The sequence below is a fragment of the Mustelus asterias genome, chromosome 16, assembly GCF_964213995.1.
Source record: "Mustelus asterias chromosome 16, sMusAst1.hap1.1, whole genome shotgun sequence".
Lineage (NCBI taxonomy): Eukaryota > Metazoa > Chordata > Chondrichthyes > Carcharhiniformes > Triakidae > Mustelus > Mustelus asterias.
This window is the reverse complement of record NC_135816.1, coordinates 28,073,636-28,145,724: the sequence shown is the minus strand read 5'-3', so window position 1 is coordinate 28,145,724 and position 72,089 is coordinate 28,073,636. Positions and strand designations below refer to the sequence as shown.

General features: G+C 45.6%; 1 protein-coding gene across 1 annotated transcript; it reads left to right on the top strand.

Annotated features, from left to right (window-relative positions):
- The first annotated feature begins 23,420 nt into the window (after positions 1–23,420).
- Positions 23,421–71,850, top strand: LOC144505469 (organic cation/carnitine transporter 2-like). Its single transcript, XM_078231579.1, has 10 exons — positions 23,421–23,819; positions 28,365–28,468; positions 36,492–36,646; positions 46,238–46,409; positions 50,798–50,924; positions 54,298–54,398; positions 61,088–61,302; positions 63,076–63,249; positions 67,232–67,367; positions 70,774–71,850. Exons 1-10 carry the CDS (start codon positions 23,430–23,432, stop codon positions 70,871–70,873), a joined length of 1,674 nt encoding a protein of 557 aa, XP_078087705.1. The 5' UTR covers positions 23,421–23,429; the 3' UTR covers positions 70,874–71,850.
- The last annotated feature ends 239 nt before the right edge of the window (positions 71,851–72,089 follow it).

Here is a 72,089-nt window from a genome sequence, read left to right as displayed (position 1 = left end):
ATATTATTAAACTAGAAAGAGTGCAGAAAAGATTTACTAGGATGTTACTGGGACTTGATGGATTGTGTTATAATGAGAGGCTGGATAGACTGGGACTTTTTTCTCTGGAGCGTAGGAGGCTGAGGGGTGATCTTGTAGAGGTCTATAAAATAATGAGGGGCACAGATCAGCTAGATAGTCAATATCTTTTCCCAAAGGTAGGGGAGTCTAAAACTAGAGGGCATAGGTTTAAGGTGAGAGGGGAGAGATACAAAAGTGTCCAGAGGGGCAATTGTTTCACACAGAGGGTGGTGAGTGTCTGGAACAAGTTGCTAGAAGTAGTAGTAGAGGCAGGTACAATTTTGTCTTTTAAAAAGCATTTAACAAAGAACAAAGAACAATACAGCACAGGAACAGGCCCTTCGGCCCTCCAAGCCCGCGCCGCTCCCCGGTCCAGGATTGAATCCTGAATCCAGGATCCCCGCCCAATTTTCCAGCCTATCTACATACTAATATCCTATCCCCGAGCTGTCCCTCACAGCTATGATGCTTTGTTCATCACAACCTATTAACTCATCCCTACCCCCCCATTCCAGACCATGTGATCTCCAGGGAGAGGCGAAAACCCAGAGTGAAAACGCCAGGGCCAATATGGGGAAAAAAAAATCTGGGAAATTCCTCTCCGACCCCCTGAAGCGATCGAAACGAGTCCAGGAGATCACACTGGCCCTGATCGGAAAATGCTTCCCAACCCTATTCATTTCCACTTCCACGAACACCATCTGAATTCCCTGCCCCCGAGACAGGTTCCCAACTATCCGCAGTCTCGCTCTGTACTGGCACCAGCAAGATGATCATAGAATGAAGCCTTGAAACGAGAAACAAAGAACAATTAGCCCGCGCCGCTCCCTGGTCCAAACTAGACCACTCTTTTGTATCCCTCCATTCCCACTCCATTCATATAGCTGTCTAGATAAGTCTTAAACGTTCCCAGTGTGTCCGCCTCCACCACCTTGCCCGGCAACCCATTCCAGGCCCCCACGACCCTCTGTGTAAAATATGTCCTTCTGATATCTGTGTTAAACCTCCCCCACTTCACCTTGAACCTATGACCCCTCATGAATGTCACCACCAACCCGGGGAAAAGCTTCCCACCGTTCACCCTATCTATGCCTTTCATAATTTTATACACCTCTATTAAGTCTCCCCTCATCCTCCGTCTTTCCAAGGAGAACAACCCCAGTTTCCCCAATCTCTCCTCATAACCAAGCCCCTCCATACCAGGCAACATCCTGGTAAACCTCCTCTGTACTCTCTCCAAAGCCTCCACGTCCTTCTGGTAGTGTGGCGACCAGAACTGGACGCAGTATTCCAAATGCGGCCGAACCAACGTTCTATACATCTGCAACATCAGACCCCAACTCTTATACTCTATGCCACGTCCTATAAAGGCAAGCATGCCATATGCCTTCTTCACCACCTTCTCCACCTGTGACGTCACCTTCAAAGATCTGTGGACTTGCACACCCAGGTCCCTCTGCGTCTCTACACCCTTTATGGTTCTTCCATTTATCGTGTAGCTCCTCCCTACATTATTCCCACCAAAATGCATCACTTCGCATTTATCAGGATTGAACTCCATCTGCCATTTCTTTGCCCAAATTTCCAGCCTATCTATATCCTTCTGTAGCCTCTGACAATGTTCCTCACTATCTGCAAGTCCTGCCAGTTTTGTGTCGTCCGCAAACTTACTGATCACCCCAGTTACTCCTTCTTCCAGATCATTTATATAAATCACAAAAAGCAGAGGTCCCAATACAGAGCCCTGCGGTACACCACTAGTCACAGGCCTCCAGCCGGAAAAAGACCCTTCCACTACCACCCTCTGTCTTCTATGACCAAGCCAGTTCTCCACCCATCTAGCCACCTCCCCCTTTATCCCATGAGATCCAACCTTTTTCACTAGCCTACCATGAGGGACTTTGTCAAACGCTTTACTAAAGTCCATATTGACAACATCCACGGCCCTTCCTTCGTCAACCATTTTGGTCACTTCTTCAAAAAATACCACCAGGTTAGTGAGGCATGACCTCCCTCTCACAAAACCATGCTGACTATCGTTAATGAGTTTATTCCTTTCTAAATGCGCATACATCCTATCTCTAAGAATCTTCTCCTACAACTTCCCCACCACGGACGTCAAGCTCACCGGCCTATAATTACCCGGGTTATCCTTCCTACCCTTCTTAAATAACGGGACCACATTGGCTATCCTCCAATCCTCTGGGACCTCACCTGCGTCCAGTGACGAGACAAAGATTTGCGTCAGAGGCCCAACGATTTCACCTCTCGTCTCCCTGAGCAGCCTTGGATAGATTCCATCAGGCCCTGGGGATTTGTCAGTCTTTATATTCTCTAACTTTGTAACAAAATGTACCTAATGTAGATAGTTACATGGGTACGAAGGGTATGGAGGGATGTGGGCCAAATGTGGGCAATTCGGATTAGCTTAGGGGTTTTAAAAAAGAAATGGTGGCATTGACAAGTTGGGCTGAAGGGCCTGTTTCCATGCTGTAAACCTCTATGACTCTATTCCTTCTGTCCACCCTCACACACCCAGCACTTCTGGAAACTGCATACCTGCATCTCACATATTTCCAGCCGTTGCAGACACATAACCCGAAGACTATTAAACACTCAGAGCAGAATCTTACCAGCCGTTCATGCCACACTCCCACTGCAGCGAGGTCGGAGAATTTGGTGCCCTGCCAAATCTCCGTTCACCGCACCGATTTAGGAAAATCCCGCCGGCAAGAATCGTCGTAACATTCCGGCCACAGATGGATTTAGTTCTCTTGCATATGAAGGAGAAAGTAGCCCATAATATTCAGCAGCAGCTGCAAACATGTGGGGCACAGCTGTATGTGCTGTTTCCAATGGAAGAGATAGTGCTTGGGAGAATTGGAACAGTCATCACCGGGGCTTAGTCGAACAGACTGCTCATCTTTTCCACAACTTCTTCTCTGGTGTTCATTGCTTTGTGGTTTTGTTAGCCATCATCAATAAGATCGCATTTCTAACAATTGCTGCTGTGATACTAGCTCGAGATCTTGCTGGATATTTGGAATGTCTTCAGATGTCATGTTAAATGCAATGTGAAATCATCCACTTTACAAACATGTACTCCAAAGGCACATGTTCATTCAGAAATAATTTTCAAAGTGAGATTTGCTTCCCTCTTCTAACCTCTTGCCCCTATAATATTTTGGGCACTCCAATTCAGGCATTCCCTTTGTAACTGTTTGACTGGTTAGCCACCTGTAAGTGGTGAACTCACACCTATTATACTACTACCCGGAATTTAAAAAAGTATTTTGCATGCTGAATAACTGTGTAGCAGGCTGTACCTGTAACTTAGAGTTATAAGTGCTATATGGTCAATGCTCGCAAGTCATCTTTTGAAGAGTTTATTGCAACATTGATAGACATAAAAACGTCGGTAGCTTGCTCTCCCCTTAAGCTAAATTCATATCTACAAATTAACTTAGAAATGTCAATAAAAGCAAAAACTGCATGCACCGAAAATCTAATTTGATTTGATTTATTATTGTCACATGTATTAACTTACAGTGAAAAGTATTCTTTCTTGCACGCTATACAGACAAAGCAGACCATTCATAGAGAAGGAAACGAGAGAGTGCAGAATGTAGTGTTACAGTCATAGCTAGGATGTAGAGAAAGATCAACTTAATGCAAGGTAAGCCTATTCAAACGTCTGACAGTAGCAGGGAAGAGGTTGTTCTTGAGTCGGTTGGTACGTGACCTCAGACTTTTGTTTCTTTTTCCTGACGGAAGAAGGTAGAAGAGAGAATGTCCAGGGTGCGTGGGGTCCTTAACTAAGCTGGCTGCTTTGCTGAGGCAGCAGGAAGTGTAGAACAGTCAACAAATGGGAGGCTGGTTTGCGTAATGGATTGGGCTACATTCACGACCTCAAAATCACACCCATGACTATGATTACCTCAAAAAACTCCTCTCCAAATTTGTGTCCTCTTATGTATTGTAAAAATTTCATGAATAGTTCGTTAGCTTATGGAAGTGATTTCGATGGGGCAAGATGCAGGTTATATCAGGGTCAGTTTCACCCTTGTTAAGAAGTTATCTCGTTTATGAACAGACCAGGACTGTATGAAGGTAGTTTCGATGCGGAAGATCCTCATTATAATTCCAATAGATTTCACCCAAATCAAAATGTGCACATTTAGGTGCAGTAGCTCCAAATCTATAGGTACTATTTATAGTTCCACAGTTTATAGATGCAACCCATTCCGTGATTTCATGGGTTTGTCAAATGTCTATTGATTAGTATATTGAAAAAGTCACTCAGTGCCAACACTATAGTTAAGAAAGTCCACCAACGCCTCTGCTTTCTCAGAAGACTAAGGAAATTTAGTATGTCAGCTACGACTCTCACCAACTTTTACAGATGCACCATAGAAAGCATTCTTTCTGGTTGTAACACAGCTTGGTATGGCTCCTGCTCTGCCTAAGACTGCAAGGAACTACAAAAGGTCGTGAATGTAGCCCAATCCATCACGCAAACCAGCCTCCCATCCATTGACTCTGTCTACACTTCCTGTTGCCTCGGCAAAGCAGCCAGCATAATTAAGGACCCCACGTACCCCGGACATTCTCTCTTCCACCTTCTTCTGTCGGGAAAAAGATACAGAAGTCTGAGGTCACGTACCAACCGACTCAAGAACAGCTTCTTCCCTGCTGCTGTCAGACTTTTGAATGGACTTACCTTGCATTAAGTTGATCTTTCTCCACATCCTAGCTATGACTGTAACACTACATTCTGCACTCTCTCGTTTCCTTCTCTATGAACGGTATGTTTTGTCTGTGTAGTGCACAAGAAACAATACTTTTCACTGTATGTTAATACATGTGACAATAATAAATCAAATCAAATCAAATCAGTTCAAAAAAATCAGGGTGTGTATGTCAGGCTTTTGATGTCCCATGGGATGCTGGAAGGCAGAATTTGGCTAATTGCTGAAAGTTTCCCTCCAGAAAGAGTCTTTTTTGGAGTACCCATTTTCTTCTTGTTTTTGAATGTTGACTTATGTTCAGTTGGCCTATTTGCTGAAGGACTAGCTACAGGATTAACCAATCTATTACATATATAGGTAGAGTGTCTCAAAACTGGCAACCTTTGGACAGAGGACGTGCAGGATTTTTGGACCTTGCCAGTTTGTAGTGAAGTGTGGATATTTCCCAATACCTGTGGAGTAATTAGATAAAGATTGACAGTGATCAAGTCAAAGTGTAAGGCAGCCAAAACCCAAAATCTGTTTACACTTAGAGTCACTGGAGCACTGGGGAAACACACCAGATGAAAATTGTGCAGGTGGGTGCAACACCCCAAACTTTTCAGAGTTTTTTTGTGTGAGGTCAAAAGGACAAGCAGGCATAGTGGATATCCACTTGCCTTGCCACTCATCAATGCAGTAGCTCCTTGAATTGCCAGCAAGTCTTTTATCACTCATTTAACTGCACTTAAAATGCTTGCACGGCCTGCTAAAAAAAAAAGTACATCTTTTGGACATCACCTGTTTTGAGTAGCTGGATTTGAGTAACTGTACCTGCATAAAAAGCCTTACTCTAATAGTATGTTCCTGTCCTATGCCCCTTCTCAAATTGCCCTTCACCCTGATCCTGCAATCCATTATAGTATACAAGCCGCAGACTGGGACAAACTGACATTTTGGACCTCTGTCTACTCCCTGGATGTAGAGATGGATGACAAATGTTTCTTGTGGCACTGTTTCTTATTGGATGGATCTACTGGCATAAATATTTAGAGCCAACACTCTCTTTGAGGTTCACTGGCAGTGACACCCTTGCCCTATTCTGAGGCTGCAGGTCTGACTCCAAAAGGTGGTGCAACTCTATGAATAATATCTTTGTGAGTCAGAGCTGCCAGTGCTGCTCCTGGATGAAGTGCAGGTGAGATAAGTGCTTCTTGAAATCCCAAGGTGGATAAGTTGCCCTCCTGGAAGCTCTCGTCCTTCTCCCTCTCACAGCACCACGTCTTCTTTGCTCCTTCTGCTCCCACTGCTGCTGCTCACTTGAAACTGCAACGACAGTCCCCCTGACTAGGAGAACGCTTGTGGCCCTCAGAAGCTCGTCAGATGCATAGAGCACGTTCACAATGTCCGACTCAAACAATTTGCATGTTGCATGCCTTTAAATAGCACTTATGAGGTGGGGTCCCTTGTACAGCTGAATGTATGTTTATCTGCTGATAAGAGAAGGCATTAATTAGGAGTACAATATAAAGGGAAAGACTCTTAGTATGGTAGAGGATCAGAAGGACCTTGGGGTCTGGGTCCAGAGGACTCTAAAATCGGCCCTGCAGGTGGAGGAGGTCGTTAAGAAGGCGTATGGTGTGCTGGCCTTTATCAATCGAGGGATTGAGTTTAGGAGTCCGGGGATAATGATCCAGCTATATAAGACCCTCGTCAGACCCCACTTGGAGTACTGTGCTCAGTTCTGGTCGCCTCATTACAGGAAGGATGTGGAAAAGATTGAAAGGGTGCAGTGGAGATTTACAAGGATGTTGCCTGGATTGAGTGGCATGCCTTATGAGGATAGGCTGAGGGAGCTCGGTTTTTTCTCCTTGGAGAGACGTAGGATGAGAGGAGACCTAATAGAGGTGTATAAGATGTTGAGAGGCATAGATCGGGTAGACTCTCAGAGGCTTTTTCCCAGGGTGGAAATGGCTGCTACGAGAGGACACAGGTTTAAGGTGCTGGGGGGTAGGTACACGGGGAAATGTTGGGGGGAAGTTTTTCACACAGAGGGTGGTGGGCGAGTGGAATCGGCTGCCGTCAGTGATGGTGAAGGCAAACTCAATAGGGTCTTTTAAGAGACTCCTGGATGAGCACATGGGACTTAATAGGATGGAGGGTTATAGGTAGGCCTAAAAGGTAGGGATATGTTCGGCACAACTTGTGGGGCCAAAGGGCCTGTTTTGTGCTGTAGTTTTTCTATGTTTCTATGTTTCTAATTAGAGCGGCAAGTCAATGGCAGGTTGGGTATCAAATAGCATTCGAATTTGACGGAATTTTGATGATCTGTCCATTCTTCTTACTTCCCGCACATGAATGGAATACCCATTAAATTGCCCTCAACCACGCAACAAGTAGAACAGGCTACACCAGAGGCAGTTGGGGAGGTCCAGCCCACCACACTTCCCAACCCCCCTTCATTTTCATGCACTTCCCAAACCACGACCCCCCCCCCCCGCCCCCCCCCCCCCCCCCCCCCCACCCCCCACTTTCATTTTGCACTTCAACTGGCTCCTGGAGCACCGAAGCCACTGGTGCAATGGAATCGGATTTTCTCAGCCCCAGCAAACTTGCTCCAAATATCTTCTATTTTGGCTTTGACTTAATAATCACTTGATTTTGCGTCCGCGACTTGAGATGTTTTTCTACATTTAAGGCGCTCTATAGATCTTCTGATCCCACTGCTGCCGAGGGGGTTTACCATTACATGAACCCCCCCCCCCCCCGCCCCACCGCCCTTCTGCTAGGAAAGCTGCGGCTGGGTTCACCGGCGGCGGGACAGGAAGATCCTGCTGTTGAGAATGGCCGGAAAATTCTCTGGCCGTTCACTCCCCGCCACCGCTGCCTGCGAGAACGGAGAATTTGCCTCTCAGTCAAATGTCCATTCACCGCAGCGGGATCAGAGAATCCCAGCTGCGGGCGGGGTTGGAGAATCCGGCCCATTGTCTTTCAGTTGAGACTTTAAAATGAAACCCTCAGGTAGATTTAAGAATCCAATGGCGCTACTTTGAAGAAGAGCAGGGGACCTCTTTTAGTATTTTAAGTCCCTTGAATATTATTTCTCTGCTCGTGCTAATTAGTTTAAGTTTCTCACTATTAGTGCTTTGTTGCCCTCTATTTCTGAGAGTAATTCATGTCTTCTAGTGTGATACCCAGTCATGGATTAATCTAAAAAGAATATGCCAGAAAACAGCAACTGCAGAGAGATGAACATGACCAGAGACTATCGATCACATTCCTGAATGATAATAAGCTTACTGGAAAGCGTTTGACCACAGGATGTGATATTTACTGTGATATTGTGCTTTAACAGCATTACAGCAGAATGGGGGTCTATTGTGTCCTGTTGTGAAGAACAAGGCAAGAGATAAGTTAATCAACCAGAGTCAGATGGGATCGAGATTTGGGTTAATCAACAGTACAATGCCACTGATAAACCGAATTCCAGTGACTGTGGTCATGCATGCACAAAAGAAGGAAGGATAAAAGGAAAGATGAAGACCAAATGAAATAGGAGGACCCAGGAAAAACACTACAGGAGCAGACCCAAATTTGGACTTTATCAGCACATACCCCGCCAGCAGGCCTGATCAACCTGAGGACAGACAGGTAATATCACACACAAATCAACATATTTGGTTGATGTAACTGGGATATTTAGTCATTAAGCGGACTTTAGTAATATAAAGCACTGTGATTGTTTAAGTTGAAACTTATGCGTCTTGGTTGCTACTCAATACCACTGGCAAGCCTGTCGGACATGCTGCTAGACATGGCACAATATCTTTGACCAACATCTCTTCCATATCCTCATACCCCATAATAATTTTACCTGTCCCTTCCTCTAAGGGATCAATATTATTTTAATTATTCCCTCATTTTCTAAGTACTTGTAAAAGATCTTACAATCTCGCCGGTGATTGAGTTATTGGGGGATGGGCTAAGGGGGTGGTCCAAAAGTCATAGAGTCATAGAGTCATAGAGGTTTGCAGCATGGAAACAGGCACTTTGGCCCAACTTGTCCATGTCACCCAGTTCTTACCATTAAGCTCATCTCAATTTCTTGTGTTTGGCCCATATCCCTCTGTACCAATCTTACCCACAATGTACAATGATGGGGGACTTATGCAGGAGGGAACTCTGCAAAGGGGTGGTCGTGCGGTGTGGTGGGCATGAAGGGGGCAGGGGAGGACCGCGGAGGGAATTGTGGCAGTGGGTGTATGTCAGGGGTCCGCCAGGGAACGCATTGTGGGCATCTTTGGACTATGGGAGGAAACCGGAACACCGAGAAGCAACCCATACAGACATGGGAGATATAATAGTTAGCACTGCTGCCTCACAGCACCAGGGACCCAGGTTTGATTCCCTACTTGGGTCACTGTCTGTGTGGAGTCTGCACATTCTCCCCTTGTCTGTGTGGGTTTCCTTTGGGTGCTCTGCTTTCCTCCCACAGTCCAAAAGCCATGCTGGTTAGGTGCATTGGCCATGCTAAATTCTCCCTCAGTGTACCCGAACAGGCGCCGGAGTGTGGCAACTAGGGGATTTTCGCAGTAACTTCATTGCAATGTTAATGTAAGCCTACTTGTGACAATAATAAATAAACTTAAACAAACAGTCGCCCAAGGCCGGAATCAAACCCAGGTCCCCATCACTGTGAGGCAGCAGTGCTAATCACTGTGTCATCATGCATCTTTGTAACTGTTTTTCTCAGAGAGTTGTGGATGCTCCATCATTGAATATATTTAAGGCTGCACTGGAGAGAATCAAAGAATCAAAGGATATGGGAATAGGCGGGTAAGTGGAGCTGAAGCCCAAGATCAGTTATGATTGTATCGTATGGTGGAGCAGGATCAACAGGCCATATGGTCTATTCCTACTCCACTCTCTTGTGTTGTTGTGAATCTTGCTGCTTTGCTTGCTCTAGTGGAGGACTGACTTGTGTCAGTGTTAGCTCTAATGTCGAGAGAAGAAAGCAGTAATGTGGGGGGAGTGGAGGGCGGGGCGGGGAGAAATAATGAAATGGTCTTCAAAACTTCCTTCCAAGCTTCACAATCAGCTTCCTAATTGAGGCAGCCGCAGGGTTTAGGAGCAGCCAAGAAACCTGCCATTGACAGCCCAGGAATGATTTTCTAAAAAACCTAACCACCTGATTCATAGTATTCAATTTAAACATTATCCAATCTTTATATGTTCCCCTGTGTGTTCGCTCTAATGCATTGGAAATGTAGTTAGAAAAGAATATTGACAAATTATGTTCTCTTCGTAACAGCATAGCAGGCGTAGCTATATGACATGGCTTGCAGCAGTTTAAGAAGTTGGCTCAAGTCCACCATTCTTAAGAGCAATGAGGGATTGAGGATAAATGTTTTCTAGCTCTTGGGGCTAAAGGGATCAAGGGATTTAGGGGGAAGGCAGGGTCAGGATATTGAAGTTGATGATCAGCCATGATCATAATGAATGGCACAGAGCAGCCTCCAGGGCCAACTGGCCCATCCCTGCCTCTATTTCCTAACTTTCTAGCTAGTGTTACCCACACTCTTTGAAAGGATTTTACAAGTTGTTAACATTAGCTCACTGACATAAATACCAAGCTTAGGGGAGAATACACTTGCATTTACATTGTCAATTATTACATTCTAAGGGTATCCCAACAAATGAATAATTTCAGAAGTGCAGTTAGCTGACTTGGTTGAAGCATAAAGTTTCATTGAAATGGCTCAGCAAGCTACTCACTTGTTTTCAACTGCTGCAAAGCAAACAAAAAGGAATGAAACCAGACTGACCACCCAGTATCAACCTAGGCACCAGAAGTGACAACAGCAAACTCAGCCCTGTCAACCCTGAAAAGTAAAACGCATCTTGAAACTTCGTGTCCTGGGGCTCGGCTCCTCTCTCTGTGACTGAATTCTAGACTTCTTAACCCACAGACTGCAATCAGTAAGGATAGACAACAACACCTCCTGCACAATCATCCTCAACACGGGTGCCCCACAAGGCTGTGTCCTCAGCCCCCTACTATACTCCTTATACACCTATGACTGCGTGGCCAAATTCCCCTCCAACTCAACTTTCAAGTTTGCTGATGACACCACCGTGGTGGGTTGGATCTCAAAAAATGATGAGACGGAGTGTAGGTAAGAGATAGAGAATCTACTGAACTGGTGTGACGACAATAATCTCTTCCTTAATGTCAGCAAAATGAAGGAGCTAGTTACTGACTTCAGAAAGCGTAGCGGACGACATGCCCCTGTCTACATCAATGAGGATGAAGTGGAAATGGTCGAGAGCTTCAAGTTTTCAGGTGTCTCGATCACCAGCAACCTGGCCTGGTCCCTCCAGGCTGCACTATAGTTAAGAAAGCCCAGCAACACCTCTACTTCCTCAGAAGGCTAAGGAAATTTGGCATGTCTGTTACGACTCACACTCTTTACAGATGCACTATAATAGGCATTCTTTCTGGTTGTATCACTGCTTGGTATGGCTCCTGCTCTGTCCAAGACCTCAAGAAACTACAAATGGCCATGAATGAAGCCCAATCTATCACCCAAACCAGCCTCCCATTCATTGTCTCTGTCTGCACTTACTGCTGATTCAGAAAAGCAGCCTGCATAATCAAGGACCCCAAGCACCCCGGACATTCTCTTTTTCATCTTCTTCCATCGGGAAAAAGATACAAATGTCTGAGGACATGTGCCAATCAACTCAAGAACAGTTTCTTCCCTGCTGCCATCAGACTTTTGAATGAACCTACCTCATATTAAGTTGATCTTTCTCTACACCCTAGCTATGAGGTTGGTGGTGTTGTGGATAGTGTAGAGGGATGTCAGCAGTTGCAACGAGACAGAGATAAGATGCAAGTCTGGGCAGAGAAGTGGCAGATGGACTTCAACCCAGATCAGTGTGTGGTGGATCATTTTGGCAGGTCGAATAGGATGAAAGAATATAATATTAAGGGTAAGACGCTTGGCAGTGTGGAAGATCAGAAGGATCTTAGGGTCCGGGTTCATAGGACGCTCAAAGCAGCGTCGCAGGTGGAGGCTGTGGTTAAGAAAGCATATGGAATACTGGCCTTCATCAATAGAGGAATTGAGTTTAGAAATCGGGAGATATTGCTGCAGCTGTATGGGACCCTGGTCAGGCCCCACCTGGAGTACTGTACCCAGTTCTGGTCGCCTCATTACAGAAAGGATGTGGAAGCCATAGAAAGGGTGCAGAGGAGATTTACAAGGATGTTGCCTGGATTAGGTGGCATGCCTTATAGGTTGAGAGAGCTAGGTGTTTTCTCCTTGGAGAGGCAAAGGATGAGGGGTGATCTGATAGAGGTGTATAAGATGTTGAGGGGTATTGATAGAGTGGATTCTCAGAGGCTTTTACCCAGGGCTGTAATGGTTGCCACAAGAGGTCACAGGTTTAGGGTGCTGGGGAGTAGGTACAGAGGAGATGTTAGGGGTAAGTTTTTCACTCAGAGGGTGGTGGGTGCGTGGAATCAGCTGCCGGTAGTGGTGGTGGAGGCGGATTCGATAGGGTCTTTTAAGAGACTTTTGGATAAGTTCATGGAAGTTAGTAAGATAGAGGGTTATAGGTAAGCCTAGTAGGTAGGGACATGTTCGGCACAACCTGTGGGCCGAAGGGCTTGTTTGTGCCGTAGCTTTTCTATGTTCTATGTTCTATGACTGTAACATTACATTCTGCACTCTCTCCCTTCCTTCTCTATATATGGTATGCTTTGTCTGTATAGCACGTAAGAAATAATACTTTTCACTGTATACTAATACATGTGACAATAATAAATCAAATCAAAAAGTCCTCCCTTTTAACATTGGGAGTTTGTACCAAAGTTGGGAGAACTGTCCCACAGACTCGTCAAGCACCAGCCTGGCCACACTGGCGCTGCCTGGCGATGTGAAAAATTGCCCAAAATGCAGGACTAATTCAACCCAGTCAATTACCGCCCCATCCGTCTACTCTTGAACATTAGCAAAATGGCGGAAGGGTCATCAACAGTGCTATCAAGCATCACTTACTTAGCAATAACCAACTCACTGACTCTCATGGTTGTGTGAGGTCCGTCACCTCAGTTCCAGGATTTTTAGGAAAATCTTTCATGGGATGTCGGTGTTGCTGGCTGGGCCAGCATTTATTCCTTAATTGCTCTTGAGGGGGTATTTAAGAGTCAACTACATTGCTGTGGATATGGAGTCACATGTAGGCCAGACCAGGTAAGGATGGCAGATTTTCTTCCCTAAAGGACATTAGTGAACCAGATGGGTTTTTATGTCAATGGTCATTTAACTTTTAATTCCAGATTTTTGTACAATTTAAATTTCACCATCTAGCGTGGTGAGATTCAAACCTGGGTCCACATAGCATTACCCTGGGTTTCTGGAATACTAGTCCAGTGACAATACCATTATGCCATTGCCTCCCCATGACTGTAGGCATTACTCATGGGAATGTCCGAGGCCCAACCTTTTTCAGCTGCATTATCAATGAGCTTACTTCCATCATAATGTTAGAGATGGGCATGATCACTGATGATTGCACAATGTTCAGCACCATTTGTGACTCTGCAGATGCTGAAGCTGTCCGACTCCAAATGCAGCAAGACCAAGGCAATAACTAGGCTTGGATTGACCAGTGGCTAGTCACATTCGTGCCACACAAGTGCTAGGCAATAACCATCTCTAAAGGTTATCAACAGTGCTATCAAACCACTGAGCAATAAATGCTGACTAAGGGATATTTGTGGAGTCACCTTTTCCAGTGAGTTGTTTAATTATCCACCACCATTCACGGCAGGTCTGCAGACATTGGATCTGACCTGATGGTTGTGGAATTGCTTAGCTCTGTCTATTACATATGGCTTATGCTTTTCGGCATGCAGGTAGTCCTGCATTGTAGCTTCATCAGGTTGACACCGCATTTTTATGTATGCCTGGTGTTGCTGCTGGCATGCCCACCTGCACCCTCCTTTAACTAGGTTTGATTCTCTGGTTTGAGGTCATGGTAGAGTGGGGAAAATGCCAGGTCATGTGGTCAACAGATTGTGGTTAAGTACAATTCTGCTGCTGATGGCCCACAGTGCCTCATAAATGCCCCGTCTTGAGTTGCTAATTCTGTTTGAAGTCTATCCCATTTAGCAAGATTGTCACACCACTCACACAACAGGGGGTATCCTCAATGTGAAGTCAGGACTTTGTCTCCACAAGGACTGTACAGTGATCACTCTGACCAATACAGTCATGTGACAGGCAGATTGGTGAGGATGACATCAAGCATGTTTTCCCCTTATCGCCTGCCACAGACCCAGTCTCGTAGCTATGTCCTTTCAGACTCAGTCACCTCAGTCAGTAGTAATGCTGTCAAGCCACTCCTGGTGATGGTCATTAAAGTCTCCCATCCAGAGTACATTCTGCACCCTTGCCGCCATCAGTGCTTCCTCCAAATGGTATTCAACATAGAGGAGTACTGATTCATCAGCTGAGGGGGTATAGTATCTGATAAGAAGCATGAGGTTTTATGGTAGCATGGCTCCTTTAAGGGGACATTCCCTGAGGGTCATGTGATTGGGACAGGCCCAATGGAGGTTTGAGGCAGGAAGTTGAGCCAATCGGGTGCAAGGGTATGTATCCCGGGTCAGGGAGGATCCTCAGTTGGAGCCAGGGAGGAGTGTTGTCTCGTGGCGTAGTTCATTCAGTCTGGTCCTTTTTTGTAAATATTTATTGTTGACAATAAATCCTATGTCACTTTGAGCCAAATCAAGCCACTTCCCCACCAGGTTCTACCCATATTAGGCTCCACCCCTCAGGCCCCACCCCAGGTCCCGCCCCTCAGATCCTTTGGCACTGCCAGGATGCCCATTGGGCACTGCCAGAGTGCCAGGCTGTCAGTGCCAGTATATCCAGTGGGCACTGCCCCATGGGGACTATGCGACCCTGCTCCTGGCCACCCAACGGCCTTCAAAGGCCTCTGGTCCCACCAGCGAGGCCATCACATCTAGTCCCCATTGGTGGCAACAATCTGTGACCCTCCGATGAGGATCTTGACCAGCGAGGGGACTAAGGTAAGTGAGCCCGGACGATAGCGTCTGGAGCTTGTTAATGACATGCTAATCATGTCATTAATATTGAAATAAGGGAGTGAGGCTAATATCGCCAGCAAAACAGGGCCAACAAGATCACGAGAGGCGAGAAGCCAGGTGCAAACCTGATTTTTCACCTCTCGCCCTATCTTACCGGCTCATAAATATCCTGCCATCAACAGGAAGGGGTTCCACTCCTCGAACATGAAGATAGTCTGCAACCACAGGATGAATCTCATGCATGTGTGTGCCCGCCACTCGGTGAGTGTGCACGACAACTACATCCTTCAGAGTTCTGACATCGCCGGGCTCTTCGAGGACCAGCCCAGGCTGCCAGGTTGGCTCATGGGGGACAAGGGCCACCCGCTAAGGGCTTGGTTGACGATGCTAAGAGAGGAGGCCCGAAACCGAGGTGGAGATTCACAGTAATGAGGCCCACGCGGTCAATCGTCGAGCGGTGCTTCAGGCTCCTGAAGACGCGGTTCTGGTTCAGGGACTGCTCTTGTGGGGCTGTCCTCCACCGCCCCTTGGGGGTCTCCCACATCATCCTGGTCTGCTGCGTGCCCCACAGCCTGATGCAGCAGCGGGGAGATATCCTGGAGGACCACATTCTTGGAGCTAACCCTCCCCCAGCCCCCCTCTCCCTTCATCCCCTCTTGTCCACACCACCCTCCCATTGACTTCACAGCAGGGTGATGGGCCTGGGTTGGTGCGTGAAGAGGCTGGGGGGGAGGACAGGTTGAGCCAATGACCGGTAAGTGCTGGGAATGCCAAGGCAGGCCTTCTGTCACTGTGAGCCGACAAGTCCCTGACTGCCCGGACTGCTTGGGATGAGTGCTTGGAGGTCCACGGCAGGCAGGGGTCCGGTACGGGTGCTAGAAACTGGGAGTGCATGCTCGGTGGGCCGAAGGGCCTCTATCATGCAGCATGATGCTCTGTGCCTCAATGCATACGGTCGGGGTACAGTTATCCCTGTGGGGTGCTGCATAGTTGCTGATAAAATCACATACAGATTAGTCACATCTGAGTGGTGCAATAGCATTTATTTCACAGCGCAATCAAGCAGGTGTCTGTGATTGTAAACTGTGCCCATTTTCCTACCCAACTAGTGCAGTCTTCACCTGTGCCCTCTTGGTGACCCTACAACTTTGTAATCTTACAAGGCCTATTGTTACGTCTATGTGCCCCCCGCTGGATGCACATCAGAGGTAGAGGCGCTCAGCTGTGTTCCACGTCCCATGGCCTATGATGCCCTTGTCAGGCGTCCCCGAGGTGGGCAGAGAACTGGAGGGCCCCGGCCGACGTTCGGGTGACACTGATGTAGCCATGCCACCCTGTTCATCCTGCTGCCAATGAGATGCTCTGGTGTCAGGAAGGAGAAAATCGGAAGGTCTGGAGATGTCTGGTGTCTCCTGGCTCGAAGGCCCCAGCATGAGCTCCAGGTCTTCCTCCTCCCTCGGTGTGCCCGTAGGCTCCATGGGATGGCAGGTCAGCTGGAATCATCTCCAGAAGCCTCGGAGTCATCTGGCTCTGTCAGTCCTGGAGGCCCAACTGTGTCTGCTCCATGGTGTGTGAGCCCTCAGCAACGGCCCTCTGAGACTGCACCAAGCACCCCAGGCCTGCAGCCATGGCCTGTTGTATCTCCAGAATGCCTGGGAGAACACCAGCCATGGCTAGATGTGCCTTCAGGATGCCTGCGACATCCTCGGCCATGACCCGCTGTGACTCGACCATGGCCCACTTTGCTTCCAGGATGCCCCGGACACTGGCACCCATGGGAATCATTTCCTGCCCCAGGCTTCCTACTGCGGATGACCCCTTGCACTTTTGGCTTGGGTACCAGGCTGTGCTGGCACCACCTCCTGCCACAGAGGTCTGCTGGACTCCTCCAAACTGTCTTGCAGTTACTGCATGGCTGCTGACAGGCCCCCCACCATTACCTGGGTCTGCTGATGCATTTCCAGCAGCTTCAGGATGACCGATCCCAGCAGCCTGGCACCTGGCTTGGGGCCAGCAGAATCCTTGTCTCCAGCAGACTTTCATGTGCCCGAGGTCTCGGATGTTTCCATCTCCTCCGGATGTGTATCTACAGCTGTGTTGTGCGCACTAGTAAGTGATCCAGAAACCTCACCACTAATTTGTCCCACCGTGATGATAGTATCTGCGCTGGTGGATTGTCTGGTGGAAGCCTGTATCTAATGGATTGTGCTGGCCTTGGCGGATTCCTCGGGGCCTTCCTCCAAGGTTTCCTCTGAGATGCCGTGGGGCGTCCACGCAGGGGGTGGGGCGTGACTCCAGATAGACTGCATTGGAGTTGTTTTCTGCAATAAAGGACGCAAGGTTCAGTGCAAGGGATGGACAAGTGTCTGGGCAGCATTCCACTTACTTGATATATGTCGTATGTCACGCTGACATGCCTGTCATTGATGTTTCCTTCCTCGCCCTCCCCCGCCAGTTCCACTGTGCGCACTTCAAAGGGAGTGAGGAGACGCGACTTGGGGCCCCCACCTCCAGTTTTCTCCCACTCCTCCCTGTTTTGGGCCCTCTTATCCTGTGGAGACAGAAGCGGGGATTGCTAGCCTGATGGCTGGAAGTGTCAGGAGTGTCAGGGGTGTCGGACGTGGCACTCTGGAGTTGTGATGGGGATTGCCACAGGGGTTGGAGGAATGTGCTGGTGAGGGAGTGGGGTGGGGGGGGGGGGGAGGGTGCTCGAAGGGCGCAGGGTATCAGGGGCTGGTTCCATATTTCAGGAGCGACATACGGGACCGAGATCAGGATGGGATGGACACTCACCCTTCCTGCCTGAAGGAGATGTTTCATCTTCTTCCAGCACTGGTTGGTGGACCTTCGTGCCAGTGCATGGGCAATGACAGCCACTGCCACGACCCCCCAGGTCTCATAGCCGACCTGACCGCTGGGTCGTCACCCACCTGAGGGAAATAGTATTGCCCACCTTGCCCCCACTGCGTCCGGTAGACAGCCCAGCTCTCCCTCAGTGAATCGTGGGGCACTTCTTTTGGGTGCCATCTTCCTGGCGTGGCTGCCTGTGTGTCCATCGGTAGTGCTTATATGCAGCTCTCCCTTGGTAACACCGTTGAGCTGCAGCCAATTTGGGTGGGTCACGTGCCCGTTGAGTCCATTCTGGCGAGAAACGCCCAGCGACTCTTTCATTGCACCAAGTGTTGAAAAATCACCGTCTGTGGCTCGTCGAAAAAAAGCAGTGCAAAAAAGCTCTGATTTTCTCACTCATTCAGAACTTAGAATTTCTCTCGTAAGATTGTCCATGTCAGCTTGTTTGGAAAGTTCACGTCCAGGACTGCCCCAGCAAAGCACGATAAAATTGCAGTCAAGCTGCAGGGAACCTGTTTGCCCAGTGATTTCATAGCATCTTTCATGATCTGAATGTCAAATATGTGTTTGCCTGACTTGCTACTCAAAAAGCAATACTGCCAGTTCCGAGAGGAAGTGATGGGTGTAGTGAAAATGTCAGGGATCAAACTAAATCCTTCCAGATGCAAGTGTTTCAAGAGAGGCTGATGTATCTGAACATTTCTATGCGCACATCCAGGGCGGAATTTTACGGCCATTCACTCCCCGCTATCACTGCAAGCGAGGACGGAGAGTTTGGCGCACAGCCAAATCTCCATTCACTGCAGCAGGGCCGAAGAATCCCGCCCGCGTTGAACGACCAGCATATTCCTCCCTCTGAATCTTTGTTGGTTTTGAAATGACACTCTGTTTTGAGGGCAGTGAGGGATGGGCAATAAACATGATGGCCTGGCCAGCGACCCCCAGGTCCCAGTAAGATAGAAGATAAAACTTGTTGCACATTAAAAAGATAGATAGGTTCTTGATTGATAAGGGGATCAGGGGTTATGCGGAAAAAGCAGGAGAATGGGGATGAGAAAAAAATCAGCCATGATTGAATGGTGGAGCAGACTCGATGGGTCGAGTGGCCTAATTCTGCTCCTATGTCTTATGGTCTTAAGCCATGTTCATTGTTTGATAAAACCTGCATAAACTACTCAAATGGGAAGATAATAAAATCTGGCCCTGAGATCACATTTCACTGAGATTTGAGGACCCACAAATCAATGTTTAGCTGCTCTTCTCGAAGAGGTGCTGACTGTTTGTTCTTGGCTTCAGGAGATTATAAAGGACAAACCTGCACAGACACAGACCTTTACAATCAACATTAATGAAGAATAAAACACGCTTGATGCCTAATACAAGGGGCGTGATCTTACCAGCTCGCCACGCCGATGGACCGTGTCATTTACAGCCCCCTGCACATGGGGCATGGCGGCGAAGTTTGTAGCCTGGGCTTCCTGTTGAGCCTCACCCACATTGAATTGGATGTAATTCCCAGCCAGGGCAAAGAGGCATCCCTGACCTGGCAGACATACTTGTGTGTTGAGGGCTGTGAGATGCCACAGATGTTCCTGCTGGTGGCCTGGAAGGACCCGCTGGCGTAGAAATTAAGGGTCACCATGACAGTCACTGTCACAGGAGCGGGTGTCCTCCTGCCCCTTGAGGTGACAGCTCTGTGAGGACCTGACACAGGTGGCGCACTGTCTCCTTACTTAGATGGAGCCTGCCGTGGCACACGGCTTCCATCAGCCCATTGAAGGATCTGGATGTTCAATAAACCCTGGGTCTCTGCCCCCTCCATCCACTAGCCACCCCTATGGGAGGATGCACAACTATGTCCTGGTCCCGAGCGGCAGCTCCCTCTCCTGCTGCAGCCTCTGGCCCGGGCTGACCTTGCAATGGCCGGACATTTTTTTAAATAGAAACCCTACAATGCAGAAGGAGGCCATTCGGCCCATCGAGTCTGCACCGACCACAATCCCACCCAGGCCCTACCCCCACATATTTACCCGCTAATCCCTGTAACCTACGCATCAGGACTCTAAGGGGCAATTTTTAACCTGACCAATCAACCTAACCCGCACATCTTTGGACTGTGGGAGGAAACCGGATCACCCGGAGGAAATCCACGCAGACACGAGGAGAATGTGACCCGAGCCGGGAATCGAACCCGGGACCCTGGAGCTGTGAAGCAGCAGTGCTAACCACTGTGCTACCGTGCCGCCCTTCTCCCTCCTCCCATGCCAACATCTCCCTCCTCCTCCTCCTCCTCCTCAGTGGCTGCTGCAATAATCATCATCTTAATTGCTGACAATCCGCAGTCCATACTTACCCTTGGGGGGAAGTGAGGGGTGGGGGGGGTGGTGTTGAGAGAGAAAAAGAGTACACTTCTCCATCCTGGACCCCACTACTCCCTCCTAGCAACCAGTGTCCCCTGACTCTGGATACTGGCAACCCGACACCATCGCTGGTGCTATGCGTCACCTCAATGGGTTGTCTACTGTTGACACATCCTCGTCACATTGGGCATGGAGAGCATACAGGTGGCTGTGCGTGGCTCCCATTGGGAAGTCTTGAAGCATAGACATGGGTGCACCCACCTGGATGTTTGGTGCACCGACTTCCAGGAATGGCTTGCAGTTCAGTCAGATGGTGGAGAGTCACCATCGTGACTATCACAGGATGGGTTCCCATCGAAGGCAACACTGCAGAGTGCATGGAATGTGAGGAGCCGTGTTAACACCTGGTGAGCTCCATTGATTGGGGCAACAGTTGCCAGGCCTGGTTTTTGTTACTATTACTGAGGCCTGGGATAGAGTGTCTGCTGACAACCACAGAGCCTGTAGAGCAGACAAATAGCAGGGAAACCAGAGCGATATTCGTGGGGTTGGTAGTCGACCTCATGTGAAGCACCTCGGGGGTCGGTCCGCAGCCAGGGGGAATACACGCAACATGAGCCCCAAACAAGCGGCGACCCCTGACCTGGGGACTCTCAGACTAGTGTGAGCCCCCCCAAACTCCAGCCACATGCAAGTCCCCCAGTCTGCAACATGGCAGCAGCTGTGAACAACCCCCCCCCCTCCCGCACTCTGGGGGTTAGTGCTCAATGGTATGCACTCCTCACTTTCCTTCTACGCCTGGCCCAGACTTTTACAGAGCATATGATGTGACTTCATGCCGGAGAGGTGGAAAAGGTATGGGAGGCCAGAAATGGCCATGCCAAACTGACTCATGATATTGAAATCCATTCAAAGTGAGGTCTCACCCATTTTGGGATCAAAGCTGTTTGCGCCATGAAAAAGTGGCTGGGAAGATATCAAACCACTTGACACCAGGCAGAAAGATCGTGCCCCTGGAGTATTGTGTGCAGTTTTGGTGTCCAATTCTGAGGAAGGATGTCCTTGCTCTAGAGGGAGTGCAGTGAAAGTTTACCAATTTGATTCCTGGGATGGCAGGACTGTCATATGAGGAGAGGCAAAGACTGTTAGGATTATGTTAATTGGAGTTTAGAAGTGTGAAAGGTGATCTCATAGAAACTCATAAAATTCTAACAGGGTTATCCAGGGTAGACCCGGAAGGAATGTTCCCAATGGTGGGGGAAGTCCAGAACTAGGCATAAAATGGTTCGGCACAGACAAGAAGGGCCAAAAGGCCTGTTTCTGAGCTGTAATTTTCTATGGTTCTATGGTAACTAGGGGCCATAGTTTGAAGATAAGGGGTAAACCTTTTACAGGAAAACTTTCTTCACCCAGACAGTGGTGAATCTGTGGAGTTCACCACCACAAAAAGTAATTGAGGCCAAAACATTGTCATTTCAAGAAGAAATTGGATATAGCTCTTGGGGCTAAGGGGAATATGGGGGGAAGGCGGAATCAGGGTATTGAATTTGATGATCAGCCATAATCAAAATGAATGGCAGAGCAGGCTCAAAGGGCTGCATCTAGTTTCCATGTATGTTTCTATGTATATTTCATCAGACAGACTGTTACTATTTTCTGAGGATAAACCTGTTCCACAGACTCTCAGCGTTGCTGAGGGTGTTAGCACATTTAGAACTTGCTGGAAGCTGAAAAATAATGTTTGTGTTTCTTGGATGAAACGTGATCAGGCATGTATAACTCATATGATTTATGATAATTAGCTATCTATTCCAAGCTGCTTTCAGCTTTGTTTACCAGTTAGATTAACGAAGACCGAAGTGTCCAAAACACACATATGACTTTGGATATGCAGTATTGTTTGGTAATCTGTGCAAGGCCATTTAAGGGTTCATAGAATCCCTACTGTGCAGAAGGAGGCCATTTGGTGCATTTAACCTGCACTGACAATCCTGCTCAAGAGGCCCCATAACCCCACATATTTACCCTGCTAGTCCCCCTACACTAGGGTTCATTTAACATGGCCAAGCCACCTAACCAGCACATCTTTGGACTGTGGGAAGAAACCGGAGCACCTGGAGGAAACCCACGCAGACATGGGGAGAATGTGTAAACTCCACACAGACACTCACCCAAGGCTAGAATTGAACCTGGTTCCTTGGTGCTGTGAGGCAGCAGTGCTAACCACTGTGCCACCGTGCCGCCCTCTTCCCTTTCAATTTTTTCCACAAGCATGTCTACTTTTAGAAGTGAGTTTTTACTGCAGATGTACAAGATCTTGGTGAGACTATACCGAGAGTATTGTGTGCAGATTTGGTCTCCCTATCTAACAAAGGATATATTTGCTAGTGCACCAAAGGTTCACCAGACTGATTCCTGCGGGGTGGGGGGAGGGGGGGGGGGCGGGGGGGGGGGGCGGCGGCAGGATTGTCGTATGAGGAGAGATTGGGTCAACTGGGTCTGTATTCACTGGGTTTTACAAGAATGAGCGGAGATCTCATTGAAATGCATAAAATTCTGACAGGGCCGGACAGAGCGGATGCAGGGATGTTGTTTCCTCAGGCTGGTGGGTGTAGAACAAGGGGTTACACTCTCAGAATACAGGGTAGGCAATTTAGGACTGAGATGAGAGGAAACCTCTTCACTCAGAGGCTGGTGAACCTGTGGAATTCTCTAGCAAAGAAGGCTGTGAAGGCCAAGTGATTGAATATATTTCAGAAGGAATTAAATTTCTCGACTGAAGGGGAGAGTGTGGGAGTATGGTGGCGAAGTAGAGAATCAGCCATGATCATATTGAATGGCAGAGCAGGCTCGATGGGCCGAATGGCCCATTCCAGTTCCTATTTTCTATGTTTACCAAATGTAGGCCGAGCCCTTTCTCCAAGACAACCTAAATTCCAAAATAAAACATATCTAGCTTGTTAGAAATGATGGGGCTGTCTCCACGCAGCCGACCTCCAACACATTTTAAAAATGATTGTTAATCCCTTGTCAGGGTTCAGTATAGCAAACAGAAAGAGAAACCTTTGGAATGATGTACTTCTCTGAAGTTGCAATAGAGAACGTGTTTCTCCTGCTGGAAGAATACATGCACTTCAATGTTGACAGACCGGTTCGTCATGGAACGAAGAATACATTGAGACTAGGAGGAGCTCCAGATGGAGATCGGTAATGTATTTACAGGTAGTAGTTACATTACTCAAGAAGGTAGTTGCACAGTGACTTCTCTGAAGTAATTCACTGCCAGTCTCTCCCCTCGCTGTCACCAGCATGCGGGATTACGATGAAATCACCGCTTTCCTTGGAGAATGGGGACCCTATCAGAAAGCTATCTTCTTCCTCCTGAGCCTCAGCATCTTTCCCAATGGTTTCTGCGGATTGTCCATAGTTTTTGTCGGGGATGTTCCAGAGCATCGCTGTTTAATTCCCGGGAATCTCAATCTGAGTGAAGCGTGGATCAATAGGACTATCCCTCTGGAACTGGAAAAAGGCAAACTCCAGCACAGCAAATGTAGACGGTACCGGCTGGATGTAATTGTGAATCTTTCACAGTCTTTTCCCGACCCAGATTCCTTCAATATATCGGAGCTAGAACAGGAGCCCTGCTTGGATGGTTGGGAGTACATTAAGGATCAGTACATCTCCACCATCGTCAGCGAGGTAAGTGGCTGAAGGAACACAGTCATTACACTGGCAGTAGGGACTCTGAGATTAGATTGTGAGGGTAACTAATATGTTTTCTAAAATAGGATGGAGTTGGTCCAAACATGCCCAAGAACCTGCAGTCCTTTATCTTGCTTGACCCGGACAAGATCTATTTTATAGTTGAGCTTTGTCTTTGGGTTTCTAAGCATTTGATTCGAATTTGAATTCATTTTTTAACTTTGTCTCCCTCTGAAGTCAAGGTGCTTCTCAACTGCGAGGAGTGGGAAGCAGCTAACGCTTTAGCTAGTGGTTGCAGAGAGCAGCGAGTGGGACCTGGGAGCTGTCCAGGGAAGCAGTGTGGGCTCATATCAGCAGGTTTGGGAGAGAGTTGTCGAAGTTCCTGGTCAAATGTCTAATTGAACGCCAGCTTTCCCTTCTCAACCATTAGTCTCACTGTCAAAGCACTTTTCCCCCTCATAAACTCAATGCCATCCAAAATTCTCAAACGAAATTCATCTCCAAACTCCGTGGCCTGGGCCTCGGCACTTCCATCGGCGACTGGATCCTGAACTTCCTAACTCACAGACCACAATCAGTAAGGATAGGCAACAGCACCTTCTCCATGATCATCCTCAACACTGGTGCCCCACAAGGCTGTGTTCTCAGCCCCTACTATACTCCTTATACACCTAATGCACCTATGACTGTGCGGCCAAATTCCCCTCCAATTTCATTTTCAAGTTTGCTGACGACACCACCGTAGTGGGTCGGATCTCAAACAATGACGAGGCAGAGTACAGGAATGAGATAGAGAATCTGGTGAACTCAGGGATCAGTGCTGGGCCCACTGTTATTTGTCATTTATATTAATGATTTGGATGAGAAGATAGGAGGCATGGTTAGTAAGTTTGCAGATGACACTAAGATTGGTGGCATAGTGGACAGTGAAGAAAGTTATCTCCAATTGCAACGGGATCTTGATCAATTGGGCCAGTGGGCTGACGAATGGCAGATGGAGTTTAATTTAGGCAAATGCGAGGTGATGCATTTTGGTAGATTGAACCAGGACAGGACTTACTCAGTTAATGGTAGGGCATTGGGGAGAGTTACAGAACAAAGAGATCTCAGAGTATATGTTCATAGCTCCTTGAAAGTGGAGTCACAGGTGGACAGAGTGGTGAAGAAGGCATTCGGCATGCTTGGTTTCATCGGTCAGAACATTGAATACAGGAGTTGGAATGTCTTGTTGAAGTTGTACAAGACATTGGTAAGGCCACATTTGGAATACTGTGTGCAATTCTGGTCACCCTATTATAGAAAGGATATTATTAAACTAGAAAGAGTGCAGAAAAGATTTACTAGGATGCTACCGGGATTTGATGGATTGAGCTATAAGGAGAGGCTGGATAGACTGGGACTTTTTTCTCTGGAACGTAGAAGGTTGAGGGGTGATCTTATAGAGGTCTATAAAATAATGAGGGGCACAGATCAGCTAGATAGTCAATATCTTTTCCCAAAGGCAGGGGAGTCTAAAACTAGAGGGCATAGGTTTAAGGTGAGAGGGGAGAGATACAAAAGTGTCCAGAGGGGCAATTTTTCACACAGAGGGTGGTGAGTGTCTGGAACAAGCTGCCAGAGGTAGTAGTAGATGCAGTGACAATTTTGTCTTTTAAAAAGCATTTAGATAGTTACATAGGTATGATGGGTTCAGAGGGATATGGGCCAAATGCAGGCAATTGGGATTAGCTTAGGGGTTTAAAAAAAGAAAGGGCAGCATGGACAAGTTGGACCGAAGGGCCTGTTTCCATGCTGTAAACCTCGATGACTCTATGACTCTATAATTGGTGCGGCGACAATAATCTCTCCCTCAATGTCAACAAAATGAAGGAGATTGTCATGGACTTGAGGAAGTGTCAAGGAGAACATGCCTCAGTCTACATCAATGGGGACGAAGTAGAAAGGGTCAAGAGCTTCAAGCTTTTAGGTGTCCAGATCACCAACAACCTGTCCTGACACTATAGTTAAGAAAGCCCACCAACGCCTCTACTTTCTCAGAAGACTAAGGAAATTTGGCATGTCAGCTACGACTCTCACCAACTTTTACAGATGCACCATAGAAAGCATTCTTTCTGGTTGTATCACAGCTTGGTATGGCTCCTGCTCTGCCCAAGACCGCAGGGCACTACAAAAGGTCATGAATGTAGCTCAATCCATCACGCAAACCAGCCTCCTATCCATTGACTCTGTCTACACTTCCCGCTGCCTCGGCAAAGCAGCCAGCATAATTAAGGACCCCACGCACCCGACATTCTCTCTTTCACCTTCTTCCTTCGGGAAAAAGAAACAAAATCTGAGGTCACGTACCAACCAACTCAAGAACAGCTTCTTCCCTGCTGCCGTTAGACTTTTGAATGGACTTACCTTGCATTAAGTTGATCTTTCTCTACACCCCAGCTGTGACTGTAACACTACATTCTGCACTCTCTCGTTCCCTTCTCTATGAACGGTATGTTTTGTCTGTATAGCGCGCAAGAAACAATACTTTTCACTGTATGTTAATACATGTGACAATAATAAATCAAATCAAATCAAATTCTGCAACTTACACCAAGTCTCATTCACCCATAACCCCCATACTCACAGATGCATCAGGGTTCCTGGTTAAGCAACATCTAAACTTTAACTTCTTATGCTTTTGTCAAATTCCTCCATAGCCACACATGCCTCCCTCTCTGTGTCATCTCCCTTGGCTTACAACCCTCCAAGAGATCTAGACTCATCTAATTCTGGCATCTTGAGCACTATGATATTAAGCACTCCATGACTCATGGCTGTACCATCAGGTTCCTTGGCCTTAAACTCTGGAATGCCTTCTCTGAACCGCTTCAACTCTCTATCTTGCTTTTTTCCTATAAATCACTCCTTAAAACTTTGAACAAATTTTTGTTCACATGTCCTAACAGCTACTTATGTTTCATAGCTACAACACTGGCATCCACCCAATCCCCATGGGAAATTGTCCAGGATTCCCTGTCTAAAAAAAAATCAGGACAAGTCCACTCCACCCAGTTATCACCCCATCAGTTTACTCTCGATCGTCAGCAGAGTAATGGGAGGTATCGTCAACAATGCTATCACATGGCACATACCCAGCAATAACCTGTTCACTGATGATCAGTTTGAGTATCTCGGGGCTAATTGGTTCCTGACCACATCTCATCCTTGGTCAAAGCATGGACAAAAGAGTTGAAATGAAGAGACCAAGTGAGAGTGACTGCCCATGACATTAAGGCAGATTTTGCCCTCATGAGCCATCAACGAATCCAAACAAAATTAGAGTCAATCAAAATCAGTGGAAAACTCACTGTTGGTTGGAATCATAACTAGCACAAAGATCTTTGTCCGAGGATGTCATGATGGCTGTTCCTCAGGGTAGTTTCCTGGACTGAACCATCTTCATCTGCATCATCAATGACATTCTCCAATTGCAACTCTTCAAATACTGAAGCAGTCACATCCCTTTGCAGCAAGACCTGGACAACATGAAGACTTGAGCTGATGAGTGGCAAGTGATTGTCACACCACACATGTACTAGACGATAGATATCTTCCACAAGAGAGAATCTAAACATCTCCCCTTGGCATTCAATGGCATTTCTGTTGCTGAAACCCTCACTATCCGGTGGGTGTCCACTAACCAGTAACTAAACTGGACCAGTCATATAAATATTGTACTTGTACGAGCATGTTAGAAACAGGGAATTCTGTGATGAGTCATTCACCTCTTATCTCTTCCATCTACAAGGCTTGATTCAGGTGTGTGATTGAATATTCTGCATCTACAGCTCCAACAACACTAAAGAAGCTTGATACCATCTAGGAAAAAGTGACTGATTGATTGGCACCACATCCACCTTCTTAAACAGTGACTCCCCCCACCAGCAATGTACAATGCCAGCAGTGTACACCATCTACAAGATTCACCAGAGTTATTTGTTGAGGCTCCGTCGACAGCACATTCCAAATACATGACCTCTACCACCTTGGAGCACAAGGGCAACACCTCCATGAGAACTACCTGTAAGTTCCTGTCCAAGCTTCACACCATACTTGGATCTTCATTCTGTTCCTCCACTGTTGGTGAATGGAAATCCTGAAACCTCTTCCTAAAATCACCTTGGGGGCACCTGCAGCATCTGCGCTGTAATGATTCAAGAAGGTGACTCACCTTCACTTTCTTGAGGGCAATTAGAGATGCGCAACAAATGTTCCTTTGCCAGCGATTGTCCACATTCAATGAAATAATTAAAGAAATGTGGCTCAGGGCCAAATTTGGTTTAATAACACCCCTGTGAAGCATCTTGGAATGGTACCCTGTGGCTATTTTTACAGTCACAGATTGAAAGTGCCATTGGCGCAACTGATATTGCTGCAGTGACCTGAATGAGCTTTTCCCCTATCCCGTTTGGGTATGATCATTTAGATCCAACGCAGTGAAAAGGCTTGTCTGTAAATATCCTAAACTAAATAGGAAATTTTTCATTTCTTTTTGCATTTCAGTGGGATTTGGTGTGTGACAATGACTGGAAAGGGCCGTTTGCTATGTCAGTATTCTTTGTGGGAACGTTGTCCGGTTCCTTTATTTCTGGACAGTTATCAGATCGGTAAGTTATTTCCATTATTGAACTCTGCAAGAAAAAATCTTGTGCACAATTATCTCCGACGCAATCAAAGCCAGAAATGTAGTGAAGAGAGCATTGATAAAATAGGTGTTGAATATTCACCTTGCTGTTTGTGTTGCATTCCATCCACAACCGCTATTTTATTTCCTGGATTTCATGAGGCATGTGAGCACTTACTACAAGCAGGTAGAGTCCTCATAAGTAATGAAAATTCGAGACATGGTAACATCATTCACACCCCAAAGAAATTTTCATCTGGGATGGTGTGAATTGTGAGTAAAATCGTAGTGGAAAAAGCTATTTTCAGAGCTGAAAAGAAAGAGCAAAATAATGTTTTTTCCACGTTAATGGATTCCCTGCAGGCCCAGGGGAGTAGGGGTGACCTGGTTGGTAGCACTTTGTCTCTGAGTCATAAAGTTGTGGGTTCAAGTGCACCTCCAGGACTTGAGCACTACAATCTAGACTGACATTGCAGTGCTGTTTGTAGGAGCTTACTGTGTGCTAATTGGCTGCCTTATTTTCTACATTACACAGACTCAGCTTCAAAAATACTTTGAGACATCTAGTGCTATATAAACGTAAGCCTTTCTTCTTTTTAATCAAAAGAAAAGCTTGGTCCCTCACACCAGCCGGGCCTCCTGGCCTTCCCCTGGGAGCGAGTGGGAGGTGGCCCTGGAAAATGCTGATGATAAGCATACAGTGGCCACACGAGTTTGCTAGCTGCGTCAAGCTTGCCTTCCTTTCCTCCCACATTCACATCACACAAATGCCTCAATTTAATTTGGGGCTGTTCTTTATTTTAAAAATTGTTTAAACTGTTGCCTATTGCTTTACTCCTGTGCTGGAGGTATAAACAGGGCAGAAAAAATGACTTGTGAGGAAAAAGTGAAAAACTAACTACATTCTATATCAAATTGACTCAAATGGGCAACAGGTATGAGTTTATAAAGCCTGATGAACATGATCATGCATTACAGATATAATAGTCTGCCCAGTGTTCTTTGTACTTTGTAGGAACACAATCATATGTTTGTCTCTGATGTTTTATCAAACATGTTTATCCTTTTGTTACTTATGGTAATGCCCAATTTTACTTCCTGATTCCTTTGTATGTCACTTTGTCACAATACCACAATACATAATTATTTGCGCATAAGAATGGTGAAATTTGTAAGTGACATAGAATCCCTACAGCACAGAAAGAGGCCATTTGGCCCATCGAGTCTGCACCGACCACAATCCCACCCAGGCCCTACCCCCATACCCCTACATATTTTACCCACTAATCCCTCTAACCTACGCATCTCAGGACACTAAGGGCAATTTTAGCATGGCCAATCAACCTAACCCGCACATCTTTGGACTGTGGGAGGAAACCGGAGCACCCGGAGGAAACCCACGCAGACATGAGGAGAATGTGCAAACTCCACACAGACAGTGACCCAAGCCGGGAATCGAACACAGGTCCCTTGAGCTGTGAAGCAGCAGTGCTAACCACTGTGCTACCGTGCCGCCCCAAATATCTGGGACGTTTTATTTCTATAGTGCTAACCACGGTGCTACCGTGCCGCCCCAAATATCTGGGACGTTTTATTTCTATATCGCTGACAATCAGGTAATCTGGATCTGAATTTGTGAGTGAGTAAGCATGTGAATTTTTCTGTGTTCGAACCTGGATGAATAAATGGTTTTGTGCAATTACCTGAGTGAGTGTTTTTGGGCATAAAAATATTCTCAGGATAATGATCGGATTGCAGTTCTTGCTCTGAGAAGATGGTTGCGTGATTTCGACTAGGCCTCATGCAATCCTTACGGTGATATTATGTAAGAAATTGCAAGGTATCAACCAATGATGAAGGAGAATTGGTGATGTATATGCATATCGAGTGTACTATTTGGAGGTGGGGGTTGGTTTAGCTCAGCTGGCTGGACAGCAGGTTCATGGTGCAGAATGACACCAACAGTGTAGGTTCAGATTTCCATACCAGCTGAGGTTATTCATAAAGGCCTTGCCTACTCAAACCTTGCCTCTTTTTAAATTTACTCATTAGTGTCACAAGTATGCTTACATGAAGGTGGGAGGAAAGGAGGGCAAACTTGACACAGCTAGTAAGTTCATATGACCACTGTATGTTTATCGCAATGAGGTTACTGTGAAAATCCCCTAGTAGCCACACTCTGGCACCTGTTTGGGTGCACTGAAGGAGAACTTGGCATGGTCAAGGAACCTAACCAGCCTGTCTTTCAGACCGTGGGAGGAAACCAGAGGACCTGGAGGAAACCTACGCAGACATGGGGAGAACATGCAGACTCCGCACAGACAGTGACCCAAGCCGGGAATTAAACCAGGGTCCCTTGCGCTGTGAGGCAGCAATGCCAACCACTGTGCCATCATACCGCCCTCTTCCCTTTCAATTTTTTTCACAAGCATGTCTATTTTTAACAATGAATTTTTACTGCAGATGCCTGAGATGTGGTGATCCTCAGGTTAAATCTCCCCCTCAAAGAGACCAGCAGCCTATGTCTATTTGGAGGAGAGCCCAAAATAGATGACAACATTATTATTTGCTAACACGGAACTTGAATATTGTTGAAAAAAGAAACATGTTTATACTGTATGAGCAGAGAGCGCTGATTGGTTGGCAAGTGGACTCTGATTGTTAGAGATATTGCCGTGGAGAATGAACCCAGTGACTGACAGTTAACTGCCAATCATTGTTTGAAATTTAAACCAGGCAGTGTGACTTTTCTGGTCATCCCATATTCCTCTTGTTGTTCTGCTGGCATTTGGTATCCTTGTGAATTGTCATGAGAAATGCATGTCTCTTTTTTTTAGCCATGTTGGTTAATCTTGATAATGTGGAGATGCCGGCGTTGGACTGGGGTAAACAGTAAGACTGTTGGACTTTAGTCTGGTGTTGTTAAAACTCTTACTGGGTTAATCTTGATAACAGAGGTTGTTAAGAGTTCAGGCTTTCTATTGATTCATGGAATGTGTGAATTAATGACAAGGACAGGATTTATTTTCTGTCTTTGAGAAGGTGATGGTGGGCAGTTCTTCAGGCATAGGCACTCTCAAAATGATGGACAAGCCCAAAAGTTTCACCCCCAAAATATGGCACTTCCTACTTTTGTGTGGATGGGACAGGAGTTGGCCCAGGGATCACATATGCACTATTTAGTGAGGCAGCTCGCCATTTACATCACCAGTTGCCATCATTGAAGTAGAACTTTGGTAGACCAGGTGTATCAATCCTGGTACCTGCAGATTTGATCAGGTTAGAGAAGGTCTGAACTTTGTACATTTGTTTGGATAGTCAGGTTAACCCTTTGGAGAGGTAACAAAACCCTTAGGACTTGGCCTCAGGACCTCTTTGGGGGAAGGTCAGGCACTTTTGGGAGAAGTAAGGCATCCTTTGGGATTGTTAAAAGTCAACATGGTTGTGTGTAAAAAGCACATGAACTCATTGAAACTGTCAAAGCTGTCAAAGGACTGGCAAAACTCCAAAGATGTGCGGGTTAGGTTGATTGGCCAGGTTAAAAAAAAATTGCCCCTTAGAGTCCTGAGATGCGAAGGTTAGAGGGATTAGTGGGCAAATATGTGGGGGTAGGGTGGGTATGTGGGGGGGATTGTGGTCGGTGCAGACTCGATGGGCCGAATGGCCTCCTTCTGCACTGTAGGGTCTCTATGATTGCTATGATTTCTATGAAAACTCAACAAACTGTCAGAGCTATCAAAGAACTGTCAAAGCATTCCAGGTGAATTGCATGGAGGGGTAAGAGCAAGAGATGTGAGTATGGGCATGAGTTGGCATAAATTGGCACAGAATTGGCAGAGGACTGACAAAGGGCCATTGGGATGTGGGAGCATAGAAGGTACAAGGGGCCATGCAGGATGACAAATCGCTTTGTCTCAGATTAATTAATTAATTGAATTTAAATTTCCCAGTTGCCATGGTGACATTTGACCTCATGCCGCCGGAGCTTTAGGGCAGGCTACTGAATTATCACTCCAATAACAATCACTATGCGACTGTCCCAGTATTTGATCCTCACTGACCTATATGAAGGCTCCTTAGTACAATAGTCAAATGCTACCTTGATGATGAAGATCTCAGCTCCTCACTGATGTACATGTCTTGCAACCCATCTCTAGATAATGTGATAAGGTCTGAAGGCAAATTGTTGTGAAGGAACACAAATGGAGCCCAAAGAGAAAATGCTGGAAAATCTCAGCAGGTCTGGCAGCATCTGTAAGGAGAGAAAAGAGCTGACGTTTCGAGTGCAGGTGACCCTTTGTCAAAGCTAAAAGTGATAGAAAGTGGGAGACATTTATACTGAAGGGTGAGGGAATGAAAGATGAGTCATAGCCACAGAAACAAGGGGAAAAGGCTGCTAATGGCTGTCCACAGAGAGAATAAAGTGTGTGAATGGCCAATCGGCAGAGAAGCTGAAATCAGAGGGTAAGCTGTGACAGTTGAAGCTGTGGGGGGTGGGAGGGGGAGTGGGAGGGGGGTGGGGGGGAGATGGGTGGGATAGAGGTAAAATTTTGAAAAAGGGAGGAAAAGGGAAACAAAGGAGGAGAAAAGGAAAGGAAAGGTGAATAAAGCAGGGGCAAAGAGTGGAGGGGGGGGGGAAGAAAAATGAAGAAAGGCAATAAACAAATAAAAGGTAGAGAACAGTAAAAAATTAAATAAAATGAAAACAAAGGGGTCGAGGTGGGGTAGAGCTAACCATCTGAAGTTGTTGAATTTGATGTTGAGAACATTCTTTGAACTGCTGTTCTCGCCGCATCCTGAAAGCCACACTCTGTTCCATGCGTCGCCACATGAAGACACTCGACATCTCTCTCCAGCAACACCATCTTACCGAAACGTCAGCTCTTTTCTCTCCTTACAGATGCTGCCAGACCTGCTGAGATTTTCCAGCATTTTCTCTTTTGGTTTCAGATTCCAGCATGCTCAGTAATTTGCTTTTAAGTACAAATGGAGCATTGGTGAGAAGGCACGTGTTACTGAATATCATTAGTGATGACTCAGTCCATTGCTTTATTGATCATTAAGAGGGGCTGATGGGACAGCACTTAATTTGGGGAAGATTTATCCTGTCTTTTATGTGTAGGTCATGCTTAGTCAACCTTTCATATTAGATTCCAGTGTCACAGCTGTACTGGAACAGTATAGCTCAGGAATTGGCTAATATAGGTCACAAATATTTAGCATTACTGCCAGGATGTTATCCACAACCTTAACTGTACCCTTGCAGTTAGACCATTCATAACATGTGGAGTGAACTGAATTGACTGGATGTTGGCATCTGTGATGATGAGGACTTCAGGAGAAGGTTGAAGAACCAACCAACTGGCAATGATGGTTAAAGATAATTAATTATGACTTACAATCCACAAAATGGTGGATTGCACTGTAAGTGTAGTATTGCCCCTGATCCAGGATCACTGTCAATAACTCTACCCAAGTTCACGGGGTAAATGTTCATTCTCAAGGCTTGGTGAACACACTGTCAGTAACTGTGAAAGGATGCTGCATTGATTCTATGATTGAAGGAGTAATTCAGAGGCCTGGACTAATAATCCATTAAAACATGAACTCAAATCTCACCATGTAAATTTAAAATCAGTTTTTCAAAATAGAGAAATGAAAAACTGGTACCAGTAAAAGTGAAGCTGGTGGATCATCATTAAGATCCAACAGACCTTACCGGGTCTGGCTTTTATGTGACTCCAATTCCATGCAAACCTGGTTGGCCCTTAACTTTGTTCTGAAGTGGTCTAACAATCTGTAGAATCAATAAGGGGAGGTGATGACGTAGTGTTATTGTCACTGGGCTAGCAATTCAACGACCCAAGGGTTCTGGGGACATGGCTTTGAATCCCACCACAGCAGATGGTGAAATTTGAATCTAATGAAAGGTCTGGAATTAAAATTGTAATGCTATTGTTGTAAAAACCCATATGGTTCACTAATGTCCCATTAGAGAAATAAATCTGCCATCCTTACATGGTCTGACCTGGCCAGATCCACAGCAATGTAGCTGACTCTTAACTCCCTCTGAAATGATCACTCAGTTCATGGACAATTAGGGCTAAGCAATAAAGTCTGGTCCAGCCAATGACTTGGCCACATTCAATTACAAAAAAATCCACCTTTTACTTGGGACAATTATGGAGAGATAATCAATGCCAGCCTTGCCAGTGAAGGCAGCTCTCTGTCACCTTCTCAAGAGCAATTGGGGGTGGGCAATAAATGCTGACCTGGTCAGCAATGCCCAAATCCTGTAAATTAAATTAAAGGCCCTTAGCAAGGCCTTTGACAAAGTATGGCATGGTAGGCTGTTGCATAACATTAAATCTCATGGGATCCAGGGTGAGGTCGCTAAATTGATACAAAATTGGCTTGATGACAGAAGCCAGAGGGTGGTTGTAGAGGGTTGATTTTCAAACTGGAGGCCTGTGACCAGTGATGTGCCTCAGGGATTGGTGCTGGGTCCACTGTTATTTGTCATTTATATTAATGATTTGGATGAGAATATAGGAGGCATATAAGTTTGCAGATGACACCAAGATTGGTGGCATAGTGGACAGTGAAGAAGGTTATCTCGGATTGCAACGGGATCTTGATCAATTGGGCCAGTGGGCTAATGAATGGCAGATGGAGTTTAATTTAGATAAATGCAAGGTGATGCATTTTGGTACATTGAACCAGGGCAGGACTTACTCAGTTAATGGTAGGGCGTTGGAGAGAATTACAGAACAAAGAGATCTAGGGGTATAGGTTCATAGCTCCTTGAAAGTGGAGTCACAGGTGGACAGAGTGGTGAAGAAGGCATTCAGCATGCTTGGTTTCATTGGTCAGAACATTGAATACAGGAGTTGGGACATCTTGTTGAAGTTGTACAAGACATTGATAAGGCCACACTTGGAATACTGCGTATAGTTCTGGTCACCCTATTATAGAAAGGGTATTATTAAACTAGAAAGATTGCAGGAAAGATTTACTAGGATGCTACTGGGACTTGATGGTTTGAGTTATAAGGAGAGGCTGGATAGACTGGGACTTTTTTCTCTGGAGGCTGAGGGGCGATCTTATAGAGGTCTATAAAATAATGAGTTGCATTGATCAGCTAGATAGTCAATATCTTTTCCCAAAGGTAGGGGAGTCTAAAACTAGAGGGCACAGGTTTAAGATGAGAGGGGAGATATACAAAAGGGTCCAGAGGAGCAATTTTTTCACCAGAGGGTGGTGAGTATCTGGAATAAGCTGCCAGAGGTAGTAGTTGAGTCAGGTACAATTTTGTCTTTTAAAAAGCGTTTAGACAGCTACATGGGTAAGATGGATATAGAGGGATATGGGCCAAATGTGGACAATTGGGACTAGCTTAGGGGTTTAAAGAAAAAGGGCAGCATGGACAAGTATGGCCGAAGGGCCTGTTTCCATGCTGTAAACTTCTTTGACTCTATGACAAATAAAAAAAAGGAAACCCTTTTCTTCAGGCTACCCAGCTGGGTGTCAACACCACTGGTTGGCTATTTTGTTGCAGTTGCTATTGTCACTCAACAGATCAACAATGATTCTACGTGGGGTGTTTTTGAGGGTCAGAATCATGACTGTTACCTCTGACTCCATCCCAAGCTTGCTCCCTCTTATACTAATCGTAGTTTTTTTGGGCGTAAGCAGAAGTTACAACCCCAACAAGGCAATCACAATCCCTGAGGCAAGGTCCCAAATTAATTTCCAACCTTTATGTTGTATCCTTTCCGAAGATGTGGCAGTTGTATACCATCAAGATCCTCATGTGTCTGTAAATGTCAGTGGGGAAATATGTGTTCATGTGGATATAACTGAGAGTATATAGACATTTCATGTACACCACTGTATAAAAATGAATAACTTCAAGTGCATGTGAATAACTGCAAGCATAAGATTATGTGCATGTTGCAAGTATACTGTGATTGATATTTCAAACTTGGTTTGTTTCTGCCTTGCAGGTTTGGGAGGAAGATAGTTATGTTTGGAGCTATGGCTGTACAGACTGGATTTAGTGTACTGCAGGCATTTTCTCCAAACTGGGAGATATTCTGCATCCTCAATTTCTTTGTGGGTCTTGGACAAATTTCATACTTGCTGGCTGTCATTGTTCTTGGTAAGTAACTACATCATTCTGTTTTTTTGTTAGCCCTTTCCTCAATATCCCTGATAATTCTGTAATTCTCAACATGACACCAAGTTCCGTTTTTTGCATATTGGCCCAGAGGGCTGGTAGAAAACCCATGAAATTGTGAAGCTGAATTTCCTTCCAATTCCTTCTTGCAGAAAAATGGTTAAAAGCATTCTGAAACACGACAGGCGACAAAAATGTTCCTGCTGGGAATAGGAAGCAGAGGATTATTGAATTATAGAAAAACAACGGAAATAAAACTGTGAGCAACAATTAGAAAAATTCAAGTTGACAAAGTAAAAACTGGAAGAAAATTTCTAATAACATAAATCAAACACCTTAAAATTCTTGGCCCCTCTGACACATGCTCTGTATCTCTGGCAGCATTGCAGTGGAAGGGCCCACATTAAGTGGGTTACTTAGACCTGTCCTGCTGTTGGACAGGAACTTCCAAGCATTTCATTCATGTCATTTGAATAGCTGGAGGAAAGTCATTGAGAATATTTAATATTTTGTGCTTATCCTGTATTTCAAACCCACTGACTTATTTTGTTGTTTCACCTTTATGACTGCCTTTCAGCTGTTGCGACATTGAAATCGCATTTTCTTTTAATCCTTAAGAACAAAGAACATAGAAAAATACAGCACAGAACAGGCCCTTCAGCTCTCCAAGCCCATGTCGATCATGATGTCGTAACTAAACTAAAAAAAATCTTCTTCCCTTAGTTGGACCGTAACCCTCTATTCGTCCCTTGTTCGTGTACCCATCCCGAAGCCTCATAAATGTTGCTAATGTGCCTGCTTCCACCACCTCCACTGACCACCACTCTCTGCATGGAAAACTTCCCCTGCACATCTCCCTTAAACTTTCCCCCTCTCACCTGAACCTGTGCCTCCTTGTAATTGACACTTCCACCCTAGGAGAAAACCTCTGACTATCCACCCTGTCTACACCTCTCATAATTGTGTACACCTCTATCAGGTCTCCCCTCGGCCTCTGTTTTTCCAGTGAAAACAATCCTAGTTTATTCAACTTCTCCTCGTACTCAACACCCTCGAGACCAGATAACATCCTCGTGAACCTTCTTTACACTCTCTCCAAAGCCTCCATGTCCTTCTGACCAGAAGGTGACCAGAACTGCATGCAATACTCCAAATGCGGCCGAACCAAGGTTTTATATAGCTGCAACATGATTTCCAAATTCTTGTTCTCAATGCTCTGGCTGATGAAGACAAGCATGCTATATACTTTCTTAATCAGCTTGGCCACCTATGTTGCCACTTTTAGGGAACTGCGCGCGCAGATCCCTCTGTATGTTAATGTTCTTCAGGGTTCTGCCATTCACAGTGTAATTCACACTTAAATTTGATCCTCCAAAATACATCACCTCGCATTTGTCTGGATTGAACTCCATCTGCCATTTCTGTGCCCAAGTCTCCAATCTATCTATATTCTATTGTGACCTCCGACAATCCCTGGCACTATCAGCAACTCTACCAATCTTTGTGTCATCCGCAAACTTACTAATTGCACCACCCACATTTTCCTCCAGATCATTTATATATACCAGAAACAGGAGAGGTCCCAGCACTGATCCCTACAGAACATCACTAGCTCTAGATCTCCGTTCTGAAAAACACCCTTCCACCGCTTTTCCCTGTCATTTATGACCAAGCCAGTTCTGCATCCATCTAGCCAGCCCAACCCCGAATCCCATGTGATTTTAGTTTTTGTACCAATCTGCCATGTGGGACCTTGTCAGATGCTTTATTAAAGTCCATATAAACTATACCCATTGCCCTTCCCTCAGCAATTATCTTTGTCACCTCTTCAAAAAGCTCAATCAAGTTGGTGAGACATGACCTCCCCCATATAAAACCATGCTGCCTGTCGCTAACTAGTCCATTTTTTTCCAAATGTGCATATGTGCTGTACCTCAGTATCTTCTCCAAAAGCTCCACCATGGTAGGCTTCTGCAGAAAATGCAGATGTATGGGATTGGGGGTGATCTAGGAAATTGGATCAGGAATTGGCTAGCGGATAGGAAACAGAGGGTGGTGGTTGATAGTAAATATTCATCATGGAGTGCGGTTACAAGTGGTGTACCTCAGGGATCTGTTTTGGGGCCACTGCTGTTTGTAATATTTATTAATGATCTGGATGAGGGTATAGTTGGGTGGATTAGCAAATTTGCTGATGACACCAAAGTCGGTGGTGTGGTAGACAGTGAGGAAGGGTGTCGTAGTTTGCAGGAAGACTTAGACAGGTTGCAAAGTTGGGCCGAGAGGTGGCGGATGGAGTTTAATGCGGAGAAGTGTGAGGTAATTCACTTTGGTAGGAATAACAGATGTGTTGAGTATAGGGCTAACGGGAGGACTTTGAATAGTGTGGAGGAGCAGAGGGATCTAGGTGTATGTGTGCATAGATCGCTGAAAGTTGGGAATCAAGTAGATAAGGTTGTTAAGAAGGCATATGGTGTCTTGGCGTTTATTGGTAGGGGGATTGAATTTAGGAGTCGTAGCGTTATGTTGCAACTGTACACAACTCTGGTGCGGCCGCACTTGGAGTACTGTGTGCAGTTCTGGTCCCCACATTACAGGAAGGATGTGGAGGCTTTGGAGAGGGTGCAGAGGAGGTTTACCAGGATGTTGCCTGGTATGGAGGGGAGATCCTATGAGGAGAGGCTGAGGGATTTGGGATTGTTTTCGCTGGAAAGGCGGCGGCTAAGAGGGGATCTTATTGAAACATATAAGATGATTAGAGGTTTAGATAGGGTGGATAGTGATAGCCTTTTTCCTCTGATGGAGAAATCCAGCACGAGGGGGCATGGCTTTAAATTGAGGGGGGGTAGTTATAGAACCGATGTCAGGGGTAGGTTCTTTACCCAGAGGGTGGTGAGGGATTGGAATGCCCTGCCAGCATCAGTAGTAAATGCGCCTAGTTTGGGGGCGTTTAAGAGATCCGTAGATAGGTTCATGGACGAAAAGAAATTGGTTTAGGTTGGAGGGTCACAGTTTTTTTTTTTAACTGGTCGGTGCAACATCGTGGGCCGAAGGGCCTGTTCTGCGCTGTAATGTTCTATGTTCTCTATGTTCTACCACAGACGTCAGGCTTAACGGCCTATAATTTCCTGGATTATTCCCTGCTCTCTTTCTTAAACAAGAGAACAACATTGGCTATTCTCCAGTCCTCTGGAACCCCATCTGTGGTCAAAGAGGATGTGAAGATATCTGTTAAGGCCCCAGCTATTTCTTTCCTTGCCTCCCACAGTAACATGCGATAGATCCCATCAGGCCCAGGCGACTTGTCTACCTTAATGCAATTTAGGATACCCAATACTGCTCCTTCGATATATTGATATTTACTAGTTTGCACACGCCTATCCCTGACTTCAACATCTGTCATGTCCTTCTCCTTGGTGAATACCAGTACAAAGTACTCATTAAGGATCTCACCCACCTCCTCTGGCTCCAAGTATAACTTCCCTCCATTGTCCTTGAGTGGGTCTACTCTTCCCCTTGCTACCTTCTTGCTCTTAATATATGCATTAAAAGCCTTGGGATTTTCTTTGAGCCTGTTTGCTAAAGATATTTCATGGCCCCTTTAAGTCCTCCTAATTCCGTGTTTAAGTTCTTTCCTACTTTCACTGTATTCCTCAAGGGTTTTGTCAGTTTTTAGTTGCCTAGACCTATCGTATGCTTCTTTTTTCCTTTTGACTAAGATTACAATTTCCCTTGCCACCCATGGTTCCTGAATCCTGCCATTTCTATGCTTCATTTTTGCGGGGACATGCCTGTCCTGCACTTCAGTCAACTGGCCTTTAGAAACCTCCCACATGCCAGATGTGGATTTGCCCTCAAATAGCTGCTCCCAATCCACATTTTCCCCAGTTCCTGTCTAATTTGAATGTATTTGGCCCTCACCCAAATAAGCATCCTCACCCGATGTCCTTATTGACTACCCAAAACCTTATGGATTTATAGTCGCTAAGCCCAAAATGCACCTCCACTGAAACATTGCTCACCTGGCCCGGCTCATTCCCCAATACCAAGTGTAGTGTGGCCCCCTCCCTGGTTGGATTGTCAACGTACTGTGTCAAAAAGCTCTCCTGGTTGCATCTAACAAATTGCTCTCTATCCGAGCCCTTGGTTGTAAGGGAGTCCCAGTCAATATGGGGGAAGTTAAAGTCACCTACCACAACTACCCTGCTTTTCTCACATCTTTCCAGTATCTGAGTACACAACTGCTCCTCTGTCTCCTGCGGGCTGTTGGGAGGTCTATAGTACACTCCCAACATTGTGATTTCACCCTTCCTAATCCTGAGCTCCATCCATAATGCCTCACTACAAGGTCCCTCCAATGTGTCCTCCCTCAACACAGCTGTGTCAAGCTCCCTAATCAGCAGTTCAACTCCTCTAGCTATTTGGCTCAGATCCAAACCTTTGTTCCAGATCTCTGAGATCACCCTTTTATATATCTTTGCATTTTTGAGTATTCATTCCAGCATTTCCCTCTGGCAGGATTTGTACAGACCAGTTTACCCTGTTTATTTTGTTGTCTTCAATATTTTATACAGACACTTTGACCAGTATATTACACTTATTCAAGTCTCTTTATGAGTCAGACAAAGGACTGTGGTTCAATCTTAGGCTTGATTAAAAAAACACACGATTAAAGAACCAATTTTTACACATTCGATTAAGTTAACTTGCCCCAAAGTAGGCTAATTGCCTGATAAATAGATGTTACCCGGTCTGATGAAATCAATCGGGCTGTTGGATTCAATTTACTGAGCTCACAGCGACAGATCAACTCAGCGTCCTCTTAAAATCATAGAATCAACGGCACGGAGGCAGGCCCTTCACCCCAAACTGATCCGTGCCAACTAAAATGCCCATTTAAGCTAACCCCACTTTCCTGCATTTGGTCCATATCCCTCTAAAACTTTTCCTATCCATGTATCTGTCCAAATGTCTTTTAAATATTTTCAATGTCCCTGCCTCAACCACTTCCTCCGGCAACTCACTCCACATACGTACCACCTTCTGTGTGTTGCTCCTCGGGTTCCCATTAATTCTTTCCTCTCTTAACTTAAACCTATGCCTTCTAGTTCTCGATTCCCCAATCCTGGGAAAAAAACTGAGTGTGTTCACTCTACCCATGCCTCTCATGATCTAATACACCTCTATAAGATCACCTCTCGGTCTCCTACGCTCCAAAGAAAAAAATCTTAACCTGTCCAGTCTCTCCCTATAACTCAGTCCCTTGAGTCGTGCAACATCCTTGTAAATCTCTTCTGCACTCTATCCAGTTTGATAACATCTTTCCTATAGCAAGGCGACCAAAACTGAACACAATACTCCAGGTGCGGCCTCACCAACATGCTGTGCAACTGCAACTTAACTTCCCAACTTCTATACTTAATGCCCTGACTGATGAAGGCCAGAATGCCAAAAGCCTTCTTCACTGCCCTATCTACCTGTGACGCCATCTTTAGAGAACCGTGCACCTGAACTCCAAGGTCTCTCTGTTCCACGATACTCCCTAAGGTCCTACCATTCACCGTGAAAGTCCTTGATTTGACTTTCCAAAATGCAATGCATCACACTTACCTGTATTGAACTCCAATTGCCATTTCTCGGCCCACTTTCCCAGCTGATCAAGATCCTGCTGCAATTTTTGATAACCTTCTTCACTGATCCACTGTTTAGCACAAAGGTGGATCTCGCACATTTTCTTGCATAATCCCAGGTCACAGTAGGTTTGGTGGAGCTTTTGCCGGAGTTTGTCTTGAATATGGCTGTTTTTATTCCCCTCTTCCTTCTTTGAATGTTTGCCTGTTTTCAGCCTATGGGGTGACAGGGCCAGGGAGGTCACAACACCCAGTGAGGTTAGGCCAGATCATCCTAGTTGTACATATCTCTTTAATAGCATGGAGTCTGGCTGAAATTAGGGAATACACAATCATAATCTCTTCCGGCTGAGTACCTCCTGATAGGTTTCAAGCCATAACGACTCTTCTATTGTAAAATACGGGTCTCTCTATTCAATTTGTAAGAGGTCTGCATTCTGGTTTCAGGCCATGATGGCTTCCCTATTGTTAAGTTGAAGTGCCCATGTTCAAATGTGAGAAACTTCTGGTATGTGTCCCTGTTGGCTTTTGACCTGTGGTAACCTCATAGAAGCAGTTTTAGCTGTATTAATTTAAAAGTGTCCAATTTTATGTTGGGCCTAATTTCTGACACCGATCAAACGGCGTGATGAGCTGGTAAAATCGCCCCCACAGTCTTCTGAGCCAGGGTTTCATTCTGGGATCAGGGTAGGTGATGGCCTAGTGCTATTATCGTTAGACTATTAATCCAGAAACTCCGTTAATGTTCTGGGGACCCGGGTTCGAATCGCGTCATGGCAGATGGTGGAATTTGAATTCAATTTTTAAAAAATCTGGAATTAAGAATCTACTGATGACCATGAAACCATTGTTGAATGTTGGATAAACCCATCTGGTTCACTAATGTCCTTTAAGGAAGGAAATCTTCCGTCCTTACCCAGTCTGGCCTACATGTGACTCCAGAGTCACAGCAATGTGGCTGACTCTCAACTGCCCTCCAAGGGCAACTACGGAAGGGCAATAAATGCTGGCCAGCCAGCGACGCCCCTGTCCCACGAATGAATAAACAAAAAGATCTTCCCGTCCAATCAACATCAACTGCGATTGAAACAAAAGGGACTGGAAGTGTGAACACATTTAACACACAAGAACAGGGCCAAACGGGGCTTTATGTGATCCAGTCAGATCTGACAGGGAAAGACTCAGCCAGTTATCCACCGTATCAATAACATTCCCTGTGCCATTAGAATTAAGGAAAGGGGGAAGAGAATCATGAGAGAGGCATCAGCCATGTGAGAGAGAGTAATGATTTTATTGGGGGTCGGGGAATCAATGGTGCCTTTGAGGGCGCTGCTGAGAAAATCAGTAGTTGTAGAAAGGTCAAAACAAACAGCCAAAGGTCAATGATTTTGAAATGTGATTATATGCGAATTGGAACCAGGATAAACATCATTATGAAGGGATCTCCTGCACTAGTTCAAATAAGAAATGGTTACGGATGTTAATCAGAATGCCAGTGGGATAAGTTTCCATGTATAAATTGGTTTATTGTCATCATTGACTGTTTAACTTTCTTGTATCCAGAGATAATAATTATCTCCAGTCTCAATGTCTGTTAGACATTTCTGTTTTTAGTTGCTTTTAAAAATGCCCATCGCATTTTTCTCTCGTCCCTGTTACGTTCCATACAAAAGGGCTGACATATCTGCAGAGAGGTTGCTTCACATGGCTTGGTTTGTAGATTATTTTTATTGAGCAAATTAATAACTGAAAACTTTTCTAAATGAACACTTAAAATAAAAGTGTGGTGATAATGGGCAGTGAAATAAAATTAGGAAATAATTCACATTCACGGTAATGCTTGACCTGGATATTCATGTAAACATAAGGACATGTGAGCAGGGGTAGTCCATTCGACCCCCTCAAGCTTGCTCTGCTATTTAACTAGAATCTTCTCCCTCAACATCATCTTCCTGCACGAACCCAGATCCCGTGATGCCATTGGTATCCAGAAATCTGTTGACCTCTGCTTAGAACATTCTGAGTAGGAAGTCTCACAACACCAGGTTAAAGTCCAACAGGTTTATTTGGAATCACAAGCTTTCGGAGCACTGCTCCTTCATCAGGTGAGTAGCAGCGTTCTGAAAGCTTGTGATTCCAAATAAACCTGTTGGACTTTAACTTGGTGTTGTGAGACCTCTTACTGCGTTCACCCCAGTCCAACGCCGGCATTTCCACATCATAGAACATTCTGAGCCAGCAGAGCCTTCTGGGGCAGAAAATTCCAAAGATTCACCAGCTGTGAAGAAGTTAAAGTTTATTTGTTAGTGTCACAAGTGGCTTACATTAACACTGCAATGAAGTTGCTGTGAAAATCCCCCAGTCACCACACTCTGGCGCCTATTCGAATACACTGAGGGAGCATTTAGCAAGGCCAAATGCACTCAGCCAGCATGTCTTTCAGACTGTAGGAGAAAACCAGAGCACCCAGAGGAAATCCACACAGACACAGGGAGAATGTGCAAATTCCACACAGGCAGTGATCCAAGCTGGGAATCGAACCCCAGGTCCCTGGCGCTGTGAGGCAGCAGTGCTAACCACTGTGCTAACCACTGTGCTAACCACTGTGCCACCGTGCCACTCATAAATTCCTCTTCATCTTGGTCCAACATTGCCTACCTCTTATTCTGAGACTATATCCCATGTTTCTGGATCCACCCCCACCCCATCAAAACAAAGGAAACATCCTTCCTGCATCTCCCCTATCAGACCCTTTTAGAAATTTTTACTTCAGTGACATAGTCCCTCAGTCTTCTGAACACTAAAGAATGCAGGCTCAGTCTCCTCAATTTTTCCTCATGGGACAACCCCAGCATCTCAGAGATTAGTCTGGTGAACCTCCATTGCACTACATCTATGACCGGTATATCTTTATGTTGTAGCATCACCAAGGTTTCCGACAACAGCAGGAAGTTCTCTGTTCTCCTGTACTCAAATCACCATGCACTAAAGGATAGCATGCTGTTAGCTTCCTAATTGCTTGTTGTATCTGCATGTTAGCTTTCAATGACTTCTGAATAAGCAGATCCCTTTGGACATTAACATTTTCCAATATCTCCCCAATTAACAGATACTCTGAATTTTTGCTTTTCCAATTAAAGTGGGCAATTGCATTTTTCCACATTATATTCTATCTGCCATGTTCTTGCCCACTCACTTAGTCTGTTTAAATCCCCTTAAAGCCAATTTGCACCCTCCTCACAGGTCACATTCCCACAAGTTTTGTGTCGTCAGCAAACTTGAAAATATTACATTTAGGCCCCACATCCAAATCATTTATATAGATTGTGAATAGCTGGGGCCCAAACATTTAACCTTGCCGTTCACCACTCATTACAGACTGCCAACTTGAGAATGATCCATTTATCCATACTCTGTTTTCTGTCCATTTACTAATAGTCAATCCATGCCAAGCTATTTCCACAATTCCGTCTGCTCTAATTTTGCTTACTAACCTCTTATGCGACCTTATCAAAAGCCTTTAGAAGATCCAAATCCTCTGGTTCTCCTTTATCTATTCTGTTAGTAACATCCTCAAAAAACTCCTCACCATTGTTTTCCAAATTGTTACATCCTTAAGAAAAGATTTTCCCTATTGCCGATGTCGGGATAACAGGTCTGAGGTACCCCCTTTTCGACTCCTTTCTAAAATATTTGGGTGATATTTACTACCTTCTAATCTTTAGGCACTGTTTCAGAATCCATAAATGTTTGAACGATGATCACCAATATATGCACGATCTCGACAGTCACGTCACTCAAGATTTTGGCGTGTAGATCCTCAAGTCCAGGGCATTTAATCAACATTCATTCCATGTTAACATCTTTTGCAGTACTTTTTTACCAATACTAATTCCTTTCAGATCCTCGGTCTCACTAGTCCTTCCCTCTTCTCTTTTTACAGGATCAGAACTCCTTGGGAAATCCATCCGGGTTACATTCGCGACAGTGGGATCTTTTATTCCTTATGCATTTGGCTATATGTTCCTGCCTTTGGTTGCATACTTTGTACGAAGCTGGTGGATGTTGCTTTCCATCCTGTCTCTCTTTGGCTTCCTGTACATTCCCTTACGGTGGTAGGTAGGAATTGGAATTTTAACCAATGTCATCAATAGGTAAGAACTTTTGTTGTCACTAACTTGAAACTGACACTGATTCCAATCAGGATGAAGAAAATGAGTATCCTTCCTGGATGAGGGTAAGGATGGGGATCAGCACTGACAATGTATTAGAGAGGGGTAGTGATGTCTACTTGACAATGATAGGAGGCTGGATGTTCAGTGTCGGTAATTTTCACCTTCACTCTCGAGGAAGTAATGTCTAGTTTTAGATTTTCCACTAAGAGGAATAATTCACCCTGTCAATACCCCTTAGGATATTGAAGATTTTGATTAAGTCATCTTTTATTCTTATAAACTCCAGTGGATACAAGCCTGACCTCTACAACCCTTCCTCATAAGACAAACGGTCCATTCCTGGTTTTAATCGAGTAAATCTTCTCTGAACTGCTTCTAATACATTTACATCTTTCCTTAAATAATGGCTAATACTGTACAAGATGTGGTCTCACTAATAACCTGTACAACTGAAGCGTAAACTCCCTACTTTTGTAATCAATTTCTCTCACTATAAATAATAACATTCTATTAGTTTTCATAATTACTTGATGTACCTGTATACTAACCTTTTATGATTCAGCCACTAGGGCACCCAGATCCCTCTGCACCTCAGAGCTCTTCAATCTCTCACCATTTAAATAATAAGCTTTTATTTCATTCTGCCACAATGGACAATTTCACATTAGCCTGGATCATGCTCTATTTGCCAGATTTTTGCTGACTTATTTAACCTTCAATATCCTATTGCAGCCTCCTTATGCCCTATTCAAGATTTACTTTCTTACCTCCTTTGTGTCATCAGCAAATTTAGGAACCATTTAGAGGATCAAATTTAGTTGGGAATTATACTCTAAGTGGCAGAACCCTTAGGAACATTAACATAAAGAGGGATCTGGGCGTGCAGGTCCACAGTTCCCTAAAAGTGGCAACACAGGTGACCAAGGTGATTAAGAAGGCATTTGGCATGCTTGCCTTCTTTGGCCGGGGCATTGAGCACAAGAGTTGGGAAATCATGCTACAGCTATATAAAACCTTGGTTAGGCCGCATTTGGAGTATTGCATGCAGTTCTGGTCACCACACTACCAGAAGGATGTGGAAGCTTTGGAGAGAGTGCAAAGAAGGTTCACCAGGATGTTGCCTGGTTTTGAGGATGTTGCCAATGAGGAGAAGTTGAATAACTAGGATTGTTTTCACTGGAAAGACGAAGGCTGAGGGGAGACCTGATAGAAGTCTACAAAATTATGAGAGGCACGCTGAGAGGGGGAACATTTAAGGGAGATGTGCAGGGGAAAAGTTTCATGCAGAGACTGGTGGGTGCCCGGAATGCGCTGCCAGAGGAGGTGGTAGAAACAGGCATATTAGCACCATTTAAGAGGCATCTAAATGGGTTTGTGAATAGGGAAGAAATAGAGGGATGTGGACTGAGTAAGGGCAGAAGATTTTTTATTTAGTTTGGTTAGGGCATCATGATCAGCACAGGCTTGGAGGGCTGAAGGGCCTTTTCCTGCGCTGTACTTTTCTTTGTTCTTTGTTCTTTGTTCAGTCCCTTCATCCAAATCATTCCTATAAATTGGAAAAAGTTGAGACTGAAGCACTCATTCCTGTGGCACACCATTCATCACATCCTACCAGCCAGAAAAAGACCCATTTATGCCAATTCTCTGTTTCCCTGTTAGCTAGCCAATCTTCACGCCATGCTAGTGTCTTACTGTCTACACCATGAGCTTTTGTTTTGTGCAATAACATTTTATGTGGTGCCTTGTCAAATGCCTTCTGGAAATCTAGGTACAGTACATCCACTAGTTCACCTTAATGCATGACACGTGGCTCTTTCAAAGAACTCCAATAAATTGGTTAAAGATGATTTACCTTTCATGTTGACTCTGCCTGATTGCCTTGATTTTTTTCCAAGTGCCTTGCTATAACATCTTTAATAATGGATTCTATAACATTTTCCCTATGACAGATGTTTGGCTAACTGGCCTGTAGTTTCCTGCTTTCTGTCTTTCTCCCTTTTTGAATAAAGGAATTGCATTTGCTATTTTTCAATCTGATGGAACCTCTCCAGAAATTTTAGGGAATTTTTAAAAAATGTATCAACTATCACATCAGCCACTCATTTTGAGACTTCAGTGTGAAGTCCATCTGGACCTGGGGATGTGTCAACCCACAGACCCAACAGTATACTCAGTACCGTTTCCCTGGTGATTGTAATTTTCCTGAGTTTCCTCCCCTCCCTTCTATTTCCTGATTTACAGCTATTTCTGAAATGTTACTTGTGTACTCGATAAGAACAAAGAACAAAGAACAATACAGCACAGGAACAGGCCCTTCGGCCCTCCAAGCCCGCGCTGCTCCCCGGTCCAGGATTGAATCCTGAATCCAGGATCCCCGCCCAATTTTCCAGCCTATCTACATCCTAATATCCTATCCACCGAGCTGTCCCTCACAGCTACGATGCTTTGTTCATCACAACCTATTAACTCAGCCCCACCCCCCCATTCCAGACCATGTGATCTCCAGGGAGAGGCGAAAACCCAGAGTGAAAACCCCAGGGCCAATATGGGGAAAAATAAATCTGGGAAATTCCTCTCCGACCCCCTGTGGCGATCGAAACGAGTCCAGGAGATCACACTGGCCCTGATCAGAAAATGCTTCCCAACCCTATTCATTTCCACTTCTGCTTTACGAACACCATCTGAATTCCCTGCCCCCGAGACAGGTTCCCAACTATCCGCAGTCTCGCTCTGTACTGGCACCAGCAAGATGATCATAGAATGAAGCCTTGAAACGAGAAACAAAGAACAATTAGCCCGCGTCGCTCCCTGGTCCAAACTAGACCACTCTTTTGTATCCCTCCATTCCCACTCCGTTCATATAGCTGTCTAGATAAGTCTTAAACGTTCCCAGTGTGTCCGCCTCCACCACCTTGCCCGGCAACACATTCCAGGCCCCCACGACCCTCTGTGTAAAATATGTCCTTCTGATATCTGTGTTAAACCTCCCCCCCTTCACCTTGAACCTATGACCCCTCGTGAACGTCACCACCGACCCGGGGAAAAGCTTCCCACCGTTCACCCTATCTATGCCTTTCATAATTTTATACACCTCTATTAAGTCTCCCCTCATCCTCCGTCTTTCCAAGGAGAACAACCCCAGTTTCCCCAATCTCTCCTCATAACCAAGCCCCTCCATACCAGGCAACATCCTGGTAAACCTCCTCTGTACTCTCTCCAAAGCCTCCACGTCCTTCTGGTAGTGATAGTGAAGATAGATATAAAATATCTGGTTAATTCAACCTCCATAGCCCTACTTTCCATTATCAATTCCCCCGACACATTCATGTTAATCTTAAACCTGTGTGTATTAGTTAAGCGAAAGGAGGAGTAAAGGAGTATTGTGTTATAAACCATTTTTCGTGTTTAACAGGGATGGGCAATAAAAGCTGGTCTAGCCAGCGATGCCCTTTTCCTGTAAAAGATGAATTTTTTAAAATGTTGTTTTTCTTGTTGGTAAAACCAATTAACTGGCCTGTGACCCTGTTCCTTAATGTTAAAACAAGTCAAAGTTACAGTCTTTTGAGCAATGTCCTGGGAGATAGTTCCCCCCCCAATCCCCACCCCCACCAGTCTACAGGAGCACCCCGCCCCCCCGTTGCTGATAAAATGCTAGTAACAGGTGGCAAGAGGCTCTTAAGTGGCCATGTGAGAGGCTCAATTGATGTCTAGGTGAACAGGTGGCACAAAAGCCTCCCGTGCCATTTTGCCAGCCTTCCTGCCTCCGACTCCATCCATAAAGAACCTGCAAATTCAGCCAGATGTTCATTTTTCCCCAATAATTTGTTTTTGAATCCATGGGATGGATTTTTATCAATACCATATGTGTTATTTCACATTGCCAGAGCAGAGCGCAATGGGAAACTCTGTCAGGGAAGATTACCTCCTGCTTTCCCTTCCATTAAAACAAATGAAATTAAGAGATGTGCAATTTCCATTGCTGTATTTTCATTTCCACACGAATAAAATGGCGATAAAGACAAAAGTCTACCCCAGTTTTTTCTTTCCCTTTAGGTCTCCCTGTACTGCACTCGATATCAGGGTCAGACACTGTCCAAATATTGCCAGACAGTTGCGAATGTGCTCTTAATCTAGGCATTTCTGCCTCCTGTCAATTTCCAGAAACATCACCCTCTGCCATTGCCATTTCTGGATCAACTGCTTGATTAGAATAAAAATATATGTTAATATCCATACGTTAAGGCGTATTTTAATATTAATACTAACTGATCAAATCATTTGTATGACGTTCATACTCTTTATTTAACATAAAATAATTATAATTCCAGGTTTATTCCTGAATCCCCACGCTGGCTGCTGATAAAGGGAAGAGTACAGGAGACTGAAGCAATTCTCCGACACATTGCAATGAAAAACCATATCACTCCACCAGAGGTTCTCTTCAGTGATCTCGAGGTATTGATGCATGGTATTGCATTTCTTTCCTGCTTGTTCGTTCAGCCAATGAATGCAAACCTACCCATTAATTGTCAATATTTCTCATATCCCTTCTGTTGTGAAGGCATTGACTCTTTGGCTATGATGTGGTTCCATGAGTATCAGTCATTTCCCCTATCTAAATGATTATTATTATTCAGCAATGAGTCCAGACAGTGTGGGACTGTACTCATTTGGGCACCTCCGGCTGGTTCTGCTCACCAGGTGGACACCGATGTGAATGGACAATTTAAACTGAGGGGGACTATCAGGCGTAAGGATCCGATCATCATATTTGAATTCATGCAAATAGAGACCCTGACCTTCAAAGTCAGGACTCCCATTGCATCATTGGCGGATGATGGAGACAGTTGATCACTGAAATCCCACCAGCTAAAAGGTTAGTTCAGGATTTTTCTGCAATTCTCTGTTCCCTCTGCCATTCTCACACACAAAAATAGTAAACCCCTCCGGTGGCACAGTGGTTAGCACAGTGGTTAGCACTGCTGCCTCACAGCACCAGGGACCTGGGTTCGATTCCCAGCCTGGGTCACTGTCTGTGTGGAGTTTGCACGTTCTCTCTGTGTGGGTTTCCTCCAGGTGCTCTGGTTTCCTCCCACTGTCTGAAAGATGCGCTGGTTTGGTGCATTGACCCGAACAGGTGCTGGACTGTGGCGACTAGGGGAATTTCACAGTAACTTCATTGCAGTGTTAATGTAAGCCATACTTGTGACTAATAAATAAACTTTAGATTACTTTTTATTCATGAGGTGTGCGCATTCCTGGCAAGGCCAGCATTTGTTGCCCGTCTATAATTAACCTTGAGGGGGTAGTGGCGAGCTGTTGTCTTAAACTGTTCCAGTCCATGTGGTATGTATTCACCCACAGTTCTGTTAAGAAGAGAGTTCAATATTTTGACGCAGCAATAATGAATGAAAATCAATACATTCCAAGTCAGAATGCTGTGTGATTGGGAAGAGAACTTGTAGATGGTGGTGTTCCCTTGCACCAGCTGCCTTCCTTCGAGGTGGCAGACATTGCAGGTTTGGAAGGTGCTGTCAAAAGAGGCTTAGCGACTTGATGCATTGCATTTTATATACAAATGTGGTGGAGGGAGAGAATGTTTAAGATGATGCGCTGAATTTCCTGATTCGCTCTGCCGCCGCTGCCAGAGAGAACAGAGAATTTCGTGCTCATCCAAAACTGAACTCACTGCAGCGGGACTGGAGAATCCCAGCCACGGGGGAGGTTAGAGAATTCTGGCCAATGTCGACCGAGTGGTTGTTTTGTTCTGGATAATGGTGAATTTCTTGAGGGTTGTTGGAACTGCACTCTTCCAGGCATGTGGAGACTATTCCATCACTTTCTTGACTATTGCCTTGTAGGCGGTGGATAGGCTTTGAGGAGTCAGGAGGTTAGTTAGTTGCTGCAGAATACCCAGCTTCCGACCTGCTGTTACAGTCATCATATTTCTGTTGTTGCTCTAAACAAGCTGGCAGATGAATTGAACAAGTTTTTGCGCAGTCTTCACACAAAGGATACAGCGGCACGGTGGCACAGTGGTCGGCACAACTGCCTCACAACTCCAGGGACACGGGTCCGATTCTGGCCTTCGGTGACTGTGTGGAGTTTACACATTCTCCCCGTGTCTGTGTGGGTTTCCTACAGGTGCTCCGGTTTTCTCCTACAGTCCAAAGATGCGTAGGTTAGGTGGATTGGCCATGCTAAATTGCCCATTCGTGTCCCAAGGTGTTAAGGTTACGGGGATTAGCGGGGTAAATACTTGGAGTTACGGGGATAGGGCGGAGGTGGGATGCTCTATTGGAGAGTCGGTGCAGACTCAATGGGCCGAATGGCCTTCATCTATGAAAAAGATGGCAAGTAACCTTCCAGCAATAGTTGTAAATCAGGAAATGGAAGGGAGGGTGGAAGTCGGGGAAATGACAATCACCAGGGAAGTGGTACTTAGCAAATTGTTGGAATTGAGAGTTGGCAAGTCCCTGGATTTCATCCTTGAGTCTTAAACAAAATGGCTAGTGAGGTAGTTGATGTGTTGGCTTTAATCTTCTAAAACTCACTAGATTTGTGAAAAATCCCATTAGATTGGAAAATGGCAAATGTAACTTCTTTATTCAAAATGGGATGGAGACAGGAAGCACAAAATGATATATTGGTTAGCCTAGCCTCTGTCATAGTGAAAATATTAGCAGCTATTATTAAAGATAACAGAGCACTTAGAGAAATTCAAGATAATCAGGTAGAGTCAAAATGGTTTTGTGCAAGGAAAATCATATTTAATCAATTTATTAGAGCTCTTTGAAGAAGTAACAGGAATTGTATGTAAAGAAGAACTAGTGCATAATCTGCAAGTTCCTCTCCAAGCCACACTGCCTCCTGACTTTAAACTATATTATTGTTCTCTCACTGACATGGATCCAAGATCCTGGAACTCCCTTGCTAACAGCACTTTGGGTGTATTTACACATGTTTGGCAGTGGTTAAAAAAGATGGCTCATCACCACTCCTCCAAGACAATTTGGGATCTGCAGTAAATTTTAGTCTAGTCAGCAAAGAGCACATCGCATGACTTAATGAATAAAAATAACAAGATATTGAATTGGGTGCGCTCATTTGCCAATACTCAGATCTGAAGGAGATTGCTGCAAGAGCTAAAATCGATATCTTAATTTCTTACCCATAATCCACAAAATAATTTCGCCCGTCCAAGTACAGAGAGGGTATATATTTTTTAATTTGTTTATGAGATGAGGGCATTGCTGGCTAGGCCAGCATTCATCGCCCATCCCTAGTTGCCTTTGAGAAGGTGATGATGAGCTGTCTTCTTGAACCACAGCAGTTGCTGAGGTACACAGTGCCATTAGGGATGAAGTCCCAAAAACTGTAATATATTTCCAAGTCAGGATGGCGAGTGGATTGGAGGGGACGTTCCGGGTGATGATATTCCCAGGTATCTGCTGTCTTCTCCCTCTAGGTGGCAGTCACCATGAGTTTGGAAGTTGCTGCCGAAGGAACCTATATGATGTGAGCAATGCTTCTCTTTCAGAATTGAACTAACGTCATGTACTGTGATATGGCATTGCTTTAATAAAATGGGGGATTGATTTTGTGAATACTAAGCTTATCACTTCTCTAGTGTTTGTACAGAGTCAACACAATAGGAGATGGGAGTGAAGAAAGGAAAAAGCTGCAAATGTGATAGTTTATCCTGCACTGTTTTCAATTTATTATTCTGGGTCATTGATACCTGTTATAAATAAATAGAAATAGTTTATAATACAAATACTTTCTAATAATCTTTGGTGACAATGAATCCTCTCTGTTTTCCTTCCAGCTCGAAGATATGAAAGCTAAAAGTGAACAATCTTATTCAATTATTCACTTGTTTAAAACACATAATATCCGAGCCATCACTATCATAAACCTTCTAGTGTGGTGAGTATTTGATACCAGAGATGGAGTCCATTCAGCCCATTGAGTCTGCACTGGCTGTACTGAAGAACAACCCAGTTAGTCTCATTTCCTTGCTCTTTCTTCCCGTCCCTACAATTATTTTCTCCTTCAAGTTATGATTCAATTTCATTCTGAAGGCTATTGTTGAATCTCTATCCACCATCAGGCATTCCGGCACGATGGCACAGTGGTTAGCACTGTTTGCTCACAGCACCAGGGACCCAGGTTTGATTCCTGGCTTGGGTCACTGTCTGTGCGGAGTCTGCACGTTCTCCGTGTGTCTGCATGGGTTTCCTCTGGGTGCTCTGGTTTCCTCCCACAGTCCGAGAGATGTGCTGGTTAGGTGCATTGGCCATGCTAAATTCTCCCTCAGTGTACCCGAACAGGCGCCAGAGTGTGGCGACTAGGGGATTTTCACATTAGCTTCATTGCAGTGTTAATGTAAGCTGACTTGTGACACTAATAAATAAACTTAAAAATCCAAGCCATCCCTGACAAAAAAATAGTTGTTCCTTCTCGTGTCTTTGGTTCTTTTGCCAATCACTTTAAATCTGTGTTTTATGGTTAATCAAATCTCTATCCACTGAAAACAACCTTTCCTTGCTCAATGTATAGAATCACTAACCTCTTGCTCTGAGGAGAAAAGCTACAAGTTCTCCATTTGATCCATTTAACTGTAATCTCTCATCCCCAGAAACATTGGAGTAAATCTCTTCTGTATTCGCTCAAATGTCTTCACATCTTTCTTAAAGTATGGATACAGTAATCTCATCAGAGCCAAATGAGGGTTTAATATGTGATCAGCATAACTACCTGGCTTCTGTATGCCATGGTCTAAAAATTGATTTGCTCTCATTTTAGGGTGAGGGTCATGTTTTCTGAGCAGCCCATGCTGAACCTATGGAGGCAGGCAGTGTGTAAACTTTGTGCTCTCTTCTCATTTGGATTATTCTAGCATTCCAACAAGTGCAATATGTGGACCAGATTTTACATGCATCAACTGGCATGTTTTAGCAGGGTAGTATGGAAAATACAGAAGGTGCTAATCCCACCATCTTCCTGCTCACCACAACCACTGAGTTCATCCCCATAACACCAAAGTCACCAACCCATCTACCATATTTACGTAGCAAATCTAAGATTAATTGAGCTTGCATCATTTCTGCACCCGGGGTACTGTGCATACATCTGCAGTGTCCACTGGTTCAGTGAAACTCCTTTTAGTTAATCAAGGCTCTGACAGGCCCGTGGGAGCCCTGATGATCACATGTGTGCAGTCTATGAGATCTTGCCCTTGGTGAAATCCAGCAGTAGAATCCAATCCTTTAATGGGCGACATGGTGGCACAGCGGTTAGCACTGCTGCCTCACAGCGCCAGGGACCCTTCCGGCCTTGGGCGACTGTGTGGAATTCTGCGGATGTTTCCTCCGGGTGCTCTGGTTTCCTCCCACACTCCAAAGATGTGTGGGTTAGGTGGATTGGTCATGCTAAATAGCCCCTTAGTGTCAGGGGGACAAGTAGGGTCATTACGGCGGGGACAAGTAGGGTCATTACGGCAGTGACAGTGATGGGGCCTGGATAGGATTATTGTTGGTGCAGGTTCGATGGGCTGAATGGCCTCCTTCTGCACTGTAGGGATTCTATGGTTCTTCTATGAGTCCTCTGTCTGTTTACATCAGTTTGGTAATACATGTGTTAGCTGGCTCTCCTGAAGAGGTCATAGGTCACAATCTTGAAGCAGTGTTGGATCACAGAACAATACAGCACAGGAACAGGCCCTTTGGCCCATATTGTTGTGATGTGGAGATGCTGGCGTTGGACTGGGGTAAGCACAATAAGAAGTCTCACAACACAAGGTTAAAGTCCAACAGGTTTATTTGGTAGCACAAGTCACAAGCTTTCGGAGCGCTGCCCCTTCATCAGGTGAGTGGAGTTCTGTTCACAAACAGGGCATATAAAGACACAAACTCAATTTACAAGATAATGGTTGGAATGCGAGTCTTTACAGATAATCAAGTCTTAAAGGTACAGACAATATGAGTGGAGAGAGGGTTAAGCACAGGTTAAAGAGATGTGTATTGTCCCCAGCCAGGACAGTTAGCGAAATTTTACAAGCCCAGTCCAAAGATGTGCGGGTTAGGTTGATTGGCCATGCTAAAAATTGCCCTTAGTGTCCGGAGATGTGTAGGTTAGAGGGATTAGTGGGTAAATATGTAGGGATATGGGGGTAGGGCCTGGGTGGGATTGTGATCGGTGCAGACTCGATGGGCCAAATGGCCTCTTTCTGTACCGTAGGGTTTCTATGATTTCTAGGTGAGTCGTGGGGGTTACAGATAGTGTGACATGAACCCAAGATCCCGGTTGAGGCCGTCCTCACGTGTGCGGAACTTGGCTATCAGTCTCTGCTCTGCGACTCTGCGTTGTCGTGTGTCGTGTTCTCCTGAACGCTGGGTAGTTTGCTGCAAACTACCCAGCCTTCAGGAGAACAGTGACCACGACACCACACAACCCTGCCACAGCAACCTCTGCAAGACGTGCCGGATCATCGACATGGATACCATCATCCCATGTGAGAACACCATCCACCAGGTACACGGTACATACACTTGCAACTCGGCCAACGTTGTCTACCTGATACGCTGCAGGAAAGGATGTCCCGAGGCATGGTACATTGGGGAGACCATGCAGACGCTACGGCAACGGATGAATGAACACCGCTCGACAATCACCAGGCAAGAGTGTTCTCTTCCTGTTGGGGAACACTTCAGCGGTCACAGGCATTCAGCCTCTGACCTTCGGGTAAGTGTTCTCCAAGGCAGAGACTGATAGCCAAGTTCCGCACACATGAGGATGGCCTCAACCGGGATCTTGGGTTCATGTCACACTATATGTAACCCTCACAACTTGCCTGGGCTTGCAAAATCTCACTAACTGTCCTGGCTGGAGACAATACACATCTCTTTAACCTGTGCTTAACCCTCTCTCCACTCACATTGTCTGTACCTTTAAGACTTGATTACCTGTAAAGACTCGCATTCCAACCATTATTTTGTAAATTGAGTTTGTGTCTTTATATGCCCTGTTTGTGAACAGAACTCCCAATCACCTGATGAAGGAGCAGTGCTCCGAAAGCTTGTGGCTTGTGCTACCAAATAAACCTGTTGGACTTTAACCTGGTGTTGTTAGACTTCTTACCGCACTTTCCTAAATGTTTGACTCTGTGGCAGTTGATTGCAGCTATCACATTCCTATCCTTTAAAGCCTGATGTGGCTCCGATATCCTATGTCTTCCCTGCGCTCCGTGCAAGATTGAGAGAGTCTCATAAGATCACAGTCCATTAAGATCTTTACTGTGTTAAATAACTGCAAATTGCCCATTTCGAAAAAGTGTGTGCCATTCCATAGAAGCTTGGTGCTGCTGCTGGTAAAATCCCCCATAGCACCACCCCCTCCGATTTTATGCCCCGCCCTACAGCCTCCAGCACCATCCTTTTTGGATCTGTCAAATCAAAGGCACTGCACCTGCATGTTAGATGTCCGGTCCATTAAATCACACAAGTAGAGAGGAGTGGGGGTGGTTCCTCTTGTAGCTAATGCATGTTTAACTGTACATGCTTAGCACAGACTGTCCATTGAACCCGCACAGTCCAAGTTTACAGAATGTACACTAAATCATCCTGAGAAACTGCATGGCATCACCAGAGAAAAGTTATAGCACAGTAAGAGGCCATTCAGCCCATTGTGTCTGCCCGGCAAAAAAAGGGGGAAAAAAGGAACTAGCTACTTATTTTAATCCACTTGCTGGCCAGCAACAAAACCCACAAAATGGTGAGCTTCTGAGATTTTCTTTGTCCGTCTGCCCCTGTCGTTTCAACTCTTACCCTTCCTTCCTCCCCCCACACCCCCCACCCACTGAACAACACTTCCCCTCCTCCCCAATTTTAACTCTGTGGTCACAACAAATGTGAAGCATTAAAAACGGGTCACAATGGGAAAAATGAAGCAAAAAACAAAGGGTCACCTGGACTCGAAACGGCAGCTCTTTTCTCTTCTTACAGATGCTGCCATACCTGCTGAGATTTTCCAGCATTTTCCCTTTTGGTGGGAAAAATGAAGCTCTTCATTAGAGGTTGTACTGAATAACTGGTTTGTTCTTTTCCTGCAGATCTCAGTGTCTCTAGTGTACTGGAAATTAGCCAGTGCTGGCTATTTAAACCACCTTTAGGCTGTCTTCCTTTCTGAACTTGCAACAACAGTGACATTATACCATCGATATTTAGAGTATGCAGCATTGAGGCTTGGTTAATTACTGATCCAGAGACTTGGAATTTTGATCCAGCGACAAATATTCAAATCCCACTATTTTAGCTGGGGATTTGCAAACAATTACGTAAATAAAAATCTGGACCCGAAAGCTGGTTTCAGGAATGTGGCGCTGTGGTAAAAAAGCACCACTGAAGCAGTCTGTGTCCATATGAAGCAAGACCTGCAGAACATTCAGTTTTGGGCATCCAAATAAAATGATGAGGAGACAATCCAATTATGTAGGAGTGTGAACCATTAGAAATGGTTCAAGAAACTTAATTAAAAGTAAAACAAAATGCATCAAAGAACAAAGAAAATTACAGCACAGGAACAGGCCCTTCAGCCCTCCAAGCCTGCACCGACCATGCTGCCCTCTCCCCTTCCGGGGACCATATCCCTCTGTTCCCATCGTATTCATGTATTTTTCCAGATGCTCCTTAGAAGTCACTATCGTATCTGCTTCCACTACCTCTCCCGGCAGCGAGTTCCGGGCACCCACCACCCTCTGTGTAGAGCACATCTCCTTGAAACCTTGCCCCTCGTACCTTAAACCTATGCCCCCTAGAAATTAGAACAAGAACAAAGAACAATACAGCACAGGAACAGGCCCTTCGGCCCTCCAAGCCCGCGCTGCTCCCTGGTCCAAACTAGATCATTCTTTTGTATCCCTCCATTCCCACTCCGTTCATGTGGCTATCTAGATAAGTCTTAAATGTTCCCAGTGTGCCCACCTCCACCACCTTGCTTGGCAGCGCATTCCAGGCCCCCACCACCCTCTGCGTAAAATATGTCCTTCTGATATCCATGGTAAACCTCCCCCCCTCACCTTGAACCTATGACCCCTCGTGAACGTCACCACCGACCTGGGAAAAAGCTTCCCACCGTTCACCTTATCTATGCCTTTCATAATATTATACACCTCTATTAGGTTAGCTCTCATCCTCCATCTTTCCAGTGAGAACAACCCCAGTTTACCCAATCTCTCCTCATAACTAAGCCCCTCCATACCAGGCAACACCGTGGTAAACCTCCTCTGCACTCTCTCTAAAGCCTCCACGTCCTTCTGGTAGTGTGGCGACCAGAACTGGACGCAGTATTCCAAATGCGGCCGAACCAACATTCTATACATCTGCAACATCAGACCCCAACTTTTATACTCTATGCCCCGTCCTATAAAGGCAAGCATGCCATATGCCTTCTTCACCACCTTCTCCACCTGTGACGTCACCTTCAAGGATCTGTGGACTTGCACACCCAGGTCCCTTTGCGTATCTACCCCCTTTATGGTTCTGCCATTTATCGTATAGCTCCCCCCTACATTAGCTCTACCAAAATGCATCACCTTGCATTTATCAGGATTGAACTCCATCTGCCATTTCCTTGCCCAAATTTCCAGCCTAGCTATATCCATCTGTAGCCTCTGACAATGTTCCTCACTATCTGCAAGTCCAGCCATTTTCATGTCGTCCGCAAACTTACTGATCACCCCAGTTACACCTTCTTCCAGATCGTTTATATAAATCACAAACAACACAAATTGACTCTTCCAGCCTGGGAAAAAGCTTCTGACTATCCACTCTGTACATAACCCTCATAATCTTGTAGACTTCTATCAGGTCGCCCCGCAACCTCCATCATTCCAGTGAGAACAAACCAAGCTGAGGGTAGGAAAGAAGGAAATTCATTGGATGGATAATTGGGAACTGATGTGCTGTCTTACTCCTTGAGCCACTGGATGGGTACAGTTTGGAATAGTACTGCATCCAGTATTTGATTTTTCAAGCATGTTCCAATAAAAAAGCTGCTTTTACTCAGTGGAGATGGGAGTAAATTTTGAAGATTAGTACCTACAGTGAATGTTTCAGTTTACTTTCTAATAATTGAGGCACGGTGGCACAGTGGTTAACACTGCTGCCTCACAGCGCCAGGGACCGAGGTTTGATTCCCAGCTTTGGTCACCTTCTGTGCGGAGTCTGCATATTTCCCTGCGTCTGTGTGGGTTTCCTCCGGGTGCTCTGGTTTCCCCCCACAGTCTGAAAGATGTGCTGGTTAGGTGCATTAACCATGCTAAATTCTCCCTCAGTGTAGCCCGAACAGGTGCTGGAGTGTGACGACTAGGGAATTTGCACAGTAACTTCATTGCAGTGTTAATGTAAGCTTACTTGTGACACTAATAAATAAACTTTAGTTCACTGACATCAATACAGAGTATGGAGCCAGATCAGGTGCTTGCCCTCTGGATGGGAAATATGGGTAGAACGGGGAGCACGAATCAGCAGGAAAGAAAATCGAAGCAAAATGGGATGGCGGGGCGGGGAATGTTTTAAAAACAGTTTTACAAGGTTATTTTTCCCTTTTTGTTGCAGGATGATTCTAACAACTGAATACTTTAGTCTGTCTTTGAACACACCCAACCTCCATGGTGATGACTATTTGAACTGTTTCTTCGCTGGCGCTATCGAAGTTCCGGCCTATGTAGCAGCTTGGCTTTTCCTCCAGAGGTTTTCCCGCAGGTTCAGCCTTTCGGGCTCACTTCTTCTTGGTGGAGTTGTCCTTTTCTTCATTCAACCCATACCTTCAAGTAACGTTTTACAGTGCAGTTAAAAATTAGCATTGCAATATCTATTGTTAAAAGTTTTTAAGCGGCGTTTTATGATCAATTGAAGTGTACGTGTAGCGTAGCCTTTCAGAGACCTGAGCATTCTGCCACACTAATCCACAAACTGTGAAAACTCATCACAACTTCACTAATATTCGCCGTGTTGTAAGACTGAGATGGTGAGAGGACAGCAGCGAGGGAGGGAAAATTGATGGTTCACTGAGGCTAAGCCAGTCTTTTATTCATAGAATCACTACTGTGCAGAAGGAGCCATTCGACCCATTGAGCCTGCACCGACAACAATTCGCCCAGGCCCTATCCCCGTAATCCCATGTATTTACCCTGCTAATCCCCTTGACACGAAGGGGCAATTTGAGATGGCCAATTCACCTAACTTGCACATCTTTGGACTGGGAGGAAACTGGAGCAGCCAGAGGAAAGCCAGGCAGACATGGGGAGAATGTGCAAACTCCACACAGTCACCCAAGACCAGAATTGAACCCGGCTCCCTGGCACTGTGAGGCAGCAGTGCTAACCACTGTGCCATCCTGCCGCCCCGGGTCCCTGGCACTGTGAGGCAGCAGTGCTAACCACTGTGCCACCCTGCTGCCCCGGGTCCCTGGCACTGTGAGGCAGCAGTGCTAACCACTGTGCCATCCTGCTGCTAATTCCGCAAACTTTACTTAGCATCAGCATTGACTGAAAGACTAAATTGTTGAAACCACCTGATCATCTCTTGATATGTAGCCAGCCCGGCACCTTGACACTGCCCAAGGGGCACACTGGCACTGCCTACCAGGCACCGGGCACTGCCAAGGGGGCAGGACCAGAGAGCAGGCCCATTTGGTGGGGGGCGGGGGGGGGCGGAATTACTGGGGAAGCAATTGGCGCGGGGACCCGCTGCCACTCTGCAATGGGATCGGTGGCAGAGGGAGGGAGGAGGGTGACCGGGGCTGGCCATGGGGTTGGGGGTTTGAACTGGCCATGGTGGGGAGGGTCGGGGCTGGCAATGGGGTGGGGTGGAAGATGGAGCTGGCCCATGGGGTTGGGGGTTTGGGCTGGCCATGGGAGGGGGGAAAGGGCTAGCCCAGGGTAGGCCAGCAATTGTTGGGAAGGCTGGCAATTGTGGGGGAGCCCAATGTGCATGCGCTGACACCCCACTGACAGATCGGCACACGCACAACGGCCCACTCAGCGCACTGATGCCAGACTCTCGGGGGGTGGGGAGGGGAAGGGGATGGCTGGTGAGGACCCACTCCCTACTTTACGGTGTGAATCTCTCTGAGGCACTGTGTGATGCACAGAGCGTGGGACATTTGTTCAGGTATGTAGGCCCAAAAACAGATGGAAAAATCTCCTGTTTTCCCACTCGTTGGGCACTTAGTTTTGTTTGGGTGAATCCCGGCCTTCCTCATCTCAGTTTTTCCTCATCTCAGTTTTAAATCTACCGCCTCTCAACCTATACCTGTGACCTCTTGTTCTAGATCCTTGTATGTCTAACCCTTCAGTGTAGAATTTCACTTATTGTGAAATTCTAGATGAATACATTTTCATCTATTAATTTTAATGGATGGGGAGCAGCATCATAAACTCCCAATATATACTCCTCGCTGATAAAGGTTTGTGTGTGAAGCATATAGCTGGAAAGTCAGCCTATGTGTTGAATGTCTGACAGGATTATACAGATGTATATGGGTAAACAGGTATACTTTCTGTAAAATTCACCGTTATCTGTATGTTTTCTCGATCTTTTAGCACTTTCCACCATTCTGGTGATGATTGGAAAGTTCGGGATCACAATTTCCATTTCCATAGCTTTGGTCTACAGTGCTGAGCTGTACCCAACTGTGGTAAGAAACATGGGTGTCGGAGTGAGCTTGATGGCCTCCAGGCTGGGCAGCATCATCTCGCCTTACATTTTTTATCTTGGTAAGATAGACATTTAACTTCCGTATGGAGGTAGAATGTAACTTCTTGTATTGCCCTGATTCACTTAGGCTATTCCCAAATCCATACCATTCATGTGCACTTGGTGCAAATTAAAAGATGAATTAAGCTGTAAATATGCACAAGATACCTGACCAAGCCCCCTTTCATCAGCTCCCACTCTTCTTACACCTCCACTCTTAACCTCAGCTCCCGCATGTTTTTAAAAAAATCTTCAATCTGACTCTCTGAGTCCCTGATCTTCTGAAATCGCCATTCTCCCAGTTCGCTTTGGATAATATACTATCCCAAACACCATGGGCGGACTTCTACGAGAAAATTCTAAGTACTGAGCTGGCGTGAAAATGGGTGAGTTTCAGATCCGCTTTTTGGACGAGTCCACAATCACAATCTTATGCACTTAGTAAAAGAATGGGCTAGACCGTTTCTCGCCACTAGTTGGAGTGGGTGGGGCTTAAATTGCCAGCCAGCCTGCTGTAGCAGCAGAGGGAGCTGTAGCGCATTTGCAGGTCTCTGTGGCTGCACATGAGCAATTGCAACCAGCAGAGAGGGCTGATGGGTCTGAGAGAGAGAGAGAGAGAGACCTGTCAGGCCTCTGCTGCTGCAGGTGGCCTTGACCAAACCACTCCACCCCCCATCCCAGCTATCGTGGGGGCCCGCAGCCGATCTTTAGCCCCACACTGCCCAGAAATATCACCGCCCCACCAACAAAAATGATCGCCCCTGTCCTCCTCCCCCCGCCCCCCACCGATCACGATGCGGAGTCGCAGCAGGCACCCTTCCCTCCCCACCAATAGTGATGTAAAGTGGCATTGGGACCCCGCAAAATGCCGGTAAGACCATGAGAGGTGAGAAATCGGGTGCAAACCTCAGTTCTCATGCGGTTTTAATGGCTCACCTTGCCCATAGATGGGCAGGGCCAGCCAATAAAATTGCCCCCCATGAGCTTGAGCTTGTAGTAACCTTTTACATGGTGCTTATTAGACAGAATTCTCCCATCCAGGACTAAGTTCTGTGTGTGTGTGTGTGTGTGTGTGTGTGTGTGTGTGTGCGTGCGTGCCTGTGTGTGTGTGCGTGCCTGTGTGTGGCTGCTTATGGGGTGGACATGAGGAAGGGGAGAGGGACAGTGGATCTCACTGTGGAGACAAATTCCAGCAAATTCCAGACGGATCCCCATGTCTTCTTTGGGTAAATCTCACCTTTTGCACGTGTTCTGGACCACTGTGTTTTTCCACCGGCGTAACAGAGAAGCATACATGGTGGGGGCGGGGTGGAATTCCAGTCAGATCTTCCACTGCATCCCATTAACAGGATGCAAATCAATTTCATGCCAGTCTCCAGTGGAGCAATGTGGTTGGCTCTTGGGGAATAAATGCTGGCCCAGGCAATGATGCCCATATCCAATGAACACATTTTTAAAAAATGGACTCCTCACCATAGACTTAATTGAGGCAGCAGAGAGATGGCTAAAGGATCTCTACCCCATACCCTCCTGTCTGATTTAATGCACCCCCTCTGCAACACTCAGGAGAGGACATTAAATTAGCTCTCTGTCTTCATACCTTTGGAATTGTTTTTATTTATATTTCAGGCACTAGTTTCAGACTCAGGTTTCCCACCCTCATACTGAATGTGAAATTACATATTATGATCAATCTTCCCTAAAGAATTCTTTACGAGGAGATCATTAATTGGTCCTATCTTACCTATTACCAGGTCTAAAACAACCTGTTTACTGGTTGGTTCCAGAGCATAATTTTGTAGAAACTATCCCAAATACATTCTATGGGGTGGGGTTTTCTGGCTATGCCAAGAAACCAAGGAAACCAAGAAAACCCCGCCTGAGGTCAATGGACCTTTGCATGGTCTGCATCACCCACCCACCCCCCACCCCTCCCCACCCCCCCCTCCCCGCCCCCCCCCACCCGCTATGATTCCTGTGGGATGGGATGAGAAAATCCCCTCCACAAGCTTTTCCAGAAGCATCTCTTTGCCAATTTCTTTTGAACAATTCATAAGAAAATTAAAATCCTGCACAGGCGTTGCAGTGTATATCTTATAAGTACCCATTATTTCTTGATTCAGTCTGTCGTATTTTTTTCCTTCCTACTTATCTCTACCAAACTGATCCCACAACTTGTTCTTCAGAATTAAGATCTTTTCTTGCTGCTGTACTGATCTCATCCTTTCTTAACAGAACTACCCCACATCCTTTTCTTTTCTTTTTCCCCTTCTTGAAGTATTAAATACCCTTGAATATTCAGTTCCCAGCCTTGGTCACTTTACAGGCAGGTTGTCTATAATGAGGGGAGATCAAATTGAGGTATTCAAGATGATAAAAGGTACGGATAATGTAGACGTGGAGCGGATGCTTCCGCTGGTGGGGCATTCTAGGACGAGAGGTCATAGTCTTAGGATAAGGGATAGCAAATTTAAAACAGTGTTGAGGAGAAACTGCTTCTCCCAAAGGGTTGTGAATCTGTGGAATTCGCTACCCCAAAGTGAGGTGGATGCTGGGACACTGAGTAAATTTAAGGAGGAGTTAGACATATTTTTAATTGGTGATGGGTTGAAAAGTAATGGGGGTAAGGCAGGAAAATGGGGATGAGGAGCATATCAGCCGTGATCGAATGGCGGAGCGGACTTGATGGGCCGAATGGTCTAATTTTGCTCCTATATCTTATGAACCAATGAACTTATGAACTCCATATCTCTACCCATGCATTTCTAATTCATCTATTTGGTCACAAATGCTTTATGCTTTCAGCCATTAATTTTTTATTTTTCCCATTTTTCCCTATTCTGAACTTATTTGCTGGTGCAGTCATGTCATTACGTTTTGTTCCTTCCGATCACAGTCTGGTTATCCTAACCCATATCATTACCCTGCACTACTGTCGGTATTTTCTCTTTAACTTTGTAAATTTCATCTGAAGTGAGCTCTGCCCCCAACCATTTAGTTTAAAACCAGGCAGAAGATGCTATAGAAGTGGCAGTAGATGGTGTTAGTGATGAAGGAAATATTTGACTAGAAGCTCATATTGGGCACAAGGGTTATGAATGATTTGGTCCAACATCAGAAAGGCAGGTGAATGGCATCTGTAGGGAATGTATGGCTCGGACCTAAGACAATGGCTTTGGTCTTCCTAATATTTAGTTGGAGGAAAGTTTTGTTAATCCAGGATTGGATGGTAGGACTGTCTTATAAAGAGAGAATGGGCAAACTGGGCATGTAGTCTCTGGAGTTTCAAAGAATGAGAAGTGATCTAATTGAAATCTTCAAAATGCTTAAAAGAATAGGCAGGGTGGATGCATTTAAGGTGTTTCCCTTGCTTGGGGAATCTAGAAGGGGGCAAAATTTTAAAATAAGGGGATGCCTCTTCAGACCAAGATGTGGAGAAATTTCTCTACATAGAGGGTTCTGAATCTTTGGAATTCTCTCCCTCAATAGGGCTGTGAAAGCTCATTCAATAAGTATGTCGAAAGCAGAGATTGACAGATTTCAGATGAACAATAACGTAAGGGGTTATGGGAACGTAGGTGTAAAAAGCATTGAAGTGTCTGGTCAACCATGATTGTATTGAATGGCAGAGCAGGCTCGATGGGCTGAGTGGCCTGTTCCTATGTCCCTATGTTCCTTCCTATTCTGGATAATTGACAAACAAGGCCAGTGAAATTGTGGAGAGAAATGCTAGTGAGACAGAGTTGGGTATCCTCAATGTACATGTTCAATGTGTTTGGATCTTGCTCTCTTTGACCTAAGAAAGTGGGCAAAAACAGGCAAGAGAAAACTTTAAAATAGAAATTAAATAAACACTTCCACTCATGATATCAATGTACCTGCATTGAAAATACAACTGAGGGTGGTTGTTGAGCACATGACCTGTGTTACATGCACTGTTTATGATTTGGTGGAAATGTGCTGATCTTCTCCTAACAAACAACTTGCTCTGTATTTTCACAGGTATTCATCATGAGTTTCTGCCTTATATTCTGATGGGCAGTTTGACAGTGTTTTCAGCATTCCTGGTTCTATTTCTACCTGAAACACTCAATATTCCTCTCCCTGAAACCATTGGTCAAATGCAGAAAATGAAGAGGTATGTCTGCATTGTCTTCATCAAATGGAGATTTTCAGCCTGTGAAGATGGGAATGGATGTGTACTGTGGGAGGAAAGGGTGTTGGTAAAATTAGGGTGGGGTCAACATGGGGATAATTCCAGATGCATTTCCATCGACAGGAATCTTCTCCAATATTGGACAGCCAATGGAAGTGGTTTAGGTCCCAATCAGGAATATTCTGCAGGATCGCCTCACACTGAAAAAGCACCTCCCCCCTCAGCAACCCTCCACCCACATTGATCACTAGCTTATTGGAGGAAACCTCTCGTGGCAGGCCGGAGATCCATCAGAGCCAGAGGCTTCAAGCTCCAATGATAGGGCCACATGGATGAAAAGTTCCAATTAAGGAGGCATCTGATCATGCAAAGGCATTTCCCCTCTGCCATATACCTACCAGCTTCAGGAGTCTTCATTGTAGCCTTTCTGTGTTCCCCAACATGGACACCTCAATTTTGAGCTGCCCTCATGGTTTCCAATCTGCCTCTGCAGCATCCATCACTCCTGGCACGTCTGCTGGCCAATCATTGGCGCAGTTCTCTGATTGGCCCTCCCATCACACTGGACAACCTGCGGCCCTTAAATGGACGCGTCTTCTGGAAATAGCTTCTTAATTGGATGCCTCTGGGGAAGTCCTGCATGGCATCGTTTCAAGGCCACATCCAGGTTCCTGGCACAGAATTGAACAGTCCAGACAATCCTGGAAAAGTCTAAACCCTTGTTTGGGATTTTCCACGCTCGATTAGGATACATTTGGTGGCAAGATATTAAAATCTCGTGACAAGTCGCTGGGCACATTTTCCAGCGACACAAATCCAGGACGCAGTTGTCCTCTTCCCCTCCTCCTCCCCCCACCAGTGCTGGGCTGCATTTCCACCTTTGAGCATCAGGAACTTAATTTGCATCTGATTATTGTGGACACATGGCGAAATCACCCCCCCCCCCCCCCCCCCCCACATCAAATTTAAATCCCACATTGGCATGGCTTCAGAACAGCATGGTTCACAACTGGGTTTAAAAGACATGCACCTGAACTGCGAGGGGAACTCGGAGATGAGTTCACACAATTTAGTGTCACGCTTGTGAAGACCCAAATGCAAGGAAGCAACTTGGCGGATTCAGGGGTGGGTCATATCCTCACAGCAGTTACTTCATGATGGCTTTGTGGTGCCATGGCACAGGCAGATGTGCAGGGGGAAGGGAGGCAAGGGAACCTAGCGGCAGGGCGTGCCGATAATTGCTACTCAACATTTAAACTCACCAGCTCCTACTCCCAAATCCAATGAGTGCTATGATGCTGCAGAACCATTGGGCAACTGGGCAAGCTGAAGAATTCCCTGTGAAAGGTGGCCATGGAACAATGACCAAGGCTGAGCTGCTAATCTCTTGCTTTATGTTAAAGTTCACATAGACAAGTGCCCCTCATAGTCCAAGCAATGCACAAAGCCTCGGAGTGCAGGTAGGACAACGCCTGCTCCTGAGATGAGAGCTCAGGGCTTAGTGAACTGGCCAAAGTTGTCGCCACTCAGTCACAATTCACAATTATAGAATGCTTTTAATGTAGAACCTGTTTCAAGGTGCTTCACTGAGGAGGAAAGGAGCAAGTGCCTGTCCTTTGAGAAGAAGTGGTGGCATGGTGGCAGAGTGGTTGGCACTGCTGTCTCACAGTGCCAGGGATCTGGGTTTGATGCCCGGCTTGGGTCACTGTCTGTGTGGAGTTTGCACATTCTCCCCATATTTGCATAGGTTTCCTCCGGGTGCTCAGGTTTCCTCCCACAGTCCAAAGATGTGCGGGTTAGGTTGATTGGCCAGGTTAAATTGCTCCTTAGTGTCCCCAGATACACAGGTTAGCGGGGTTATGGGGATAGGGCCTGGATGGGATTGTAGTGGGTGCAGACTCGATGGGCTGAATGGCCTCCTTCTGCGTTGTAGGGATTCTATGATTCTATAATTCTATGAAGTGATCAAAAGCCTGGTTGAAAATGTCTATTTTAAACAGAGGGAGAGGGACAGGGAGCTGGAGACATTTGGAGAGAGATTTTCACAGAGCTGTGTAATGGTAGCTATCACAATGTCGAGAAGCAGGGATGGTGGCACAGTGGTTAACACTGTTGCCTCACAGCTCCAGGGACATGGGTTCGATTCCCGTATTGGGTCACTGTCTGTGCGGAGTTTGCACGTTCTCCCTGTGTCTGTGTGGGTTTCCTCCGGTTTCCTCCCACAGTCCAAAGATGTGCGGGTTAGGTTGATTGGCCATGCTAAAATGTCCCTTAGTGTCCCAGGATGTGTAGGTTAGTGGGATTAGTGGGGTAAATGTGTGGGGTTACGAGGATAAGGCTTGGGTGGGATTGTTGTCAGTGCGGATTCGATGGGCCAAATGGCCTCCTTCTGCACTGTAGGGATTCTATGATTCTTTCAGGAAAGGTGGTGGGCAGGAGAGGGGTGAAGAGATGTTCTAAAGGTAAGAAGTTGAGTCTCAATTAAGGTCTGAGCCTCTATGAGACCCATTTCAGTGTAACTCCTATTAGTGTATTATTCTATTCGACACCATTCCTAACCTTAGAACTAATTGGCCAAGACCCAGTTTTCCTGATTTTGTTTTCCAAAGTACCAACTCAGGTGAGGAAAGTCGGAATGTTGCTTCACTAGCTGCGCAGACTGCTTTTCCTGCCAGTCTGAAAATTAAAGTGAAGGGGCTTTTAAAAGATCGGGACACAGTTGTAGAGGACGTGAAAGGACAGTAACCAGTGGCATGACAATCAGACGCAAACGTTAAATATGCATATTCGAGTCGATGTAAAAGTCGGGGTCCCTGTTACATCATTGGTGGGAGGTGGGGACAATCACCAGGAGAAATCACACCAACCTAAAACCTGTTTTGGTTCTCCCACTCCCACCCCCTCCACCGCTCCCACCCCCCAAAAGGCAGAAGTTTTTCACCAATGAATGCTGATGAAAAATTTGGTTTTTCCTCATGCCCCGATTATTTTTATTCTATGTCACTCACAGCAGTGGCCAGATGTTGGATGTTGGGGTTTTGAAGACTGCAATCCAAAGGTGTGTAGGTTAGGTGGATTGGCCATGTTAAATTGTCCCTTAGTGTCCAAAGATGCGTAGATTGGGTGGATTCGCCATGGTAAATGCGTGAGGTTACAGGGATAGGGCGGAGGGGAGGACCGAGGTGGGGTGTACTTCTGGAGAGTCAGTGCAGACTCGATGGGCCAAATAGCCCCTTTCTGCACTGTAAGGATTCGATGGTTCGAACAAATTTATTGGAGGGATGGAACCTCATTGAGACCCCTGAAGTTAATGGCAGTATTGGAAAGTAACAGGAAAAAAATCAGCTGATGTTCATTATTTATGATGGTTTTTTTTATCTGATTGCAGGTTCAAATGTAGAAGCACTGACAAAAATCACTATCGTTTTTATAAAAATGGAACAGCTGGAGAAGCCAGTATGGTAATCAGTAAGATGGAGGAAGTTTAATCCAGCCCTGACCCCAGATCAATGGAGAAATGGACAAGAAATCGATTCTTTCCAGTTGATGTCACAGACTAACATCATTATGAAATTGAAATATATATAGCAATGCAATCAAAATACTCAGGGACCATTGTCAAATATTCAGATCAACGGGACACTGCACCAGTTCATGTTTCTTACATTTTCTCACTTCCATTTGGAAACATCTGGGATATTTGTGTGTAACGCAAAACTTGGTGTCACGGATAGGCTAAAAATGTTATGGAGTCAATTTTGACATTTGGACAACTGACCAATGGGGCACACTGGCCAACTGGTATGTCGCCCATAACTGCAGTGAAGCAGTGGTTGTAATCCTGAGGTGCTAACCTCATTAAAATCCAGTCACTGCACTCTCGGGGCACCACAAGCCATCCCAATGTTGCTCCCAGGATTGAGGCCTCCAGTAATTCAGCTGGCCTGGCTGCCAGCAAGGTGCTGGGAGTTGGGACACAGTCAGAGGGTGACGTCTCAGGATGTGACCAGCTCAGATTATTTTTGAGCACTCTGAAGGGGGGAAAACCTGCAACCAACAAAAATATCGGCAGACTTACCTTGACTGGACCTCATCAGCTCCCATTTCCCACAGACCTGCTGGATCTGTGCACCGCAAACCGTCTGACCTATTCTAACCTAAGTTTGCAATCCTCAAAGTCTCAATTTACACATTGTGGTGAACCATAGATGGTTACCACTATGGGTACTGAACCATAGATGGTTACCACTATGGGTACTTGTACATATGTTACTGTTGTTACTGTTGGGGTTAGGGTTGGGGTGTTCTACCTGTTGGTATTGTTCTGTGGTACACTCCGGTTGGCTCTGCCTACCTGTAGGAGTATAAAGGTCACTGCACTGCCTAGCGACCCTTTAGTCTGGGATTGTATTGTTAAGCAGTATGCTCCATTCTTGTTACTAATAAAAGCCTTTATTTCCCGGGTACGATCCAGACTCCCGAGTGAATTAATCGCGCATCACACATTAAAAGGGGCGTGCCACCGATAACAGGTGGAGGATTTGGGCTTTCAATAGTTCGTACCATTCAAAATACCACTGATGTGAGAGTACTGTGCGTTTAAGAAATATATTTGTGTCATGTATCTTGTGCAGGAATTTTTTTGAACAGGCAGTTGGTGCGGGCAGGGATTTCTGGTTTTGAGGTGAGCGCAGCCGGAAAATC

What these genes read in the sequence shown, in the direction of transcription:
- LOC144505469 (XM_078231579.1), top strand. Translation starts at nt 23,430, where the DNA reads ATGCGGGATTACGATGAAATCACCGCTTTCCTTGGAGAATGGGGACCC. An exon ending in TTCTCTTCAGTGATCTCGAG is followed by an intron (nt 50,925 to 54,297) that starts GTATTGATGCAT and finishes TTTTCCTTCCAG; the next exon opens with CTCGAAGATATGAAAGCTAA. An exon ending in CAAATGCAGAAAATGAAGAG is followed by an intron (nt 67,368 to 70,773) that starts GTATGTCTGCAT and finishes ATCTGATTGCAG; the next exon opens with GTTCAAATGTAGAAGCACTG.